Raw genomic sequence first — 67485 nt, 5'->3', positions numbered from 1 at the left:
GGTATCGTTCCGTCACTCGCTTGATTTTGTTTAATCGAATCGGTTTGATTAACATACATGGTGTAATTTGATTTAGGTGTCTGGCTGGTGGAGAGTATGCATCACGTGACGCTGCCCTCTCCCTGTTGTTTACTGTGACATCTGATCAGAGAGTCAAGGCGCCTGAAAACGTCTCTGTGGAGGTCCAGGACTTTGTCACACCTGGTTTTAACCGCGTCTATACCTGGGATCAAGCTCAGGGCACTTCAGCCAGGTGTAACCTAGTAAAATGAGGGGAAAGAAGGGGGGGTACTTTTTTCCCACCACTGGGCCCCAAACCTCCCTCTGCAAACAAGCTGATAACGGCTGGACTGGACGTGCATATCTCAGTGCTGCAGGCTCGAACGCACCCACTAGACCTTTGGTGCCATTAAACCGACTCGGCCTCGATCGTGTCTCTTATCAACTGAAACGTTACTGGTATTTACAGATGCCGCTCTCGCGTTTCGAGTGGGCGGACTGGTTTGCGCTTGGTATCCATCTGATAGTCTATCCAAAGACTCATAACGGATCCGCACCGACCCACGCGTCCCGCCTCCCGGCAGAAAGCGCTTTGTATCGGTTAACCCCTTCCGGCACACTGCGTTATTACGCACTCGTCAAAATGCCCCCCCCCCCCCAATCACTCCCCCTCCCCTCCCATTTACGCATATGCCTTGTGGGCTGACATGGGCTATTATTGGGACGTTTTGGAATACGTGCCCCTCTCTCGCCTACCGTTTATTCCCGACACAGTTTCCGATGGACGTGTTTGTGGTCCCGTGGAAAGAGGACGGCCAGGACATCCGAGACTTTTTCAGTCCGGGTCGGTCGCTCGTATCCACGGCGTCCGAGCGCTCCATGTGCCGGTGGTGATGTCGGTCGGTGTCGGAGTAACCCCGGTGTTTGATCTTGATCGGGGTTCGGGGTTGTCTCCACAGATGCTGCGGGGGCTTCAGGGTCGCCTGTCCTTCCCGCGGAACCGGGAGCGACAAGGACAGGCTCTTCTTCGAGCATGGTGACGGTTCCATCATAGTGCACAGGGATATGACAAAACCAAAGATCCCGTTTGAACTTATTGGTTAGATGGTATATGGCTGTATTCGTTTGATTCAAGCACGAAACCAAACATTTCATGTCCCTCTCCGCCACTTGATCTCCGCGCCAACAAATCAAAGTGACCAAGTCCGGCACAGCCCCGATTGGAATTTTGTTTTCGGAATAACATCAAAAACTGGCACAGTGTTCATCTGACAAGTCGTCCAAAAAATCCGTAATCTCATCGTTTTTTTTTCCAGTTTTAATTGAGTGGACTCTCCACTCTGCTGCGGTCCTCACCCGTCCTGGGTTTTGCTGATGAGACGCCGGTGCCGCTTCCTCCCCTGAAGTTTGACGCGTCGTCGCCCATGGCGCGCGGCCGGGTGGATGTATTTATTTAAGACAATTTATTGCTTTTTATTAGCCACTTATTGCAGAGACACACAGATCCCCGGCGCTTGCATCTGTGTATGTGTGTGTGCGCGCGCGCGCGCGCGCGTGTTTGTGTGTGTCTGTGTGTGGTTATTGCTGCCCGTGTGTCTTTCAGCTTGCCCGAAAAATTCCAAGCAATTTCCATGCAAAGTGCTGAATCTATCACGTCTCACGCAGAGCCTCGGCATCCCCGTGCGCGCTCACACTCCGCAGAAGTCCCCAGTGATTCCTCCATGGAGATGATGTGGGAGCCAGTGATTTCAGCGAGATGTCATGCTGGACTCAATCCCCCGTCCCTTCTCAGTTACGCGAGGATGGCGTGAGGAATGGTTGGACATGTCCCACAAAAAAAAAACACACACACACTTGCGATGCTTTGTCCCTCGCTGTCCAGACTCTCCAGGATTGGTTTTGTCAGAATGCATCATAAAAGGACACAAACCGATAATTGCAGAGGGTCAGTCATCCTGTTTCTCTGTTTCCATTATCTTTCCATTCTCCTATTTGCTGGAGTTCGACGACTAATGTTGGCTTCACCACAACGCACTCTCCCCCTCTCTCTTTCTCTCTCTCCCTCCCTCCCTCCCTCCCTCCCCTCTCTCTCTCTCTCTCTCTCTCTACTCTATCTGTGGTTGGGTGGATGTTCTCCTCAGTGATTTGCCAGGACTGGAAGTGTTTCAACCTTTTATGTGCTCATCCATTTCGCCCCATCCGTGCCTTTCGCTGCGCATTTCCTCGACAGGGAACAAGACACATGCCACCGAAATGCATGGCAAGATCAGGCAATGACAGTTTGACATGTCAGTGTTTATCCCTCTGCCTATTTGGAAGTGAACATTGTCACTTTGACTTCCTTGTGAGTTGACGTCCCATCTGTCCGCCTCCTCCGGAGCATCCCTCACACACCCAGCGCTTCAGAGGAGGAACCACAGTCAACTCACAAAACGTAAAAGCTCTCATTCCCATCAGGGCCGCAACAGCTAATTAGCTGTGAAAACACGTTGGATGACAGCACCTCAGTGGTGATGATGATGATGATGATGATGGCGACTTCTGTCAGCCTGGGATCAATGTTCACTTCAGGCTTTTTGATCTGCAGTAGCTCACGTGATGAAGTCACAACCTTTTTCGTCATTTTAAAGATATCGCCTTGATTCCTTACATTAGGGTGATTATGTTTTGAAGACAATTATCATTTGGCTGGCAGAAAAAAAGACAAACTCGTCTCCCTCAAAGTGATCATGTGATCCATTCACAGGTCACATCGTAGAGTTCACACATGTGGGAGAAACATTGTCTGCCGAGTAGAAAAAACATCCAAACATTTGGACAATTTTGTATCTCCCATAATGAGAAAACAACTCCTCATTATGGAGCCGCTTACTGACTAAATAAAGGTCTCGAAGCATGAATGAAATTTACCGTCAAGAGAACGTTAAGCGTTTAAAATGAATCCCGTTCTTGATTAAATATCAAACTAATCAACATGCAGCTGCAGTCGGTGTCACCAGGGAGCATCTTTTTCCTCGTTGCTTCTGAGGAGACCTCCTCCGAGACCACGTCTGGTTCCTCACCCGCTGTGCCGTTTTTAGATGGAACTTACGAAGCCAAAGTGCCAAACACGTGGGTGCATTAGATTGAAGAGAATGGTTCCTTAGTGATCAGAGCGGTGTAAAAGTCAGAGCTCTCTCTCTCTCTCTCTCTCTCTCTCTCTCTCACTCTCTCACTCTCTCTCTCTCACTCTCTCTCTCTCTCTCTCTCTCTTTCTCTCTCATCATCACGGCCTCCGGCTTCGGCTGACCGTGAAGTCGCGGTCAGATTCCTGCAGGAGAGCTGGGCAACAGGACATCTGGGCGGCGCGTTGCCTCCGGTCAGCCCCGTGGAGACTCTCACCCACTAGGCCCCCCGTGCGAGGCCGCTGCGACCTCTGACCTCCGGCGAGTGGAACTCATCAGCCCCTGCTGTGTGTGTGTGTGTGTGTGTGGCGAGCTGCAACAGGAAGAACAGCCGTGTTGGAGCAGCAGTGGTGCCATTAAGAATGAGCTAAAAGTCCACTTTTTCCTTTGGGTTCCCTGCAGGATTGCAACAGAAGGGAAGAACGTGAGCAGAGAGGAGGAGGAGGAGGAGGAGGGAACGTTTCATGCGGTCAAAATACTACGAGTTTTCTTGTAATTCATCAACTCATAGAGCAGCGCAGGGTGGTTGTAGATTTTTAGTCTGGTTTCTATCCAAACTGTAATTACTGGCCTTACTAAAAAGTGGATTTCCACTTGTCCACATCTCTTGTTCTTCTGCTCATTTTCAGACGAAACCAAAATGCACCGGTGTTGCATTCTGTTTGAAATGAAGAAATATCACTTTGAGCTGTGAATTTACAAACAAAGTGTGTGTAGTTTAGTTCATGCTTAAAGACTTGAACGTGCTTGAGAGGGAGAGGCTGAAGTGTGCACGGGCTCAGTGGATATTGTGTGAGCCCGTGAGGCAGAGCGAGTTCATTTTCAAAGCTCATTTCCACAACAGACAATTAAAGGCATTAAATATAAACCATCAAAAGCATTAAGACAAAGTGCAAAAGAAACTCCGGATAGAAGGGCAATTAAATACAATTATAAGCAATAAATGAAAGGAATTAAATTAATTAAGGGCAGTATAAAATGCAAAAATAAAAGTTACACTGTACAATAATTTCCTCCTAGTGTGAGCTGTGGTTTTGGGGAGTTTGTTGTAATTGTAAGATGTAAATGAGCGTCACATGAACGCTGCTTGCTGTGGGGACAGAAAGGTGGTTTATTATGTAGAAATACTTTTACAGTTACACTGTTAATATGTAGTTTTCCTGGAGTGTGCGTCACTGGATATTTTGGCATATTAAGCACTAAGAACAGCATCTAGAATGAAAAACTCTCGTCTTGAGGACCTACCAGACTTAAATGGAAGAGCAGGACAGCAGTTTAAATAGAGCAGCTCGGCGGATGAACATAGAGAAGCATCGCCGAGGTTAAATAAAGACTTATATACTTAAATTCATACACATATTTTGTATAATAATAATCCACCGCGGGCCCCGACATTCCTCATTAATCTGCTTATGTAACACTCACAGCCAAATGTGAATAATGATCAATATTCATATCCACTGTGGGGTTTTTTTTGTTGAGATACGGAGATGAATCTCATTTGTAAGAGGTTGTATGGAAAGAAAAGTTTGAATGTAAAACCCTGAATGTTTAAAACCCTGCTCTCAGCCCTGGAAACACACGATCACGTCTCACTTCCATCGTTTTTTGAGGAATTTCTGGCGTCTGAACTCGTTATTTCATTAAGTTGGGTCTCAAAAGTTTAACAGCAAATTATTGAGCATGGAGATTAAAAAAATAACACTGCTCACTCGGGATCAGATCAATCCCGTGGATGCTTTTCCTCAATTTAATTAGCTCAAAAAAAAACGATGAGAAAACCTTTTTCACTGGGTTTTTAACGACTTTCGGTTCTAACTGAACATCCCTGTCGCAGCAGTGAAAAAAACCTGCCCCTGAAATTCCACTTTGAATTGATATTTTCCATCAGGGTTCTAAAGTGGATTCAATACTCTCACCTTGAGAGAAAAACATGTCCGTTTGCTGTACATGTCCCTAGAAAGTGAAAAGAAATAAATGAAAAAGCAACACGATGCGGCAAGAATGTGAGGAAATAATTGTGTTTCCCAAATTGAAGCCGACGAAAAACAAGCCGGCCGTGTTTCATTAAAAGGTTGCTCGGATTCGGCAGAAACATGAATGAGCAACTACAGGCTGTTTATCTCAGTCATATTGCACAATTGTTTCTCTGGGAAACCCTCAGGCCTTGAAAATAGAAGAAAAAAATGAATTTACAATTTGGGTTGAATCGCTCTGTAAGGAATTCCTCTCTTAAGGACAATTAGAACGTTTTGAGCACAGTTAAAACACACGACTCTGTCTCCTGGTCGGATGCGGATGAGCGCACAAAGACTCCGGCGGTTCTAGTTCACGCTTTTCATTTCATTTTATCTTAAAAACCTTGAAAAGTCCTTCCTACAAAAGGAAAAAGCCACACAAAGTGCAGTACTGACCGAAAAAAGAAAAGAAAAAAAAACCCCACAAACCACACGGCTCACTGAAATGCACTGCTCCACTGATGTGTGTGTGTGTGTGTATGTGTGCGGGGGGGTGGGGGGGGGGGGGCTTGAGTCAGCTGCACACTCGAGCAATCTGATGTATTATGATCAATCTCGCCAAATGCTCTCATTCATCGGAGCGAGGAGCCACTCAGAAGCCAGGCGGCCCGTCCTGATGTGAGGGATGTGGAAAAGTTCTGTGGTATCTGAGGCTTCTAGTTCAAACCTCTTTACCATTTGGGGGGGGGGGGGGCCTTTGGAGGAGAACAGGAGGTCAGCAGTAGATGCCACGCAGACGTTGTGTGTCACCCCAACACTTTGGAAGGCTTTGAGCTCAGCACCACACGGGGGGGGGGGGGGAGTTTCCAAGATAAGGGTGCGGAATTTGAATATTTTTCTCGAGAATTGATAATGAAAAATAAAATGATAGAAAAATGCCTGGAAAAATACCAACAATGAAAACAACGAGACATCAGCAAATGTCAAATGTGAAATGAAATGAAAACATTACATTTGGAGATTTCTGCCTCTAACCGGTTTTGGAAAAGCAAACCTCCTGCTTCTCTGCTGTGGGATTTCGTGGGATTTTATACAGTTATACAGTCAACTCAAGTCTAACGTCGGCTGGGCGGGAACCAACAGCATCTCACGCGGTGATGGAGGAGGCTGCTGCTGCTCTGCGGTGTGACTTGGTAGGAGATTGCCCATGCGCTCGCTAAACGTTCCCCACATTCCAACCGGACCACCAGAAGGGAACGAGTCCCTCAGCAACCAGCCAGAGGCTGAGGCCTGCGTCGCGTCGAAGGCAGGGGGGAGGAGAGAGATGGGAAGCGCTGTAACGGGGCGGCGGGGCGGGGGGGGGGGAGGCTTCACTTCAGGGACGAGCAGAGGGCCTCCGATGTCTCCAAACGACTTCATAACTAGATTTGAAAGCCTCTAAAAACGTTCTACTAATGACGTTGTGGAGCCGTGATGGCAACTGGAAACACGAACCCGGGGTCAGAAAAGGCCGCCATCTTGTTGTCTTTGCTCCACACGGCCCTCGCGGCAGGCGTAAGTTAGAGGGGAGCGGACTTCCGGGGAAGGAGGACAATGAAGGGACCCTTCAGATGGCGGCATGCGGTAGTTACGGGGAGGAGGGGTGAGGGCAACTTCTGGAGGCCTTGCTGTCTGAAAGGCTCGACTGCACACTGGGCTCCGCCTGTCAGTCTTGACAGAAATTGCGGTTAAAGTCGGAGACGGTTCAGAGAGGAGGCGGCGCCCCCCCCCCCCCCTCCTTTGGCAATCTGCAGCATCTTTTTCTGCACTGTTGCTAGGCAACCACCAAATGAGTGCTAACATTAGCGCGACGCCAACCCGGAAACGTGCACCACGTGATGCTATTAGTTAACAGCTGATGATCTCACACAGCTGTGGAAATCCAGCAAATCATTGTTCCACTCGGTAGTTATTTCTAACTATTTGTATCTGTTGTTACTTGTATATTGTCGGTGTTAATTGGTGCTTCATTTATGGATTCCCACACATATTATATTTGTCAGTACTTGTACATAATATGCTTTCTGTTCTTTCCCTTAACCACAAATGATCTGTTTTATTGATTGTACTTTCACATTATTCACATGTGGAATGTGCCCTTTCATTTTAAAGGACGTTTTGGGACAGAAGATTTCCAAATGTCGGAACCCCTGGTGATTTGTAGCTATAAAGTACATGTCTGGATCACGAGCCGATCCAGATTGCTGCCTCCTCGTTTCAGAAGCCAGGTGTGTCGTTTCAGTGCGTCACAACAATCACGCTTTCATTTCCCCCACAATAAGCAGAAGTGGTTATCTCATCTCGCTCTGTGCTATAGGATTACACCGAGGATGGAGCGGACGGAAAGGGAGAGCGTAACAATAGCAGAGCTTATTTCAGGGGGATAAAGGTTGGTGTTGTGATCCCTGCTTATATAATCTCGTCTGGGTGGATAAACACGTCCGTGTCACCTCAGACTCGCATCTTTCTCCTGGATGTTGGACTGCTTCATCGGCTGTTTGTCACCGGGGGGAGTGGGCTGTTTTCTATGACTAATCCTGCTATAAACAGCTTGTGACATGTACCCTCTTGTGGTTACTCTTCGCTGCTCGTGTACACTGAAACGAAAACGTTATAAATCACACTTTAGTTTAGCGTGTGATCTACATGTAGGATTAGAATAATGTAATGGTTGTTTTAATACACCTGTTTCTGCTCAACACACAAACACACACACAGAGGAGAGGGGGCGTGTCTCCCTCTCAGCACACACACACAGTAATCAATAACTTTCCCATCATTTGTGTGTTTGTAAAAGATGATAAACGATGCCTCTGCGCTCGGCCTTCACCGCTCTTCCTCCTCTCAGACCTGCATTTTTTTTTGGGGGGGGGGGGGGGGGTTGTGGCGAGTTTCAGCAGCATTCACCAGCTGCCGTGCAGGGTGACTGTGTGGGTGGAAAACGTATAAGAGGCAGAAATCTAAATGCGTCCGACACACAGCGTCCACCGAGCTGCAGCGGATCCCCCGGAGGAGGAGGAGGAGGCCGGGGGTGCAGCCCGGCCCTTCTCACCCGGACGGGGGGGCCCCTGAAGCTTCGCAAAAGTGAGCACGTCGTCTCAGCCGTTGTTCTCTGCGGAAATGAGGAAAATAATTCTCCGTTGGACTCATTTCCCCTTCCCTCCCCCCCCCACCCACCCCCCACCGAGTGACTCCGAACACAAAAGGCAAAAAAGCGTCACGCGCAGCATCCCGCGTTGGCAAAGCGCCGTTCGGTGACTAATGGACTGCGGCTCCATCCGCTCGAGGAGGTCAGCGAGCAGCAGCTAATCACGACGGCTCACCGCTGCCGGGGAAGGGAGGAAGAGGAGCGCTCTTCACAGCCTCTCACAGCCCAATCCCCCCCCCCTACCCCCGGCTTAGCGTTGCCCAGCAGCACGGGGGCAGACCACCTGGGGCTCAATCTCACCTGCCACTATCGGCTCAGTCCCGGGGTCCATAAAGGCTCATTCAGCTTGGTTTTATTTAATTAAACCTGAATGTCACCATTCTCCGTCTTATCAGCAAAATGCCTCTCGGTCTGACAGATTCCTGGTTTATTTTCCTTCGGTGGCCTGTTAGCCTTTGGAGCTGATAAGTGACTGAGAGTGGTTAAATTACCCATCCGGGGAACAGAATTCGTGCTCACAGTAATTCCTTGTTTAACATTCATACAAAGTCACAGCAGCTCTGATGGAGCCGACCGGAGCTCCCCGATAACACGATTTAGCTGGAGTACACAGGGAGTCAAAAGGTCATCATCTACGTCGTGGAACATCTACACAAATGTTGTTTGAAGTAAGAAGCCTCCGAGGGGTTTTGTTGCAACCCATTTCTCAAGAGCCTCCTGTACGTGTGCAGAAGAAGCGTTCAGTCTTTGGGGCCAAAAAGGGCTGAACATCAGCTGGTTGTGCGTGCAGTTAGTTCTGGGTGCGTTGCTATCCCAGTCGGGGAAGATCAGGCCGACGTGCCTCTTCATTTAGCTCAGAGGCACAATTAGACATTTTTAGTGCAGTGCAAAAATCACGGGCCTTGCATTCCTCAAACGCTCCCTTCCATGCGAGGACTAAAGCTTGGTTTACAAAATGAAAGTGTCGTTTTGGTGAGATTTAGCAGCGAAGATGCAGATTGCAAACTGAATAATGCTTTACTCACTGCATGGTGTGAGGCCCACTGTGGCCTTAACGTGGACGTCTGCCTCTCCGTCCTGAGGCATCAGCGGTCTTGGTGAAGGAGACCCGCTGCCTCCATATAGCTATTAAGCCGTTTCTAATGTACCAAAAAGCAACTATTAGCATCAGACGATACACTAATGAAAACTGCTCTAACTACGTACCCCCTAAAGCCTCAAAGCTGGTCCACTAAGGCCAGTCATCAAACTAAAGTGAAGCCCTATGGGTATAAAAGCAGAAATTGACTGTTCTTAGACCCAAGTTGAAAGACTGGTGCTTCAACTTGGGATTCAAGGGAATCAAATGATGTGCTCAACCAAACAAAAACATTGCCCCGAGGAAAAGAAAGTTAAAATGTTGAATTTGTTTGAATATTTGGCATGAACACAAGTCGTTAACTCCAGATACAGATGTCCCAAGATATTTTTTTTTAAATGACGACTTCACAAATGTAGTTTAAATAACATTTACTTGCTCACATCACACACAGAGACGGCCACGGCGGTACAGGCTTGAGGAGACGATCGTCACACAGGACGGCTGCATCTCTGGGTCCGTACACAACGCGAGCGACAGACAGAGCAGCAAATCCATTCAGGTATGATTAAAAGAACAAAAAAACAAAAAAACTTTTTGGACTCAAAAACTGATCACGCTCAACTATTTACACAGCAAATAACAGAAAATGTAAATGGGAAGCCAACACAGGGCCGGATGACATCACAGAAAACACTGTTACGGCTCAGGTGTAGCTGCATTTCCTAGCAGAAGTCAGAGGTAATGGGTTTTCACAATCAAACTGTCAACCAGATAATATTAAGAAAAAAAAAAAGAAAAAGAAACAAGGACAGTCATGCCACCGACCAATCACCTGCCACTAGCTTCCCTAAAGTACTCCCCCAGGGACTCCAGGGATGGCACGTGTCCACCGGCCCAACCGCTGGGGTGAGGTGTTTGGACTTAAAAGACATTCAAAAAAGGATAAAAACAGCAAACAGAACTTCCACAAACACAGAAAACATTCAGCTCCTGAACATCCGAGTGAGAGGAGGCTCGTCTTGCAGAGGTGACGACAGACCAGTGACCTCTAAGTGCATCACTTAACAACCAGTGAAGAAGAACGGACTCCGTGAACAAGTTGGAGGGTTTGGATCAAAAGACAAACAACGTGGAAAAGTTAAGGCTCGAGAAGACCTGCCAGAGTGAGAGAAAGCGTCCCGGGGGACAGCCGGGGACAGAGCGCCGCCATTGGTGGATGGAAAGCTGCATGTTAACCAATGAGGAGGGACCTGAATCCAGAATTAGGGCTGACAGCAACCGTAACAACCCTGTGTAAAAGAGGTGGGGGGGGGGGGGGGAAACACACACGCTCACTACTGAACTTCACAGGAATTTAGGGGCATTTAAAAAGTAAAGCTCGTTTCCAATAGGAGTCCCTTTGCCTGACGTTCGAGACATCACTTTAGTGCGATGTCAAAAATGATGAAAAAAATTGAAAACTGGCCACTATCCGTAGCTCTGATACACCACACTCAACACAGGAATAAAAAAAATAAAAATTAAAAAAAAGCTTAAGAGGAAATAATTCATTTGCTTTTTAACCATTTTTTCTCACTGTACAAGTTTTAACAAGAAACTAAAAAGGCAAATAAAAACTGAATTTACCAAAACACTAAAATCATATATATATATATATATATATATATATATATATATATATATATATATATATATATATATATATATATATATATATATATACACAAACAGAAAAAATACAAGCGCCAAGAATTCCACGGAGTGACAACTGTCCAAATAGCAACAGGCTGCACGGGGACACAAATCCCAGGAACACCACGCGGCGTGTTGGCAGACATCAGAGGAGACGCCATTGCGCCCCCCGGCTGCTGGGAGGCCACGGCGGCACTTAGAAGATGCGCTTTCGCTTCAGGTAGGAGTCTGCGTAGTGACCCCCGAGGCCCTGGGAGTGCTGGCCCACGTAGCCGCCCTCGGGGCTCGGCTCCGGAGACGGGATCAGCCGGTTGAGGAGACGCTTGTGGCCACCGATGGGAGTCTGGAGGTAGTCAGCAAAAAAAAAAAAAAAAAAGGATTTACAAAAGGCAAAATATAAAATTACACACAATGTTACAATTAAAAGTGGGCAAAGTGTTTAAATGACCTTCGCAGCATTCCCCAGGCCTGGCGGGTAGTTGTTGGTGTGGCTCACGGGAGGCATTCCCACAGCCTGAGGACAGACAAACAACCCTCAAACACGGGCTTCTCCCTGGAACCTGACCCAACCTTTACGGTTTGGAAACCAAAACAAGCCTCACCCGGTTGAGATGAGCGGCAGCGAGTCCCCCGTCACAGGAGGCGTCGGGCCCCGAGCCGAAGTAGGAGGACACGTGTTCGCTGGGAGGGTAACTGTAGTGGGGGAAGCGCTCGCTGTAGTCGGCCTGACGAGAGAGACAAAGTGTAACCAGAGGGCAGCGCGCACGCGAGATCCAACAGGCTTTCAGAACATCGGCGGGCACTACCTGCCGACCGAATCCTGCCAAGGATTCAGCACTGAGGTTCTCCTGCTGCTCGTACAAGTGAGCCAGAGGATCCTGTGGAGAAGCACCAGATGCCATCACGCATATATACAGGCAGCTGGTCTAGTAAAGCAGCCGCCTCGCAGGTAGAGGATCCATAGGAAGATGTGTGTGTGTGTGTGTGTGTGTGTGTGGGGGGGGGGTGTCACCTGGTGAAGGGGAGGATACTCCGGGCTGTAGGAATCCTGGTAGCGCAGGTTGTAGTTTGGCTGAACGTGCTGGTTGGACACATTGCTCAGCGTGGGCCTCTTCCTGTAGGGGTGGGTCCTGCAGTTTGCTGCTCCATTAGAGCAGAGACACATGCGTTAGATTAGATTTCACCAACTTGATGCGGCACCTTCTGCCAAGAAAGAAAATTGGAATGTTTATAAAAATAAATTAAAATCAAAAAGCACTCCACCTGAGGCGAAAACATTGTTAGCACCGTGGAAGGCGCTGTGGGGAATGTTCCCATCTTTGGGAGGATCTCCTAATATGGACACCTGCGCAGAGGGGGGGGCGTGAGTCAGCCTTACTGTTTACACTTGGGCAAAAAAACATTATGGAAAATGAGTTGCGGCCCCACCCCCTGCGCTGCGTGGCCATCTGCCCCCATCAGGTGCATGGAGACGCCCTGAAGGGTGGGAGAGGAAGTCCGGGGGAAGGTGCACGCCGCCGCGGGGGAGTCCTGCTCCCTAGTCAGCCCTCGGCCAAGTTGCATTGGCTTTAGTTGGGCCAAAGGATCCGTCTGAAGACCAAGACCCGGAACAACACCACCTAGCGGAAATAGACAGAGGTGCGGTTGTAAAATGCAACCGATCCGTTGGAATAACTCGTCAGGAGTCAGATGTGCATCAGAGATGCGTTTTTTCCACCGACAGATGCAAAGCAATCAAGGCAACGTAAATATTGATTTCTACTTGGTAACATTAAGACTCGTCCTGCACCGTGAGCCACATATCCGGAGCAAAGTAAAGGGGAGAAACCATGATCAAGAGGCCAACAGGGACACAGATGTTTAGCATCAACGGCACAGCAAAAACAAGCCGTCTGCGGTTCAAGGAGCGACGGCTGGAGACGGCGGACGCCAAACCTTGGGGCAGGTCTCCGAGCAGATGGACCCCCTGCTGGACAGCCAGAGCGTTCTCCACAATGAGTCCTGCCTGCTGGCAAAAGGAGGGAGCAGAGTTCAGTGTCACTACAGGGTCACGCTGCAACACTCCAGCTGTGACAAGACAGCTGCGCTGCATCGGCACGCTCGGGCGGCACCGAGCATTACTCACCACATATGAAAAATGGCCTTACAGAGCGGCCATTTAATGCACTGTGCACAATGGAGCACACCTACATCATCACTCAGCACCACTCAAAAGTACAGCCCACACAAAAAAACAAATTTCCTAGCCAGAACTTACCCACCCAGGCATTGCAGTGCGTTTTTTTTCCTTCATAAATCACACACACCACAAAAAAAAAAAAAAATTCTAACCAGCACCTCACACAAACACCATCATCACTCACACAAGGCACTAGAGGGTTCTCTTTATTGTGCAGCACCTGAGCCCAAAGGAGATGATTTCCCAGAAAGGCTTGCTGATGGTAAAAGAGAAAGAGCGGAGGGAGGGGGGGGGAAAGGATGTATGAACACGAGGGGGTGGATGGAAACGGGCGGAGCAGCCAGAGGAAGCCCATTCCAGAGAGGCAGATGTACCTGCTGGGCCTTGGCCTGGTTCTGAAGGAGCAGCTGGAGCAGGGCGGCGGAGAGGGCGGGGTTGGCCAGCAGGGGCATTGTGGGGGCGGCCCCAAGGAGGCCTGCACACACACAAAAAAAAGGGGGGGGGGTGTGGGCTTCAGGATCCACCGCAGCGGAACTGATCCTTCAGCGAAAGGCGTTCCCTGAGAGCTACTGAGCGGTCCTCACCTTGTTTGGGCCCCTGGGACAGAGGGTTGAGCAGCATCTTGAGCGTGGCGGGGTTATTGAGGCCCGTCAGTATCTGCATAGCTGTCGGGTCGGGGAGGAGGCCCTTGCCCCGGTTCACAGCCTTGAGAGGGGGCCACAAGTCGGGCAGTCAGCACAGGAGCAACAGCGAGCCCAGCAGCAGCAGCTGCGGGACAGTCTTTGTGAGTCACATACCATGGTTTGGGCAGCAATCAGGGCAGCCAACATGCTTCTTCCTGGAGGGCCGGGGGCACAGAAGGACACCCTGATGTGCGTCCCGCCCAGCAGCCGGCCGTCGCTGAGCCGCTGAGCCTCCTCGGCCATCTCGGCTGAGGAGAACTCCAACACAGTAAACCGCCGGAAACTCGAATCTTGTCCCTGAGCCAACTGTGGAGAGAAAGTGGACAAGAAATGAGCCTCGGTCCTGTTATTTAACGCCGGTAGGAGTGTCCCAACGACATTTAAGTAGCAATCAGCAGTGAATATGCAAAGATTTAACACACATTGTCCACTAATTGATTAGTCCATATGAAATTGCCGGATCCATAAGTTTTAAAGCAGGATTTAAAAAACGATCATGATTTTAGAAAAAATTCTCATCATGTAAAAGCATTAAACTGACTAATCAAGTAAAGATTGTGGACTAACCGCACGTTCATTTGAGCAGTGATTTGTTCTCAAATCATTCCTAAAAAGAAAAAAAAGCTTTCTGCAGCTGCATTGATTTATCGACCCCCCCTTACAGGTAGACGTGGAGCTATTTTCTAGCCTTTACAGGTTCTCATTGGGCAGCGTCGCATGAGACGAAGAATTTACTGTTCCAGCGAGTCCAAAAATATTATCGGTTGATTCAGCTGGGAAATTAAAAAAAAGACTATAAATAATGAGGGTAGCCAAAAGAGTTATTTAACGTTCCAATAATGATCGTTATATATTTGCAATGGAAGAGCCATTAAACTATCTGCTGCATTATACTTCCTATCAGCAGAGTTCCAGATCTTTAACATTAACCATCTGTTGAATTTTAACAACATATAACCACATTATTTTGTTATGTATTAAAGCCGATGCCTGGGAATTATCAACACCTCATGGATTTATTAGCTCATAAACCAGGCCTGTATTTCTGGTTGAAACTAGGGGAGGGAAGATAAATCAGTTCATTTAATTATCAGATGACTCTATATAGTCATCGCCTCTCCTACAATCCTAAAAGAAAAGGAACCAACGGAAAAAGTACTATGCGTGCTGTGCTAAAGAGGACGCCTGTCTCTCTTGTTCCAGAAAAGCCTTCTGAATGACACCACCTGGGGGAGTCAGGTGGTTATCACCATAGAAACCAGCAATGCTCATTACTATAGAAACTTTGAGTGGCCACAGGAAAACTGGGGTAGAGGTGAAAAGGTACAGAAAGACAGAATAAATAAATCCATTCTACAACTTCTAGATACAGATGGAAGCACAAAAACATACGTTATCCCCACTTATCACTTTAATGCTTTATCAAGTAGAATACCATAAGAACAGCTGCAGATTGGTTTTGGGGATAGTGGATGGGCTAATCCATACCGAACCAAAGCAGTGGCCCGTTTCATTGTTCTTGCTGCATTCTACTGAACACACAGTGTTTGTGTGGAGAAGCCCACCTGGCAGAAGACCGGCGCGTGGGTGTCCGCCAGGGCGTTGCGGAGGTCCTGGGCCGTCTGCAGGCTCGGGGGCAGCCGGTCCACACACAGGCATTTAGAGTGCAGGAGTTGGTACGTGAGGGAGCCCACCTCCGTCCAGTGGACGTACAGCATGCGGGTGCCCAGCTGCTTGCCCAACAGCTCCGACTTGGCGCGGGCCGCAGAGTCCTTCTTCATGTACTCCACGAAGCCGTAGCCCTTGGAGTGGCCCGTGGAGGCGCTGTAGACCAGGAAGCAGCGCTCCAGGTTACCGAAGGGTCGCACCAGCTCCTCAAACTGCTGCTGGGTGAACGCGCGGGGCAGGTTGGCGATGCACAGCAGGGCGTCGGTTGGCTGCAGCTGCACGGAGATCTCCCGGTCCCGTAGCACGTGCTGGTGGAAGTCCTTGATGGCACACTGCGCCTGTTCCCCGTGGAGCAGCGTCACGAAGGCTGGGGGGGGGGGGGTGGATTTGATGCAGATTTGTTTTTAAAAAAACAATATTTTACAATAAACCATTACATAACCCATTGTTATGTATATAATTGGCTTCTAATGGATGTCATGTATACACATCAACTTTTGGGACAGTGGGTTCATTCAAACCATTTAGTGATCAGAATATCTTTTAAAAAAAAGGGGCTATAAAAATATGTTGGCTCTATTTCTGGTAATCAAAAACCCTTTGGTGAACAAAGCATTTGATAGTCAGAAATAGAGTAGCGAATGAACTGCTCTAAATACCGACAACCCAAGTTTTTTTATATGACCATCAAGTTTAGTGGCTTGTTTTTTTTAATCAACATTTATAGATCATCCGCAATAGATATTTTCCCACTTTAAAGTCACTACGAGATGCACAACATGGCAGACGAGCAGCGAGACCAACCTGTGCCTTTGTATTTGTCAACAAAGCAGTACTTCAAGTCATAGTTGCCCAACAGCTCATGGACCTCCTGTATAGAAGAACAAGAAGACAATCGTTAATTCAACAAGTCGACCAATCAATTGGACTACTGAATTGTAGATGTTGGCTATTATACAATTGCAGAGCGCTTAATTGTATATTTTGGTCATTTCATAATTAACTCGCTGGGGTCCCCTGGGAAAGTTGCACCTGTGAGGGGTGAAAGGTTAATAACCGACTCATTGTTGTGGGAGAAATTGTTCGACGCCGCTTTTGACCATTCACAAACGAAACTGCGATGCCGTCTAGCATTTTCTGAAACGTTTTGTCCGCACACCTTCCACCTTTTGTTGTGCTGCAACTGACATCTCGAACCCCTCCCCCCCCCCACCCGCAGTGAACAATGGTACCGCCCGCAGGCCCAACGCTCCCCACGAGTCAGGCACGTTCCAAAAAAAAAAAAAAAAAAAAAGTGTGGCATCATGAGTAAATCACTAAAGTAGACTACACAAAAATATAAGCTCCACGTAGGGAGAAGAATCACCGACCCCAGTAATCTCATGTGAGCTGTAATAGTGAACAGAAATCATCAATAGCAAAAAGGTTTTATTTTTTCAAACGGGTGCCAACGAGGCCGGAGGCAGGTCACACAGGCCACAGATGACCATTATTGACAGTTAACGTTTTTCTGACCACCTGGCAGTTATCCCAACCACACCAGCATTTTTTAAAACTATTTAAATTGTGTTCAGGGGCCGCCAGTTGACCGTGTATTGCCTTTTAAATAAAGTTCCAAATAGTTTTAATGACGCGAATGTGTCGCATCAATCAAATTTAAAAAGACAGCTAACGAGTTAAATGGCTAGCAGGCTAACGCAGGTAGCATGGCAGAGCATTTTGGAGCTATGCTAGTTAGCCAAACGACTCCCGTCAATCAATCAAATAATTAAAACTTACAAATGTCGAGTACTTTTTGCTCATACCTGATTGCTAACGTCGGATGGTAGATTCTTTATGATTATTTTTCTGCGGTTGTAAAACTCCCGGCGCGTTCTCTCCAGGCGGCTCTCGATCTCTTGGGGGCTCAGGGATGTCAAGTCCTCGTCGACCCTCCGCTGACACTCGCGGTCCGACGTGGAGTCCTCCTCGACGGGAGGGAGTTCGGGGTACCGGCGGTCTCCGGACATCCAGCTTTCGTGATCCGCAGCGGGGTCGTGATTATCGGCATGAGAACGAGGGGGGAAACCGAGCCCTGTGTCTGCGCTTTCATCTCCGGCAGCTGTGCTTACAGACACGACGGCCGCCATCACTCTTGTTTGGTTGGAAGTTGTATCGGTCCCGGACGCTCAGCCCGATTTGAGCAGTTTAAACAATACACACATGGCCCCAGCGCCGCTTCTCATTGGACGAGAGCGGGACGCATTCTCCGTGACTACGACGTCACGTAGGGCGGGGCGTGGCCACGATAACGCTGCTCAAAGGGCACAACTTGCTGCAGCCTGCAGAGGGTCCCTGGCTGTGACCACATCACGAGTATCGATTCTATTCTACCAAATGTTACGAAACATAATATAGGCCTGTTATAGAGCAACTTTAAAAATAAAACACTTTAATTATAGAGAGAGAGAGAGTGAGAATTCCTGGAAATTGTGTTGGCTTGCTGGTAAAGGGACAGTGAAGGCACGCATGCCTTTCAGATATGAAATTGTGTGCACCCTTTGACACAATCAATCTATTTCAGTCCTATAAAAATTGTTTATTCGATTTAGTTCTCTCGATTTACACTAAATTAAAGTTAAACATACACAGAAATGAATGTACAAACGGTAAATGAATGATAGTAATCCTGTATTTTCCTAATACCAACTGTTATATATGCAAACCTAGAATCTTTTAAATGCAGAAGCTGATACTTGCCCAACTTTTCAAGTTCAACTCATTAACCAGAAATAAAAGAAAATACACACTTAGGTTCATCATTGTGTAAATATCTCATTTGAGGGGATAACGGTGTGATGTAAACAAAAGGAAACCGGCAAAGACATCTGTGAAAATGAAAGGAGTAGGTACTGCACAGCGAGAAACTCTACTGTCCTCTAATATATGGGCAACATGATGGCAGCTTATTGACATATAAATACAAAAAGTCAAATCTAAGCCAAAGAAAAGTTCATATTCGGCTGCCAGTTGTATGTCTGGCGGATAGCCTCAAGCGTTTCGATGAGGGATCCGAATGATGGTCGTTGTGCCGGTTCCGAAGCCCAACATTGCTCCATCAACATCCTCACCTGTTGGTTTAATGGGAAAAAAAGTCATTATAAATGAATCTGTCTTCTCAGAATGCCAATACAATGTCAATAGTGCCTAAAGGAGATCCTTACTTCATGAGGGCAGTCTTTGGGACGAGGCAATCGACACTGTTTGTCCAACAGTTTTATGAGCACCATCACATTCTTTTCCTCGTTGCGTTCCTTCATCATGTCTGACCAGACCTTAAACACAACAGAGCACATTAGGCATCCAACGCAGGGACTCAAAATGTGCTCCATCAGTGGCACACAGAAGCGGTTTTGGGCCACGACGTACGTGTGGAGGGCTCAGCCGGGCCTCACAGCGGGTCAGGATCTCGTACAGCGTGACGCCAAAGGACCAAATGTCAGAGGAAAAGGAAAATTTACTCTCCTTCAAGCACTCAATGGCATACCTGCACGGTGCAAAGAAATACCGTTTAGTTGGCAAAGTCAGAAGACAAAGCATTAAAGTGAGACCGATGAGTACGGAATGAACCCACCAGTAGACCGGGCTCTCCCCGTCCTCTCGAACGCGGTAGTAGATCTCGCCTTCGGGGATGTATTTCGTTAGGCCAAAGTCCCCAATCTTCACCAAAGTGTCGTTTTCCACCAAGACATTACGGGCAGCCAGGTCTCGGTGGATGTATCGCTTGGACTGAAGGTACAACATCCCCTTAAAAAGAGAACAGGAGGAAAAGGTGGATGCAATTACCGGGGGGCAAAGTGTGGATGTCAGAGCGAGATACGGAGTGCAAAGAAATAGAAGAGTCCAATGTTTTCTAAAAGGTTCCGCTTTTAAGGTTTCCTATAGAATGTAATTCTTAGCCATAATAGCGGCACAAATCAGGCCGGCGTGTCCACCGCTTTGGTCCAGACTCAAATGTTTCCACAGCTATTGGACTGATTACAGACTTCGACTTTGACTTTTGACTGTTGCTGTGAGCATGTTAGCCAATACAAAACAGTAGAGAGCAGCCTGCACGGCTTTAAACATCTTTCTTTGACATATTCCATCAACCACAAAGTGTATTACGCTTCAATCATAAGCTGGAGATGTGATCCAAACAATGTGTCAATGAAGAACATGCCGAAGTGCCTATTTCCTGGTTCCTGAGGGAAAAACATGCTAGCACTACTGAATGAATCAACAAAGACATAATGAATTATCAACAATACACAGAAAGGTGAAATCTCAATGTGACGCATCATCCACCACATCATGCAGCAGCACCAGGAGTATTGAAACATCAAGCAAAGTAGCACAAAACCTCACCTGACAGATCTGCTGCGCGAACATGAGACACTGGGCCACTCCCAGTTTGCGCTTGGGGAGGTAGTCCCGCAGGCTCCCCAGGGGAAGGTACTCCATGATCAGCTGCACGACCTGTCCTCCTGTCGGTAAACAACGCAACAGGGCTTATCCTCCCACCTCCATTACTTCCCCAAAGGAAAGATTGACCTGGTGCCTGGCGCTCAGCGGGCTGCGCGTCGAAAGCTCACAATATTGACAACCGTGTTTTGATTCACGAATCAATCAATCGATGGAGCTCGGAGGGCGGACGCCGAGCGAGCTCCACTCCGCATTGTTTCGCAGCGCGTTCCGAGGCCTCACCCAGCTCACTGCAGCAGCCCTTGTACTTGACGATGTTGCTGTGGTAGAGGGACCGCAGGATCTCGATCTCCTTCATCCAGCCCTCGAGGACCTGGCTGTTGTCTTGTTTCAGGGCCTTCACCGCCACGCGCTCCCCCGTCCCGTCGTTGGCCGGGTCGTACAGGTAGAGGGTCACCTTTCCGAAGTGGCCCTGCGGACAGAGCGGGGCGAGAGGCGAGATTACTCCCCTGTGACCTCGCAGGACGAGGTGAACCTGCACGAACGCACCTCCCCCAGGTCCCGCATCTTCTTCAGGTAGCGTTTGTGGAACACGCTGGGGTCCGTGTCGGGGAGCGCCTCGCTGGGGGAAATATCGGGATCTGCAGGGGGGGTGGGGGGGGTCGGGAAGCACACAACGACACGTCAGTGCGCGCGCCGATAGGCTGGAGGGTTTACCGAAAAGTAAACAAAGCGCTGACTTATGATAATGAGTCCGGTGAGCTCTCGGAGCACGGTGCGGAACGAAGGCCTCTCCAGCGGCTCGTAGGTCAGACACATGCTGAAGAACTTTGCCAGTTCCTGGGACGAGGGTTCGGCGAGACGACCCTTCTGCTGATAGAAGCGCTCTTTCTGTTTCGGGGTTGCAGCGTTTAGCGATTAGAAGGGAGGAGGAAACATCGGAAAAAGGTACAACTAGAAAAGGTCCTACCTCCGACAGCGTGCCGCCGCTCATGGGAAGGTCGCCGTTGTTGCAGATTTCGAGCAGCGTGACGCCAAAGCTCCACTGGTCGGCGGCGTTGGCGGCGTGGGCGCCGGTGTCGACGCACTCGGGGGCGATCCAGGGAATGCGCTCCAGGCGCTCTGCGGTTCACAGGCGAGGTACACGCATGATCTCAAGCTCCGGGTGGAGAATTCAGTTTTAAAAAAAAAAAAAACGACTTTCTTAACCGGCTCTTGATCAAGCTGTTTTCCGAATTTCGGCTCCCTACTTGATGATGAAGTCGTGTGGCTGATTATATGGACATAATGAACATTATAGTAAGGCACGTGTTGTGCTGTGTGCAAACTGCCTGGCTGGAAAAGGAAAATCTTTCTAACATTCAAGAGAAAACAGATTACCAAACAACAGAGCAAAAAGAGGCAAATGAGCAATAAAATAAATAAAACAAAAAGGGTGTAATTGGGAAAATAAGGTCCATAGTTATCAACAAGACATTTTTTGTTTAGTATTGTCTCATTTAAATATGCAAATTAAATAAGGTTACATTTAATAATAAATATTGAGCTCTAATCTCTGAGGACCACATTTCCGGCCTCAAAATTTTGAGATAAAACTGCAAGACAACAGGAAACAAGGCACAGGAACCGGCGTGGTTTCCTAAATCGGATTCAAGTAAGGCCGAAGAGCACAGATAAGACAGAACCTCGTGCGGCTGAAGGACACGTTCCACCAAGCGAGGTGGATTCTGGACTTGTGATACCGAGACACTGACCTTCCCTCGAGAGGACACTCAGGGAAACCCCCGGGTCGCTCAGCTTGACAAAGGGACTGGTGCCGCTCTCCAGACCGCGCCGCGCCACCAGAATGTTCTTGGCACAGACGTTTCCGTGGACCAGCCGCTTGGTCTCCTGCGTCGATGAGATGGGGATGATTACAAAGTGTAACGCAAAACGTCGATGCCGTTAAGCAATCAGGGCAAAAAGGGGGGGGGGGGGGGGGGGGGGGACTCGACTCGCAGCACTCGGGTCGGATAATGCGATTAGTTCATTTCCTGCCTGCAGCTCAAGGGCCAGCCGGCGGCCGAGCTGCGCAACCCGATTACATCACTCTCGCTGCACTTCGACGAATTCATCATATTGAATTAGAATCTGCGGCACACAAAAAAAAAGTAGTCGGTGGAACTCACGAGATAATTGAGGGCACTGGCGAGTTGTTTTGCGACAATGAATTTCCACTGAGGGCTCACGGATCCCCTTTCCTTGCGAAGGAAAACATCCAAAGGCCCAAACTCCACAAATTCTTCCACCATGATGTCTGCAAAGAAAAGGCAGCTGGAGAGAGAGAGTCTTTGGTTTCGCCACGAGCAAAACGTAAACACGCCCGTGGCGTCTCTTTTTTTTTAAACGCGGTGGTTTTGCATTTGCGTCACGTGCGATTGTGAATTTGACTGCAGACTGTCGTGCGGCTGATGGGGAAATAGCAAAAGAGGAAGTCTGTCTGTGAAGGTGAACGGTGTTATTGTTCTTACTCTCGGAGCCTTTGACTGACACGCCGTGTACAAACACCAGGTGGTTGTGGGACACCTGGCTCATGAGGCTCGCAGTTTCCAAAAAGCCCTGAGAATCACGAAAAAGAGTGAAGGATGAAAGCAGATTAGACACGGTTACTCCTCTTTAGTGTCGCTTAGCATCAAGTTTAAAGAAATGATCTTTTATTATCAGCTTGTGGTATTTTTGTGACTTTGGTTATTTCAGGCGCCGCTGAGTCAAACCACTACACCGACCAGCAACCCCCTTGTTCTGCAAGGTGAAATAACTTTTATAGGCCTGTTACAAGAGTCCCAATGAGGGCGAGTTGGACCAGTGCTTCTAAGAAAAGCATACACTTATTTAAAATTCTAAAATAGGTTCTTTAGCTGTATGTTGTCTCTTTCTCGCGTTGGTGCTCCTTTCTGTTCCTCCACACGTGCCATTAAAGCCATCAAAGAACACCCAACTTACTAAATCGATGTCTTTATCGCTTTGGTCTAGAATCTTCAGGACCACTTGGATCTCTTTGCGGCCGCCGGAGTTGTTGTTGAACTCGTCGTCCTCGTCGTTGTCTCCTCCACCTTGGACCATCAGATGTCCCGAGAAGATGTTGGTTCTGGTCCCGCGGCCCAGGTGCTGTTTCTAGAGATGAACACAACAGACGGTGGTCGGTCAGAGAGGAGGTCGGGGGGGGGGGCGGAAGGAGGAGGGGGGGCGCAGCGGACGAAGTGTGTCTCGGTCACCTGTACGATGTCTCTCTCCTTGATCTGGTGGAAGCGCAGCTGGGTCATGTTCAGGGTCAGGTGTTCGGTGGGAACGCCTTGCCGGATCACCACAAGGTTGGACAGCTCTACATCCCACAGACACAAGGAAGGCCTTCAAAGCCACGTCCATGACCCAAATACACCACGGCACAAAAGGGACGGGGGCAACGGAGGCCCGATAAACACGAACCTGCTTGTTTCGGCAAACAGCACTTTCGGACCGTGAAGCTCTCCGAACCCGACTTGAGCACGAAGGTCTTGAGGCTCTCGACGAGCTCCTTCATGCTGGAGAACTCTCGATCCCAGCCCTCCAGGCAGAACATCGGACCCTTGAGATGAATCCGGAACTGCTTGTGGCTGATCTTTGATCCGTTCTACGAGGCCACGGGGGGGGGGGGTAAAAAGCACTCTTCACCACGTCACTTCCAGGGAGGACGCGTGGGGTTTCTTTTTTTTTTTTTTGCCGACTTACCTCATTTTTGTTCAGGACGGCGAGGATGATGCGGCGATAATCGAGAGCACTCCAGCGTACGAGGAAAGCTCCCTCCTCTGCAGCCTCCCGCTTCAGCTTCAGCAGCACGAAATCGTCACTGGAAGCACACCAAGGGTCGTGATGTAACCCGCCGCGTTCCTCCAAGGCCCCGCTTGTGTTGTGCAAATGTGCGCGAGGAGGAAAAAAAAAAAAAAAAAAGACTCACTGCATAGGTCCGTGCAGTCCATTTGCTACACTCAGCACCACCCTTGGGGGAGCCACTTCATGACAAAGGTAGTGGTGGGCGAATGCAGTCAGCCGGTTGTATCCATCTAGGAGGGAGATGAAGGAACGGGCCTCCTGGCTGGAGTTCATCTGAACCTCCTACACACAAACACACACACACACACACTGGATTACAATCAGAGCTCCCACCTACAGACACATACAAATTCAAAACACGGTGAAAAAAAAAACAAGCCTGAAGCCAAGCAAAAACCTGAAGCTCTTATTGTGGTAATATTGCGTATAGAATATAGGATAATTTATGCATTCTCTCCTGTTGATTCACATCGGTCGAATGCAGCAGTTGGACTAATGGACTGCGAGCACATTTAACAATTGAATACAAGGCAGTGAAGCTTTTACATAAGGGGGTAAACAAGTACTCTCACCAAGCAGCGGTTGTCCAGAGTGCTGATGCACACATTCGTTCCAGTGATGGCTATGTGAGTTATTTCTCGGAAATCGCAGAAGGAGGTCCATTTATCCGGAGTGTTTTCGCTCGGCTCGCCGGACCGTTGCTTGTTGGTCTTCATGTAGTCGTTCCTCAAGTACAAGTTGGCCTGCGCCTAAGTAGAGAGACCCGAGTGAGCACCACGCGCAAAGCGCGCGGCACAGAATTCACGCCGCCGGGGGGGGGGGGGGGGGGGAAGCTGGACACAACGCTTTGACCGACCTTCTGCTCGGACACCGTCCTCCATCGGACCCCCTTGGTGCCGGACACCAGGACCTCGTGGGTGGCCGGGCCGCCGTAGTCGTCGTCCTCCTCCGGGGCGCCCTCGCCGCGGCCGGCGTTGGAGTAAGAGCTGCTTTCGATGCCGTCGTCTCTCAGCTCCAACCGGGACACCGGGAAGGTCTCCGTCCCAAAGCGCGGCGCCAGGTGTTCCAGCGTGGCGATGTACTTGTACATGACCTCCTGGGCCCCGAGTCGCCCCGTGTCCACGGTGTGCTGCTGGAAGGTCCGCACGAACTCCGCGAAAACCCGCCGGATGCGGATTTTTGTCAGGAAGTTGTCTTTGGAAATTTGCTTGGCGAAGGACCTTGGGATGCAGTGCAAGTAGCTGGAAGAAGAAACAAAAAAAAAAGATGTTACAGATGAGATTATGTTCCGAATGAGACTGGATTATCACTGTGGGAGAATATTGGTTAGAAATTGCAACACTCAGAGAGGTTGGGGTTTTTGCTCGGTGGTGAGATGGATGTCGCCTCACGGGGGGGGGGGGGGGGGGGGTCTCTCCGTCTCCCTCTCGCAGTCCGAAGACACGGCGCTTCAGCCAAACTTTCAGCAATTACCTGACTTTCTCGGCAACATCTTGTAAGGTGCATCCGGTCACCATTGACTGGTGGGAGAGTTGAAGCACAGCCATCCCCAGGCTCTCGTTTTTTAAGCGGCTTCGCTCCTCCTCCGACTGAACGTCTTCCATATGCACCATCTCGTTCACAAATTCATATTTGGCCTTTTGGAGACACCGGAAGAAAAAGACGTCTGGTACTTAATCATTGCAAACAGGACAACGAATTGGTACACAGTGAACCCCTTAGAACGACTTCAAACACCAACCTGGAAGAATAAGTACTCTAAGGAGGTGATTTCAAACAAAGGAGAACCCCCATGTCCGGATCGGAGAGCATAGCGGGATACAGTCGGCTCCTTCTCGTTTAGCCCGTGCCAATTTCTAAAGTAAAACCTAGTGAGAAGGAAACCAGGGAAACAATGTCTATGAGAGCGTTTCCTCAGTCTTTTTAACGCGGCGCTATAAAAAAAACACACACACACACACACAAACTGACCTCATACGGAAGTGAAGAACGAGGTTGGAGCCGTCCGGACTGAATTCGTGGTTTGGACTGTACCAGCAGCGTGATTGTGGATTGTACAGAGCAAACAACACATGGCACAGGGGAGTGATCCCTGCAGAATAACACACAGATGTTTCACACACACCAGCAGCCAACAACACCACAAGACCAAAAAAAGAAGCCCACACTCGGGGGGGGGGGGGGGGGGGGGGGCACTCTCACCTGCAGCTTCCGCAGCGGAGATGCACAGCTCCTCCGCCGTGACTCTTCCGCCCGAGTGGGACAAATAGCGCTCCCCCTGCTTAGACCAGAACAGGTAGACGTGGATGCCCGGAGCCTGGGGGGGGTCGAGCAGGGCGGGCGGCGCCCCAGATCTCTTACTCTTAGACGAGCAACTTCTGGACATGGTGGGGCCAGCTTTATCACTAAACAGACACACACACACACACATATATAAAAATCTATGTGAACAGGGGTGGAAGTAACAAAGTACATTGACTCAAGTCTGTACAGACCCATTTTTTTACAGATCTTGGTTAATAATCCAAAATATCATAAATACATACTTTTTCTTAAATGTACTTATTAGGATGTAAAGATTTGGCTGCTCTTTGTCAGTGTATGCAGCCAAAAAAATAGAGCCGCCCTGCCAGCTTCAACAGTGAAAAACAACATAATAAACCATTCGGAAATTGGCCGTTCTGACTTTGAAACGTATATTTACGTCACTTTGGTCTTTAGTAACTTGTTGAATGCAGGATTTGTGAGTAGAAAACGACTTACTCCACTAACTCAATGTAATGCACAGTGCATGACATCATCGCATCCGCTTTAAGGCCTTTATAAACAATCAATAACGTCACGCGCCTGTCTCCCGATCGGCTCTTCGGAGACGTGAGTAGTTACGCACTTCCGGCGTTGTTACCTGTCGAACTTGTTTACGTTGCGCAACACCCCGCAGCCTCGATCGTCCGGTTCGGTCCGGAGTGTTTTGTACAAAAGTGATTTAACGCCCACCGAACCACGCGAGCCAAGGCCGTGACGCGCGGCGTAAACGTTAATGTGCCATAAACGCAACAACGTAACGACACGTACGTGACAAACAACGCGTCTTACCATTTATCGGCGAGCTGTGGACGCCGTCAAACCAACAGCTGACAGTCCGTCCGCTCTTTCTCGCCCTCCTCTTCTTCTTCTTCTTCTTCTTCTTCTTTTTCCTCTTCTTCTACTCTCGTGTTCGCGTGAACTAAACGAGCCTCCGAGACCGCAGGTTTCCTGAAACTGACGTGATCGCGCCCTCGGTTTCGGGCGAGCGCGAGCATTTTGACCTTTCAAAATAAACGTCGAGGATAAGAGGGACGTTGGAAGGTGGTTGTGGTGGACTGATGGTGTTCTGAGGGGTGGAACGTGAGAAGGTAAATTTACCAAAGTGCTGTACAATTTTGAACCTCAGCACGTTTATCTCACTCCGTCCTCTGCAGACAAACATAACATAATGTATGAAACATTTTTATATAGACAAGAGGGCGGGCGGAGTTATATTGTAGATTATATTCAAGCATATTACATAATATTCGGCAAAATACATAAAGCGTTTTCTTAAAGTATTGAAGTATGAAACCCTTTTCATTAAATTCATTTTGACTTGATAAGGGGAAATCACAGATGTAATAAATAGTTTTTTGTAGTTGTTGTCCCTCTACATTTTACGAATGGAATTAATATAAACAATGTCCTAATGATGATCATTAAAGAATGTCCACTAAATACTATTAACTTTAAAGTAGGGACCATTCATAATCTGTGTGTGATACAACATGACGTTTAAATATTACACCATAATAGAATAGAATTCCACGTCCCATTAAATAATATATTATAAGAGGGGTTCCATCATTAGGAAAAAACTGAGATCGGATATGAAACCATGAATAGATTAACCCTTACACAAATCTGGTACATCAGCAATAACCTTCTGTGAAGAAGGCAGAGCAGTGAAAATACTTTTGGATAGAAAGGAGGCGGTCCCCTGCTTTAGAGTAAACATATGGCAACCAACTTGTTAATGCTGACGCTTATGGAGATGAACTGGTAAGACCTCTGAATTCCAGTGTCATCTCTTTAGGCCGGAAGGCAGAAATCCATTTAGACCATAAGAGACTTGAGTTACATGTAATTTAGCTGATGCTTTTATCCAAAGCGACTTACATTACATTATTAACCCATGCGTTACATCTTGCCTGGGGAGCAATTAGGTGTCAGGTGTCTTGCTCAGGGACACTTTGACGTGGCAGCCGGGTTCCGAACCCTCAACCATGCGGCTCCCAGCACACCACGCTACTCCATGCGCCCCCAGTTGGACATACAATAAATACCTGTGGGCATCGCGGTTATTAGGTGACATCTAAGCTAGTTGGGTCATACTTGTGTTCAAGCTGTTTCACTTAATATTTGTTTATTATTATTTTCTCAGCTCTGGAACGTTCCCCTTCAGAATAAATGCATCGAAGGATAATAGTGTAACCTGACCACACTGATCTGCATAATGTATTTTAAGGTGTGCCGGTGTCTTTTAATGTGTATTGTGATGTGTGTGGTGATTTTCCAGAGTCCATATACTGGTATACTTACCTACACTGAATGTCACATGCATTGAGAATTCCCAAATACTTCTTTGGGGAACCAATGCAGCGACGCAGCCGCTCCATGTTAAACAGCTCATTCTCTTGTGTTTACCTTACTTCATGATTTGAATAGTACAGCAGTCACACCTCGACAGTTTTGACAAAACTACGACGCATCAGGTTTGAGTAGTTGGATATAATTCAACCATTTGTTAAGCAAGTTTGTAGAAAATGTCACTTCTGGGAAATAACCATCTGAATACATTGGTCGCTCAAATCCTAAAAGTCTAACAAAAAGAAAATCACAAATATGGTTAAATCTGTCCATCCAATTCAGTAAATGCACACCCAGATAAAGTACAGAACATTATCTACCGTGCGATAGCACGAGGGAAGCAGGCAGGCACTTCCACACAAACTGAGAGGTGTGTACAAGTACATGGAAGAATACAGCTGATGTCCAAACAAACAATAAAAGCTTTAACACGAGCAGAAGCTCAAGTTACTAATGCCACGCCAGCTGTGCAGATAGCTCAACACTAACACCTCGAGTCTCAGTTTAGCATTTTGAAGGAGTTATTTCCTTGTTCCATGATTGGCAAACTAGTCATACACATTGTGGGGGCGCAATACAGTAGGTAGGTACATGGTGATCGATGTTGGTCATTCTTTCTTGGTTTCTTCCGGCTCCTGTTTCACCTCCTCATAGATAGCATCTTCCTCTTTCTCATCCCCGTCGTCCGTCTTGGAGTTGGGGACCCAGAGGCCCGATTCTATGCACTTCTTCATGTGAACCTTCGCCTCCTACATCAAACAACCACGATTATTAACTGGCTCGACATGAACATACGGAAACATACTTCCCAGCAGGCTTTGACAAGGGAACTTACCGTTGGGTCCATTTTGCTAATAACCTCCTGTAACATTTGGATGTCTTTATCGTCAAAGCATTTCTGCATCTCCTGTAATTAAGAACAGATGTCTGTGAGGCACTTTAAACCAACCACACCACACAACACGAAGGCAGAGTGCGAACTCGAGAACTCACAGCCGGCAGAGACTCGTACACCTCTACGGGGTCGAGCCCCCCGGGCCCCAGGCGCTTTTGTCGCTCCTCTTCCTCGTACTCCTTCATGGCCTTCTCGATGCGGATCTTCGCCCGTCCGCGAACGCGCTCCTTGAACGACTCCAGCTCGTCGTTGAAAGCATCCTGGTACTGCTGGTCTGCGGTCTGCGAGGGGACATTCAAGAGTGAATATTTTGATTGGCAGCAGAAATGAAGAGGAATGGTTAATGGGATTGTTTTGCCCCAGTGGATGCATTCTAACGCACAAATAATCTACCACCAAATCGCAACACTAAGTCATAGTCATAAATCGTTTCGAATGAAACTGACTCACTGGTGAGGGTGTTTTCCCTCGGCGACCACCAGCAGCCTTTGTTCTACTTCGTGTGGTTATTTTCATGTCAGCAGGAAACACTGCCTAATGCTCACTCTGGAAACTAAACCGTTTAGGCCCTTAAAAAAGGAAGTCCCCAAACTACGGTGGCTCATGTCTCCTTTTCATGACACTCAACTCAAAAAGTTGTAGTGCAACATTGAATAAAAATAGTTTGTCAAAGTTCACAAGCCAGAACTTTAGTTCCTGGTTGAGGTTCCTCGGTTTCCTTCGTAGAAGCGAAAATAACCATCTCATTTGATTCTGTAGCGTCCAAACAAATTGAACTCACCTTAATCTTGGCAAAGAATTGTCGAAAGCAGCCGCGTGGGTCCACCTTGAGGCTTTTTGCCAGCTCCAGAATGAACTGCATGACAATGGTCTGATGAGCCACTTGCTCCATCAACGAGTGTTTCTACAGAAAGAAAAAAAAACAAAGAAAGTGAACAGAGTACAACTTTGTTAGATCCCACCAAACGGAGGAGTACACATTCTTTTCCGCCGTCGTTACCTCCTCCACCTCCAGGTCGATGCACATGATGACCAGGTAGTTGGCGGTCTCTTCACATACTAGATCAGAGTTGTCAGAGAGGTACTTCTGGCTGTCGTCCCAGCGTCGCATCATGCCTGTAGTGAAGACAGCAGTGGAGGACCGTCTCTACTTTCCCATCATACAGATACCCAGCAACACACACCGATGTCACTGATCCTTACCAAAATGTTTGATTTGCTTCTCATATTTCTCCACAAAGGTTTTGTGCTTATGCTCCTTTTCTTCTTCAGTCTCTTCAGCCGAGTCAGGTTTGACGTTGACGACGCTCTGTGGAGGATAAAGAGACGACAAGTGGTAGAGAATCATGGTTACAAACTGGAAGTTAAGAGGTTTAAAGATCACCTGGAGCTCAGAGGAAGAGTCAGAGACTTAGTACCAGTTAAAGGGTTGGACACACCTGGTATTTTTACTGGTTAAAGAAAAAAACAGCAGAAGCAATGAACATTTCAATGACAGAAACTCCTCTGGAATTTAAATATAAATAATTTTTTAATGGCAGCACATCAGACTACTGCTAATGGGTCTCTTGTTTTTGTAGCGTAGTACATGGGAGTTAACTCTAGAGTGGAAGTCGCCCACAGCGACCCTGATTATCTTTAGTGAATCGGCTGATACTAAAAATAATAAATAATGACAGTGTTATTCTTAAAACAGTGACCTGCCCATTACTGTCTTATTACAATATTCTAAATCTTATTGCTTTGTTAAACTAAGGGTTGGTAAATAACGTACGGGCTCTGCGTCTTATTTTTTTCAACTTTCCAGCCCTCCTTTTATTGAGCTCACCTTGCTGAAGCCCTCCTTGCTGAGCGTGTCGACGTTCCACGGCATCTTCTTCTCTTCCCGGCTGAGTTCCGCCGACTTCTTCTCCCATTCCCGCTCCTCTTTTTTCAGCTTCTTCTCCTCGGCCTGGGCTTTGCTCAGCTCTGCTTTGGCGTCATCAGTGGATGAAATCGACAGCTCTTGTATTTTCTTCTGGGCCTCGGCCAGCTTACGCCGACATTCGCTGAGGACCTTGTTCATCTCTTCACCTTTTTTCTCAAAGTCTTCCATCCGCTCGACACGTGCCTGAGGTACAAATATCACATCAGTCACAACAACAGGTGCAGGGGATTTATGCGGCCCTCAGGGTTTCAAGTGAGAGGAGGCGGAGGATGTCCAGCTTAATGAAAGATGATGCTGGACTACTCCTTTTTGAATTAGACAAAGCTAAACATTTCTAACTTATTTCATTTAAACGTACGTTTTATTAGAGGATACGCCATATACAGAGAGGCACCAGCTGCTTTCTTGGGGGACAAAATATGGAAATTAGAAAAGTAGATAGACAAATAAAAAAGGTCAGCATGTGGGAAGGATAGAGAAGGTGCTTATAAGAACACAACCATCAAAGCCATTAGAAGCACAAGCAGCTTTTAAGGATGAAAACACATGCATTTTAATACTTAGCATCTCCAGCTATTAATTTTATGGAAATATCTATGTTTCTCAATAAGCTGGAGGCTTAATGATGTCATCCAAGTCCCATCCTTAAGTTTAAAAAGACTGGGCAGAACTAAATCCATCGTCAACGTTTCCCTTTAATGCTTATATCAACAACTTCGTTAACGTTATGTTAACGTCAAAAGAACATTCCATGCATTTCCGAGATATCAGCTGAAATATATCAGTCTCTATTCCAGTTGTTCCCACTCCAGTAAAATACATCCTTCACTGGCATCCAGCAGCAGAGCAAGCACAGGGAACAATGCTACACAGAGTACAAATGCATTCTAACGTGTACCTGGTGTCTCCATCTGAAGAGGCTAGGTGTGTCGATGTTGGGGTGCGTGTCATCTTCATCGTCCGACACCTCGATGTGGTCCCACACGCTGTAGTCTATTCTAGACATGACGCCAGTAAGTACCGAGCAGCGTTAGCTTCGGAGATGACTCGGCTAGCGTGAAGTTACTCGGCCGAACGAAGATAACCCGAACCTCCTATCCAAAAACGCAGATTAAGCAAAAACTCAGCACCTTTCATACAATGCTATTAGTATTCAATGCAGCGGCGGGCTGTGTTAAGTCAACATAAACTTAGAAAGAGAAACCTGGGGCGGGCTAGCGAGAAACGGCTAGAGATTTCCAGAAAGAATTGCTCCTTCAGATTTCCGTTTGACGTCAGTACGTCATTGCGTCACAAAGGACGCACGAGGCCGGAAGACGTGAAAGAGGCTGAGTTAATGTTGTGTGTGTGTATAACGTGTAGCCTAATTCATGCAGTTATGTTACATTCTAATAGGCAGCTATACGTCAAAGAAATAGTCAACTCTCTCCTTATGTTTATTGATTTTCTTTTTGGAAATGCGGCGGTCGAAAATTATTCATGGATAGCGAATTTACAAATGAATAATTTAACGGTCCAGGCGCTAGTGAAGCAATCAATAACTTATTCCTAGACGAATACATAAGGTGCCCAGACCTACTAATATGCATTTTATGCAATCACATGTGAAAATGTCTACACTGTTCAGAGTCAATAAAACATTTATACAATGTTCCCTTTCTCTGTTCTCCATCAAATGCTGGGTGCAAAAGGGAGCTTTCCAATGCTTTTGCTCTCCGTGGGTTTGGAGTCCTTGAACCCGGAGCAGCAGATAGAGTTTCCGGCCTGAGTGTCGCAGCACCGCCGCATCTCCTTGATGACGTCCTCACACATGCTCTCCTGGTATCTGTTAGCTGCAGGACGAGGACCGCACAGGGGGGCGGGGTCAGCGTAACGACAAAGGGTGGAATTTGCTCCCGCAACATATCGGCTTTCAAGTGATGGAACTGTTTACTCTACCTTGTAAACACTGTTGAATTGCACATGCTTGCTTTTGACACGGATCTTTCTGTGGCATACCTTAAAGGGAACAGAGAGGGACAACAATCACAAGTTTGTCAATAAACACCTGGCTCTGTGTCACTACGGAGTCACTCCCACCTGTATCGACCAGGATAAGCGGGGAGGTCGCTGCTGCAGTTAGCCTGTGAGCTAACACTACTTCCTGTGTTTTCGTCACGTGACTCTCGTCAATTGAGTCATTCCGTAAAGAGTGCCACAGCGACACCTAGTGGCGCAGTGGGACTGCAACACAAACGGAACAATTAATAAATGGCAGAAATGACTAAAGAGTAACTTTGAATAAGACTTGGATTGTCGTTGGGTATCAGAACCCCCTGATTCAAACGTACGGCACACTTTAAAATGCAAACAAAGCGCATTTATTTTTATGATACTTGTTTAGCCCTCCATCCCAGCAACGACATTCAACTAGTACAGTTTAATCTAATTTTTTTAGACTTAAAGTAAATAAGTGCAAAGGATACTTTTTCAGTTTACTTTTATTAATAAAGATAAGAAAATGAAGAAACAATTCTTATTTACAGTATTGACCTGCTGATCTTTAACAATAGAAGATAATATAGTCATCATTGCTAATTCAAGTGTAGCTAAATGAATGTTAAAAGATCTAAGATAAGATAATCCTTTATTAGGCCCGCAACGGGACATTTACAGGAACAGGATGTCACAAGGGAAGCATAAAAAGAGAACAACACCACCAATCTATCAGAATGTTGAAATACTGACAAAGTAAACTACAGTTACCAGACATAGTATGTTCAAATATATATATAGATTTATATTGTTTAAATTGGATTTTATTCTCTCTGATAGCAAGAACCTCATAAATTTCTGTTGAGTCGTGAATGCTTTTTCATTTCCGTCTCCAAAGTGGAAGCAGTAAAATCCACTTAGTTCGAATCTCCTCTTATGTCCAATGTGGTCATCTGATCCAATCTCAAGATGTCTAGTTTCAAACCCCTGGTTTCAAACACAAAGCAGAAGATTAGGATATATTGTAAGGAAACAACATGTGCACTTCAGAATCCTCTTTTTTTACCTTTGGTCTTGGCTTTGACAATGAACTGCTTGCTCTTCTTCTCCAGTGTGTTGGAGGCGGTGCAGGTGTAGGTCCCGGGGAGCAGTGAGGAGGAGCTGAGCGCCGCTTCCTCCTCCATCCTCTCCCAGAGGGGATTGGAGGATTGCCAGCTGTACACAGGTGTGGGGTTTCCACTGGCGGTGCAGTTCAAGGTCAGCTCAGCACCAGCTACAAGGTCCACAACCTCGGGTTCGGGACTGAGGAACGTCGGGGGAACTACGGCAAACACCACAGGTGTTAGATGCACCCGAATGAATATCCTGAACATATGAGAACTCTTTTTATTTTGTTGGATTAGCTTGATGACTTACAGTAGACCGAGGCATTGAGAGGCTCTGAGGTCACGGACGGAGGTGGTTGGGGTCCCTCCGGTCCGAGCTCCAGCTCCGCCACGCACCTGTACTGGGCTCCGTTCTCGTCTTTGGTCGGCGTGACCATGAGGACGGAGGACACTTGGACGGGCGAGGAAGACGTGAGATCGGCGAAGGAGTGGTTGTAAACCTCAGCCTGGCCCTTGTACCACCTCAGGGTGAGGTACTGGACCGGAGCAATGTTCTGAACCTCACAGAGCAGCTGGTACTCTTTGCCCGCCACCATGGGCCCGTTGTGGTCCACAGGCCGGATGGAGACGCTATCTGGGGTCTCTGAGTGAATAATACACACAGTTCACATCAAGTCAGTTTAATGCGAGTCTTCCATTCGATTTAAAACTAGGAGGTGAACAGGTGCTGATACGGACAGCTGGCCTGATACTGACTCAGGTAGCTGGATCTCTTAAATTCAATTTTGGGGTTTTATAATGTACACACAGTCCCACAGTCAGGAACAGTCCGTGTTTTGAGGGACATGGACTGTACAATTGTCTGATGTCCCTCTGGACTCCGTTGTTTTGTCTATCAGACGTAGCTTACCAGTTTGCATGATTTGTTTTTTTTTTACTTGCAGTGTCAGACCCGCGCAGTACCACAGAGTGCACGTGACCCGTTTTAATCGGACTCTGTGTACGGTGCTCGGAGCTCGGGTTTCCACACCGGAACCCTGCCCTATCCCCCCCTGACTGCAAGACATTGGTGAAGTTTCCCTCTCGACTCCAGTTGAGCCTGAGGGGCGCTTTCTGTTATTACTATTTGCCTCGCTTTGTCTTTTGTTGGTCTTTTGTTTTTCTTGTTAACTCCCCATGTTGTATGGGAAAGAAAAGCATTGGCTAAAAATCGAACGGCTGTGAGCATTTGGGTCCACCAACTATACCCCACCAACAGAACGGACTGACCAATAATGGACGCAGCAGCATCCCCTTCTGAGGACCGCCTGCAGAGGGCGATTTCCAGCCATGGCGTTCTTCTCAGGCAACACCAGCAGGTGCTGCGAGAGCTACGGGACTCCCAGCATTCCCTATGGGCCAAGATAGCAGAGATTGGAAGGATGAAGACCTGACGCTTTACCGTTAACCTCCCCCAGAGCCGGTTCCTGAGGACTTATCCAGCATCGGTGAATCTTTTGTCCCCTCACAAGTGCCTTTTGATGGAGCGCCCCACCTCAGCACCTCCCCTTTTGGAGCCAAAGGAGCCGATGCAGCTGTGCGGGACCCATCTCTCTCCAGGGGTGTTTTCGCTCCGGAAGCTGTCTTTACTGTGGGCAGTTGGGACACCGCATGGCCATCTGTCCTGTTCGACCAAAAGGGAGATTGCCAGTAAGAGCAGAGGTTGCTGGCAAGCGATTCAGGGAAAATGCCTCATTCCAAGCCTCAATCCTTGTTTCCTGTCACCCTGTATCTTTCTGGGCCTGTGCACCTGTCCGCACTCATTTCATTGACTCAAGGGCTGAACAGAACTTTTTGGACACAACTTTTATTAAGAGTAAAGGCATCCCCGTGGAAGTATTAGAACGGGCTCAGCTGGTTAGCGCACTGGACGGTAGTTCACTGGCAGAAAAAACACACCTGACTCAACCCATCTCCCTACTGAGAATCACAGTCAGAAGACCCAGTTCAACGTTTTCCCTTCCCCTCAAACACCGCTGGTGTTGGGCCTTCCCTGGCTCATGGATCATAATCCACAGATTGATTGGGCGAGCCAGCTATTTAATCTCTCTCCAGAGTGCGAATCCATGGAGAAATATATATCACGGGCATATCATACAGCCCTCATCTTCACCTTCACTGAATGGCCAGTACCCGCCTCACGAAAGAAGCTACAGCAGTTTCTGGGATATACTGATTTCTATCAGCGATTCATCTGGGACTACAGCCGAATAGCAGCACCACTGACACAACTCACCTCCTCCAAGATACCTTTTTCATGGACCCCAGCGGAAGATGGCTTTTTCAAGAACGCTTCGTCTCGCCCCCAACCCTGGTTCATCCAGACAAGACCAACCAGTTTGTCGTCGAGGTTTACGCCTCAGACATCGGCGTCGGAGCCATACTATTCTTCCGACTCTAAACTCCATCATTGTGCTTTCTTCTCCCGCAGACTTTCCCTGGCGGAGAGGAACTCTGACCTGGGCAACCGCTGGCAGTCCAAGTTAGCCCTGGAGGAGTGGAGGCCCTGGTTGAGGGGAGTGATGCCCCCCTTTGTTTTATGGACCGACCACCGGAATTTGGAATATATCCATACGGCCCGACGTCTCAACTCACGCCGTGCCCGCTGGTCCATTTTAATTTCACGATCACTTATTGGCCGGGAGACAAGAACACCAAGCCGGACGCCCTCTGCCCCAGAGGAGAGTGACTCAACTCCTGACACCATCCTTCCCGCCTTGTGCGTTCTTGGGGCTTTTAGCTGGAAGATCGAGAGGGTGGTACGCAAGGCCCAGAACACCCAACCTGACCACAACGGGGGGGGTTGTTCCTGGTGGGCCCATGAGCCCCGCCTCTCTGGTCATCCCGGCATCTCACGGACTGTACACTGGCTTCGCCGCAACTTTTGTTGGTCATCCCTTGAGGAGGACACCCTGTGCTGGCACTATGCGTGCCCGCAAGAAGTTGTCCCACCGACCCCGGATGTGATTGCGGCGACCACTCTCTGTGCCCCAACGTTCGTGGTCACGGACGGGTTTCCGCAGTTCTCGTCCCAGCTTTGGAAGGAGTTCGGTCACACCCTCGCCGCCATGGCCGGCCTCTCTTCGGGATTCCAACCCCCAAACTAACGGTCAGACAAAGAGGCTGAACCAGAAGCTTGAGGCCATCCTCAGGTGTGTGATCGGTACCAATCCCTCCTCGTGGAGCCGTCACCTCCCGTGGGTCGAGTACGCCGACAATTCCCACACGTCAACGGGTACTGGACAGTCCCCATTTGAGGCCTCAGCCTCCCCTGTTCCCCAGCCAGGAGGTTGAGGTTGCTGTACCATCCGTCCTTAGCAATGCCCGTCGCTGTAGGCGGGTCTTTGCTTGCTTTGCAGATGGTGGCAGATCGACGACGTGCACCCGCCCCTGCCTACCGCATTGGCCAGTCTGTTTGGATTCGTCCAGGGACATCCCCCTATGCACCGAGTCAAGGAAGCTCTCCCCCAGATATATCGATCCCTTCCGCATCATCTCCATCATCAACCCAGTCTCTGTCAAAATGCAGTTGCCTCGCTCCATGAGGATTCAGCCAGTATTCCATGTCTCCCTCCTTAAGCCAGTTGTCTCCAGCCCCATGAACCCCCCCCCCCCCGTCTTGTCGAGGGGGGGACCCATCTACACGGTCAAGCGCCTCCTGGATGTGCGCCATTGGGGGGAGGGGGGTATCAGTACCTGGTGGACTGGGAGGGTTTCTGGGTGCTTCGTTCCCGATCTTGGATCCGGGACTCATTAGGGTTTACCGCCGTCGGAACCCGGATGGTCTAAACCAGTGGTGTCAAACTCATTTCAGGGGGTACTGTTGATGTGTTTACTGACCTACTTCCCAGAGACAAATCACCGCCCTGTGGTTTCAGAGCGAAGTTTACTTTTTATAGTCGGGTTGAACTATCCCTTTATATTTAGACCAATAATGTAACCTTGAACTGTTATTTCGGAACATTTTAGACCAATTTACAGGTGCACGATGCAACCAGAAAAAGCGTATTATTATTATTCAACAACGAGTTAACTCACTGTAGAGGACCAGGTTGAGCTTCTCCTCACACTGCCTGGGAGCCGTGAAAAACACCCCGTAACAGATGGGCTCCTCGATCCAGTCGATGAGGCTGTCCACCTTCCACTGGACCGACAGGTCGCGCTGAGTGGAAACGGCGCTGATGGCCGACTCCCAGCCGAGGACCCGAACCGGCCGAGCAGCCTCGCAGCTGACCGACACCGGCTCCCCGAAGGCCACCACGACCCGGGGGGGCTTGAGGATGAGGGAGCAACCTTCCCCCGACACTGAAACACACGGCAGCAGTCATCGTCAGCATCGTCATCGCCTTGCTTTTACTTTTTTTTTCGTAGAAATAAAAGCATAGCTGTTATGTAACCACGTCACAACACACACACACACACAAATCGTATACGGAAATTGGAAAAGACATTCACCTTTATATAACAATCAATTACAGCCAAATATATTGATTGCAACATGTGTGGTCCTAGAACTCCTAATTATATTTGCAGAGGCTACTGAAGCAATGCACACCAACATCCTTTATGCCTCAATGACCTGCAAAGGTCGTTTAGAGGGAAAATAAACTAATAAATGATTAAAGCCCTGACTCATTATTGATGGTCTGATGGTTGTTCTCATTTTCCTTTATTATCACCAACTAAAGGTCTGTTTGCAAGCTACACCACTTTTTTCACACGCTGCTCTCCTAAGAAATAAAATAAACATAGGTCTTACCTGAGCAAAACATGCAAAGCGTCAAGATCCATTTGAGAAAGTCCTTTCCCATTTTATTTTCTGCACTGAGCCGTCAATGGAGAGAGAGAGAGAGAGAGAGAGAGAGAGAGAGAAAATTCCAACTCCAACAAGCTTGGCAACTCTGCAGGGAACTATGGTGGAACAAAAGGGCCCCCTTCATCTCTCAGCTGACTTGGGGGGAGGGGGAGGAGGGGGCAGGGGTAAAAGGGAGAGAGGGAAATGTAACAGGTGGCAGGGCTCTGAAAAACACAGCTGATCCTTTGCTCTGATCTTGTCGGCCTTTTAGCAGGAAGTCCGGATGTAAGACAAATTCATTTTCATTATCCGAGCGCTTCTCCCGAAACGCCTACAATGATTTGGATGTCTCACGATGTGTGTGCATGTGCGGGGGGGATCTGCTGTAACCCGCCGCGCTGTCGTCCAATCTTGCCCTGCTGTTTTTTCGGTTCTGCTCGGTCGCTCCTGAACTCTTGGGGAAGCAGGGAGCGGTGTTGGTGCAGCATGTAGCTTGTAGGCCTCCCACTGTGACCAGAATGCGTAGCCGCTCTGACTGCAACTGCAGAGCAAGGGAGCAAGTAATCAAATCCCCACTTTTCTATACAGGGGGGGGGGGGGGGGGGCATGGAGAGAACAGCTGGGGAATCTCAATGTACAGATTCATGTTGCATTCAGCAAAACATATGTTTAGCTCTATCAAAACTTTTTTTTTTTTAACTCCACTGCAAATGGTGCAACAGCCGTTGGCCAGGTTGTTATGGCAACACGGTCTGAAGCAACAGCTTTAGTGACTGAATATAAAGAACATGAGTTCAGGCGGAATAAAAGAGGTTTGCACTGTCAAAGGAAGGCAGTATGACAAATGCTCTCCTTTATATTCACTTTGTGCAACACTAATTAGTATGGCAGCCTGAGTGAGGCAGAGAGAGAGACATTGAGAGGCAGAGACGGAGAGGGAGAGATTGACAAAAGGTGGCAGTGAAAGACGATTAGTATTCTTCAGGATGACCAGACAGAGAAGTCGAGTTAATTTAACGGGAAGTTGCAGAAAAAACAAAAACTCATTTTGTATTCCTTTTCAAAATATTTTCTATCATTAAGGCATGAAACTTTGTAATTGACATCAGGATCTTTTTTGTCTCATTTTGTTGATAGGAGGAAAATAGTTTAACTTGAGGTACCAAACGATTCGCTGTTTTTTAGAAATAAAAATGCTATGAAGATATGCATTGTGAAATAATTATATACATTACAAGACAATATGGTTAAAAAAAAAAGAACTAATAGATCTCCATGAATGATGGCTGGTTTATTATGAAGACCATTACCAAAAGCCATAAAAGGTAGCTTTCGGTACATTTAAGAGATATATGCAAATAAAAATAAGCAGTAAAATGACGTATTTTGCGTGTCATCTTTCTACAAGTCTGAAAGAACGCATGCGTCATTCTGCTTACACAATAACACTTTTCTACAAATGGAAATCATGCACTTGTTTATTGGCACATCAGACAAATAGGCAAACATTCAGGGCCATGTTTAATGTGACCAAACTGGTATGACATCACACAATTAAAAAAAAAAAATTAAAACATGATTTTGGTTAAAACAAATGACATTTTAATACATTAACAAATAATAACATTGTACTCCGTCGTAGTTTCAAGTAGTTACTGCAGCTGTAATTACAAAAAAGTCACGGAAGGTACATTGTCGAAAAACTAAATCAAAACGTTCCTGAGTAAATTCAAAAAAGTGTCACCTTAATACTTGATCCTTTGTGGCTTTGCACATCTAAAAAATGATAAGTAGCAAGGTTATATTTCTACTAGGAAGGTACCGCAGTCTATTAGTAATCATAGTGACAGTTCACAACAAGACCGGACAATCGCACTGCGTCTGACTTATTAAAGCTTTACAATGTGCATCATTCTTTCTGTTAAATTCTGCACAGTTTATATCAACTCCTTAAAAAAAACCATTGGTTTGAATAACATCCCCATCCCATCCATATCACACGAGTTGTGCTGCGCCTTGTAAGCAGATTAAAGTCGCCAGGCCTGAGCATGCAAAGCCATGTCATTTATATGTTTTAAAAGCACCAAAAAAAGTCAAGCCATTTATGAATTGAATTTTTTTTTTAAAGTCCCTCCTCATATAGGGGCCGACGAGGCGGGCCTTCCTAGGAGATAGCCGCCTTTGCTGAGAGAAAAATTGCCTTTTGGTGTCAACGACAAAAGGCCGCCGATGGAGATCACCACCGCCAGGAAGACAAAAACTCCAAGCAAGGCCGCCATGGTTGTGTGATTCCCTGTGGGAGACGAGGCAGAGGTTTTTGGTTACATTCTCTCTCTGTCTCAGCACGCCGGTCCAGACCCCGGGGCCGGGGGGCTTTTCTGTTTGTGATAAACCACACACGCCAGAACGAAGATAAAAGCTAAGAACACCGCCATTAAAATCCCAGCAGTGGTCCCAGGGGCGCTACCTGATGGGAAACGGTAGAATTAAGGTAGCACAGAATTATCAACGTGACACCAGGAAACGAGAGAGAGAGACGGTGGACGACGCTCATGGCGATCTCTTACTCGGCGCCTGGGTGACGGTGAAGTATTTGGATGCGGAGCCCCGGGTGTTGGACGCCGTGCACCCATAGGTGCCTGGAAGCGGGAAGGGCGGAGCCAAAAGGGATCGATTCCCCTCCGGACCGGTCAGCCGCACGCCGCCGGGGGCCCGCCAGCCGTACTCCGGCGTCGGGTTTCCCGTGGCCGAACAGTTCAGGATGAATTTACCGCCGGCCTGGAGCTCCAGCGTCTCGTTTCCGGGCTGCGCGAAGGTCGGTGGGTCTGAGGAGAAAACGAGGAGATAGGAAATACAAAGATGAAAGAACGATTCCAAATGCGAATCGGCGAACACGTCCGATATCAAGACTCAAGAGGCCATCGGAGACCTACACAGCACGACGACAGCGCGGGACTCCGACTTGACCGCCGGCGGACTCGGAACCGCGGTCCAGAAGTCCAGCTGCGCTTCACACCTGATCCGACTCTGCTCATCCGCCCTGCGGGCCGTCAGATTGAAGACCGACGTGGCGTTGACTGGGGACGGACCGGACCCGTCGAAGCTCTGCGCGTGCACCATCTTCCCTCCCATGTACCAGTGCACGGAGAGGTTTCGTACCGGGGCCACGTTCACAACGTCACACATCAGGCTGTACGTTTCCCCCTCCACCAGGGGGCCTGCTAGACTCGCCTGAGAGATGGACACCCTGTCCGGTGTTTCTGCACGCAAAGAGGGGGGGGGGGGGGGGAAGGATCGGCATCGCAGGGATTGACGGATCAAAATCTACTCGGCCTTGGATGGATTTACTTACTGTAAACTGTGACTGTAAGGTCTGTTAAACACTGTGGGACATTGGGGCGATTAATGTAGCAGATCACCGTCATGTCCCAGTCTCTCACAGAGGTTATTTCCATGGCAACGGAGGAGACACCATCCGACTTTTCGCTGCCGTATACCGATTCCAAGCCCATCGACTCTATCGGGTCTGCGGTTGAGCTGCAGTTGACCCGGAAGGGGTCTCCAAATCTCACCAGGGGGCTGGGGGGGCTCAACTGTAAAGGACAGGAAGAGCTCGCGGGCTGACCTGCAGGTACACAAAGTGAATTACACAGATTCATCATCGGCTCATTGGGATTCTGACCCAGCAGCAGCCCATGGGACACTCTGGAGTATTTCATTATAGAATATATTAGAATTATAGGCTAAATGCTTGTGGTGGTGTTAAACACTAACAACAATTGAGACCACAATATCACGTCTTTCAACGTCGTAACAAAGAAATATATTTTCTCGTTGAGTGCTTCGTCTCACTTGCACAACAATTGTGATGACAACGTTGCGTGATCTACGAAAACATGAGTACATTTTGATCCTCACAAGTGATAAAAAATAAAAAAAAACGATGCTCGTCAGTTTAAAGACCAGGAGTCCAACAAAAGGGCGTCGGCGGCCCGGAGGACTGATTACACATGTGAACGTTATCAACAAAAAGCACAGCCAACAGGACAGAAAAGTACCCACCTGCGCACAGGAGAACGCCGCTGAATACGAAGAGCCACCTCATGGTTCGGACGGTGTGCCAACGAGGAGACACCTTCGCTGCTTCAGGGGTGGGGGGGGGGGGGGCAATGAAAGATGGGTCCGAGTGAGTCCCGCGTCCCGCTCCGCTTCCCTCGCGGAACTTTCTCTTTCACTGAAGGACTGCGGAGCGTTCACGTGCTCCTGTGTTTTAAGGTATTGCTTTTCTTTCGGCGGTAATGAAGGTAGAATGCGCTCTGCTTCCTATTCACGCTGGTCACGATGGGGGTTTCAAAGACTCATTTCGTTGACGGGACATTCCCGGGTCCGACGCCGACAAAGTAGCATCCAACAACTCTACTTTCCACTCCTTTCATCGCAATTAGAAAGACGGTATACTGTAGTAGCCGTATTTCCTACGACACATAAAGGCAGCATACACAAGTTTCGGTTCACATATTTATCTCGTTTTAAGTTACAGAAGCCGGGGAATAAGACCGTCAAAATGAGTAGGACGGGTTATACACTTCTCTAAAAAATCAAGGGAACTCTTAAGCAACACATCCTAGATCTAAATGAAGGAAATAGTCTTATTAAACGCTTTGTTCTTGACATAGTTGAATGTGCTGACAACAAAACCGCACAAAGATGATCAAAGAAAATTACATTTATTAACCCATGGAGGTCTGGATTTGGCGTCACACTCAAATTGAAGTGGAAGAACACACTACAGGCAGATCCAACTTTGATGTAATGTCCTTAAAACATGTCAAAATGAGCCACAGTAGTGTGTGTGGCCTCCACGTGCCACCTCCCTACAGCGCCTGGGCATGCTCCTGATGAGGTCTCCTGAGGGATCTCCTCCCAGACCTGGACTAAAGCATCCGCCAACTCCTGGACAGTCTGTGGTGCAACGTGGCGTTGGTGGATGGAGCGAGACGTGATGTCCCAGATGAGCTCAGTTGGATTCAGGTCTGGGGAACGGGGGGGCCAGTCCATAGCATCAATGCCTTCGTCTTGCAGGACCTGCTGACACACTCCAGCCACACAAGGTCTAGCATTGTCTTGCATTAGGAGGAACCCAGGGCCAACCGCACCGGCATATGGTCTCGCAAGGGGACTGAGGATGGTCCGCTGGTGCTCCCTGTCCGCTGGCGATTATCAAAACCTTTGGCAAAATTACGCGTTTCCGGCGTTATGAGCAAATACAGAATCCCTTTGTGTTCATTTTTAAAGCCTCACATTGAGACAAAACGTTACATCCCTTTATTTAAGACACTGCGCTACTTGCAGGTCGCTGTTTGTGCCAGATTCTCAATAAAGAATGGTCATGAAGATACTCATTTAACCTTACATGGACTTTGCATGGCACTAAATCCCCAACTGAAATCGGTTTGTGCCGTTCTGGAAAAGGATCCGACCACCGGAACACCTCTTCGTACAGAAGAATACAGCTGTGGGACAAAACCATTTTTTCCCCAGAAGGCCGCAGTCGGCCTACAAACCCGGAAGAGAAGTGCAAAGAATAGCCAAGGGCTCAATGAAGAGTATGAACGAGCAACAGATTAAAACGGCCCACCTTGGGTCACAGTGCAGTTAAAAAGTCAGGGTCACCGTCTTTGACGTGCATGATGAAATCACGCTTGATGGCTAAAAATAATCACGTACAGAGATTTAAGGTTGAATGAAAATTGAGGGAGCATATTACAGTGAATGCACAAATAAACAATCAGGATGATGGGTTTGCGTAGGCCAACAGGAAGTTAACATGTCGTGTTCCGCCTCCAACCAGAAACCCCTTAACTTTGAGATGAGAGAGCCGGAGGAGTCGAAATGCTGGCTCATGATCAGACTCAATCCAGCAGCTCAATTGTCTTTGTGCTCATTAAATGTCATCATCGACGGCCAAGTTTAAATCCTTCTCTTCTTTCTGTCCAATGAAAACAGGTCAAATCCAGTGGTGAATATAAAAAGCTACATCTCAAGCCAAGGTCGTTCATTCTCAGAACCAGATTATTCCATTTAGGGTAAAACACTCTTTTGTGTGGGACGGTAGATGCGAGGATGTCGGCGTGGTGGCAGAGAGATGCAGCTCATTCAGAGTGGTCCTCCTAAGACAGTTTGGTCATAGGAAACTGCATGTCCCAGCCGTTGTGGGCTACGTTGCTACTGGGGGTGTCGAGCTTGGGGTTTTTAAGGCTGTAACGGCGCATCTTGGTGTTCTTGTAGTAGATCGAGTAGATGAAGAGGAAGATGATGGAGATGGCGACTACTGTGACAGCCACGAATCCAGCTATGAGGGGAAGGTAGTCCTCTGCCAAGAAATCAACACAGGCGACATGTTATTGTTTATGCACGTCAAAATGAACTGATATGAGAACTGCTACTGATGTTCTACTGCGCTTTTCTATATGGATGCGGAGAGACAAATCAAACTTAGTATCTATCCTTATTATTTCAATCCTTTGACTTACAGACGCGTGATCTGTGTTGGTACACAAACAGGACTAGAATTCACATGTTGTGTGTTGTAATATATTCCGATTCCTCAAGACTTCCTGTTTTGTTTTTTTAATTCTTCACACAATGTGGAGGCATGTTTTGCACAGAGCTATACTTTGCAGATGCAAAATAACATAAAAGGCACAGGCAGAGGATTTATTTACCGGTAACAAAGCAATAAATTTGTTTTCACAGAGAAGACGTGGAAGTTGTCTTCTAAAAAGCACTTTGGATTGAGTGTTGTTACCTTTTAAAATCACTTGGACCACATAGTAGGTGGAATCCACCTCATTGGTGGCGGTGCAGTTGTAGGTGCCGGCCTCGGACACGGTGAGCGTGTCTTCAGACTTGTTGCGAACTTTGTCCGAGCTGTAAATCCACTGGATCTTTGGAGGCGGGTTACCATCGGCTTCACACACCAGCTCCTCGGGATAACCTCTGAACACAGGGATCGCCTTTGGAAGCTTCGTGGTGTTAATGACGGGCTTATCTGTCGAGCGATAAAGCGGCGTAAATACTACACATCTTACAATGCTGTGTCACGATAAATACAGGGCAGCTAATGGAGGTGTGATCTCACAGAAGACGGTGATGTTGAGAGGAGCGGACATGGTGCTCGGAGCGGGCTGCGGCCCCTCGGGACCGAGAGCCAACCGAGCCTCACATCTGAACTCTGCGCCGCTGTCGGTTCTGTTCAGAGTGAAGCTGATGGAGGACGACACGTTGAGGGGATGTGCCACAGCGCTCGGGTCGCAGCTTGAGTTGTTGTCGGGCTGGCAGTCAGTCACTCGCAGGGGGCCTGTGTGTGTTTGTGTGTTTGTGTGTGTGTGTGTGTGTGGGGAGGAAAAATAAAGTGGCAAATCAGACTAGTTGAAAGGAAACGTTTGTAATTTGCCGTCTGTAGATTTCATAGACATTAACCAAAAGTTGGTGTTCAGGAAATGCCTGATTTGCATATTTCAACATAACATTTTAGAAACCTTGTGATACAATATATACTTATATTGTCTTAATGTGAGGAATCAACTAGGGAAATTACGCGGTGCCATCCGTTAGGCATCATTAGGGTAACGATTAATATCCTCCACAATCGTTCCTTCTATTGGAGGCCGGATAATGATTTCATGTCGGTTGATGCCGCGGCGCTTCGAGTAGCGGCAGACGTCCCCGAGCTCACAGAACGGTGCCTCACCTCTGCTGGATGGCTCGAAGGTTTTGTTTCCTCTGTACCAACGCACGGACACGCTTCCCGCGGGGGCCACGTTGGTGACGTCACACCACAGCTGGAAGTCTCTCCCCTCCATGGGCAAGTTGTCCTGAGCCCGGATGGAGACGCTGTCTGGTGTTTCTGGTGAGAGATGTGGGGGGGGGGGGGGGGGGGGAGAATGATCAGGATTGTTCCTAATTCTGAAAAGCAACACGATGAGGAAAAGGTCAGAAACACGTACTGTAGATGGTGAGGTTTAACGGTTTCGAGCAGCTTCCTATCACGCGAAACGTTGCGAAGCATTTAGGCTCTGGGTTCCAGTCCCCATTAGTGTCAGCAGACCAATTTCCGCTGTCAGTCTTGCCAGCCTGCTTATCCTCCCAGTGTAGTTCTTCGAGATGCATGGTGTCTTCGGTTGTGCAACTCGCTCGGTGCGTATGTGAATATCTGCCTTGGTGTTGCACCACCATCCTCTCTGGAATGATCTTGATGGGGCATTTCATACTGGCACCTGTAGAAAAGGGTTGGGGTACGAGAAATGTTATTCTCCAGTCTCAAGTCTATCTAAACACAACAGTTTCCTCATCCAGTGGGCGCTGGAAACATGTCAAACAAACGCTGCGTCGCAGGAAGCACCACCGGGGAAAGCCTCCGGAAGGATACCCCCCCTCCCTTTGGAAAGGCTGCCCTTGCTGCCCAACATTCCTTACGAGGAATGTCCATATCAATATTTCATTTGAATGCGTCACATTCCACTAAGCCCTTTCACGTCGTAAGAGAAACTCTTAACCTTGAAATATATGTTACTATTTTAACAGAAAAACCTTAAAACACTGTGAGGCGGCTTAACGCTTACTAATAACCACTCAAATAGGGCGTTTCACCAGCGTTCACACTTGGGTTACCTTTTGAATAACGCACACGTTTAGCTCGTGCAACACATTCAAACTTCCTTTTAACCATATTAAACTCCACCGCGCTGCATAATTAGACCGTTGTTCCTTACGGGCCTATAAACTCCGTCTCAACTCACTCGCTCCGGTCCCGTTACACAGCGCCAGCAGCCGCGCAGCCAGGAGGGCTGACAGCAGACGGAGACCGCTCAAATCCTGCATTAAGAGGAACGAAAAGTCCGTCCCAACAACCGCCGGCGACCTTTTCTCGTGTCCCCACCGAGCGCCTGTGAGACTCCGAGGCTGCTCCCGCTCGCTCCCTTCCTGCCTCCCTTCTCCCTTCCTCCCTTCTCCCTTCCTCGGCAACACGGGGCGGGCACCGGCGGCCACTTGTTGACTTTTTCTTCCGTTGGGAGAAAGTTAAGCTAAGCTAAGCTAAGCTACGACGCCGCACAGCTCCCAGCTAGTCACCTATACATCACCCCCCCCTTCCCCTCCCCCCCAAGAGACACCCACCGGGCCTATAAATATCGCTATCGTTGTGCCAGTTGGGTTCAAGTTGGACGAAGGACCGAGAGCAGTTTTTTCCCACGTGATTTCAGGAGCGAATTTAACAAAAGTTCAAACTCATGTCAGTTGCCATGGCAACATGTAACCGGAAACGCGACAGTCTTAACTTGTCTTGGCACGAATTATCCCTGACACTCACAGCAACCAAGGTTATTCTGCTCCTCAGCCTTGAACGGCAAAGACAAAAAGCTCCCTTTTTGGACTGTTGTTCCTGTTTTTATTATTTTGTTATTACCTGTTAAACTTAAAAGTATTAACAGACAGACAGGGTGGCCTATTGGGTGCAATGTACCCCTGATATTATTGCAGGAGCTATAACGTAATACTTTTCCTTATAAAAGCAGTAAAAGTGAGTATTAGAATTGAACTGCAGCCCGCAAGCTCTTTCAATGATCACTACTGATTACATTGACCCACCTTTCACTGTGACTTTGGCTGTTTTAGAGACACTTCCTCCCTCATTCGAGGCCTGACACACGTAGGAGCCTGTGTTGTAGACGGTGGCATTACGGATGTGCAGACGGGACACTCCATCTTCGATTTCCACCATCATATTGGGGGTCGGGTAGTAATCCCAGGAATACCGCGGTGGCGGGTTGCCCGCCGAGGAGCAGTTCAGCCACACGTCAGAACCAACGTTGACCTCCGAGTCCTCAAGCTCAGCTATCTGCGATGGCGCGTCTGGAGGCGAAGGTTACAGCACCATCAGAGGAAAAAGCAGATGACTAGTGCAAAATAGTAGAGGTCAAAGGTCAAAAGTACCCCCAACATCTCTCCCTCCCGTAACTCCAGTTCTTCCAATAACAGGCATTTCCCCTCTGGTCCGACCAAACAGAGGCAAACACATCAGCAATTCATGCACCAATTCATGCAAAAACTGCTTTTTTAGTAGATGAAATGTGTGTAAATTAAGTGTTTTGTCGTCTTATGCCGAGAATGAATGAATAATAAATTATGTACTAGAAAAAGCAACACACCAAAGTCTTTAAATTGTTGAAACGGAAACTGTTGTGTGCGTTACATCACACGATTATCAACATAGTTCCGAATAGATTTGTTTTTCATTTTAATCGTATTCATCCAATTCAATTTCATCTTTCATCTTATTAAGTGTATTTAGAATAATAATCATTCAAGCATTGCAGCTCCTGTAAAAAAAACCTGTAAATTCAAATCCCGACAAAACTTAATTAACAAGTAATTCCTTTGGCTACATTGCAGAGAGGTGAGTACACACACAATATACTTACAATGAACTGTAATATTCAACTGTGACAATGCTTTAAGTTGGGGTCCATCTGGCCTCAGGTCCAGATGTGCCTCACATCTGACCGTCAACCCGTTGTCTTCTCTGGTCGCTGTGAAGTTCAGTAAAGATGACTGATTCACCGGGTTCTTCTTCTCTGTTTCATTTTCAAAAGTGTCTTGGCGGATCAATGCATCTCCTTTGTACCACATGACAGTGAGGTTTGTAACAGGCGCTATATTGAGGACGTCACAGGTCAATTGACGTGTCTCCCCTTCGACCATCACACCGCTGCTGGGGCGGATGTTGATGGTTTCTGGGAATGCTGTTTGGGGAGAAAGAGAGAGGAGGCTGTCAGACACGGGCGAATCATCCGGATCCTCTGAAGAACAAAATAAGCCGGACTTACTGTAAACTACGACCGTTGGTTCCAATTTGCACTGTTCATTCGGTCTGCCCGGTGGGTTGTAGAAGCACAAGGCGCTAATGTCCCATTCTGTGACGCTCGCCACAGTCCAGACCAGATGGCTGGCACGTTGTAATCCTGGTCCTTTGCTGGCCTCCCAGCCCATATCTCCGGTCTCGCCCTGCAATGTGCTGCAGTTGACGGAGATCGGGTCTCCATGTCTCACCACGACACTGGGGGGGTTCAACTCAATGGGACAGGAGGCGCGCACACCTGCAGCATGGACGACAAGCCGCCGTTCTTTATTTGCACAGGCGCCTCAAGGGGAATGTTTCTGCAGGGTCACGGTCAACTTGGTCCCTGTCCCTTCTCCTGACTGTGACTGCGGTGACCGTCACACACAGTCTGTGTCTCAGTGGGTTGATGCACGTCGCGCAGACTGTGAGTGACTCTGACAGAGGAGTTAATGACTCTGCGTCTGTTTCCTGGAACCGCTGTTGTGAACAAGTGGTTTCCAATGAAGACAAAGGGTTTGTCACCCACCAAATCAGAAGCTGACCTCAAAGCGTTTCATTCCTCACTTTCATTTTCTAATAGAAAGTTCAAATGTTTACTCCCAAGTAGACAGGACTCAGTGCATCTGGTACTGCACTTACACTTTTATATTGAGAGACGGCGCCACGGTGATTTCCCTAAACTCTCTACTAACTATTTTCTATTCATTTTCAACATCATTTCATTTTCATTTTCAAAATAACAAACAGAAGCATACCAGGTTAATACATTTGAACGACTAATGTATCATTTTGATTTTTATTTGCTGACATATCGTCACAAGAATCACCCAAAATGTTGACAATTTGAAAGATCTGTAAATCATTTCAACATTCAACACTTTGAAGAACACTGTGATTGGAGACACCTGGTGTTGCAAAAGGTAATTGACTAAAGATCCTGCTTTACAGGGACTGAGGGGGGGGGGGGGGGACCGGCTGGAGACCTTGTGGACCGCCCTGGACCGTGGTGGGCTACCGAACCGTGGTCCATCAAGACTGAGAAGTCCAGGCTGAACTCCTCTCCGGACTCCTCCAGCACACACACACACACACACACACACACACACACACTCAGCAGCCCACACGCCCTCCCACCCGCAACACCACACACACACCGGCCTCAACGCTGACATTTTCGGGACGCCCACCCCCAGACTTTCCTTAAAAGACGGTCCCTGTGATCCCAGTGTGAAGATCCTGTGTTTCTTTTGTATTGCTGTACGATATAGTGTTCTTTAACGTATAAAACAACAGCAAATAACGGGTTACTGGTGCCCAACGTACTCTTCCGAGTAGAGACACCCCCTACGCTACAGGGCAAATGAATTAAGAGTCTGATTTAATCACAGAAACTGTTGTCCCCCCCCCCCTTATTGACTCAAAAGGTTTCAACGTTCACTTGAAATGTAGAGAAATGATACAATGTCTCAGATTAAAACACACCGTGTTCTTATTGCAGAAACGTGGTTTGAGTCCAAAGTTTGTACCCTGTGGCCCCACTGCCTCTCCACAGCGTGTCCACACATGGTCAGCGTACACCTCTCTAAGTTCCTGTAGAGCATCGCACAGACCTACCTGTCGCACAGAGCAGGAACCCCACAAAGAGTCCAACAAAGGATGTCCTTTCACTCATTGGATTTGAACAAAGTCGCCTCTGTGCTTTCGTTGCAGCTCCGCTCGGCTTCTTCCACTGGAGCTGCAGGCTCTCGGGTCCAAAGTGAGCCGAGCGAGTGGAGAGAGGAATAGAGACAACATTCTCTGAGGGGGTATACGGCTCGCCCCCCCCCCCCCCCCCCCCCCCACACACACACACACACCGCCTATCTCCCTCTCTCTCTCTCCCTCCTCCTCCCTCTCTCTCTCTGTCTCTCCATAGAGTCGCAGGTTTGAGTCCGTGTGGGATGTTTTTAGTTATTCATGAGTCAGCCGTTGTTACGTAACTCAGTCGATCTGCTGCTGGGATGTTTTATTTTACTCTGTTAGAACGCCTTCAGCCTTCAAATGAAACAAATGCACAAATTTGGGGGCTTTTGGACCTCGCCAAAACCCTCAGTCACAATAAAGATAATTTCCTTACAGAAAACATACTTAATAAAGGATCCTATATTTAAGGTGAATGAAAGATTGAACTACATTGGGCAAATAAATCTTGTTTAGTCACTTTACACTCAGTAATAATCAAAGAGGAAACAAATTTTCATCTCAAAGTATCTTTTATGCATTTAAACTTCATCACCATTAAAAATTCTTTATTTTTTTTGAGCAGGGTAGAGGATGAGTTTTTTTTTATATGTCATCATCAGATGGTGTCTCACGCTTCTGGTCTCAATCAACTGTTTTGTGATTCATCGAGCCCACGCTTCTTCTCCAGGAGACCAGAGGTTCACACACACACACACGCACACACGCACACACACACACATACACACACACACACGCACACACACACGTTTCACACGCACACACACACACGCACACACGTTTCACACAGAATGATTGGGGCATTCATATTTCAAAATAAAAAAAATCCCTATTAGTCAAGTCTGAAAGTATTTACGTTCAAGTAAGATCCATTAAATCTAAACAGCAAATTTCAGAGAGTTAAATTGACTCTGAGATCCCATCTTGTGTTCATATCGTCCCAATCTTTCCAGTGTTTAATCAACACTCCACAAAATGTTAACAATTTTAAAAGCAATCTGCTCAGTGTTAAATACACTGTACGTAGAGTTAAACCCAACAACAACAAGTGTGACACTGGGGAACATTTACATTTCAAACCAAAGAGTCAGTTTAACTCTGGAAAATGACTCCAGCTCTTTTGTACAACTGACTCTGTAACAGTTGAATCAACTTTTTGCAGTGTGATTTAAACCTCGCGCCTCAACACTTGCCAAAGTGCCTCTAATCTGAAACTGATCTGTGGCGTTTCCACTCGATCAACATGCGGTCACATCCTGTTGTTTCATTTTGCAGAACCCTGGGATTTTCCAACATATCAGTTCAATGCTGAAAACGTTTCCCCTTCTGTGCCGACGCACGCAGGAACGCTAATGATGAGTCATCTGATGGTGCCGAGTCTCCATAAGTGTCTAAAGGGAGGCAGATCTCTCACATCCTCCACAGAGACCCTGCGCTTGTAGCTGAAAACAGTGAAAGCGAGAGCGCCGAGAATAAACCGCTGAACCCAGTCGGGGCTCTTTAACCGGGGCCCAGGGGTCAAAGGTCGTTTACAGCAGTTCATTAAGTGGCCGCAGAAAGGGATGATGATAGAAGAAGATACTCAACGGCGGGAGGCCACGAAAGACAAACAGGCGCCTTCAGTTAAGGAAACAAGCGTTTGGCATTCCTGTCGTGCTGCTGAATGACTCCCTCTTCACAACGCATGCACTCGGAATTAGGATTTTGATAAATTGTCCCATGATGCATGTCCAAATCAGCCTCACTCCTTTGACAAGGGGGTTGTTGTTGTTTCCCAGCAATAAAGCCCAAAGGAAGCGAAAAAACCAAACACGGAACGCTGCCAAACAGATCTGAAAGTGCTCCGGCGTTTGATCGCTTTCAGCTCCGAGATCACCATCTTGGTTTTCTGACCTCTGCAGCTCATTCTGTTATTAACACAAGCGATTCACCCTGATAAGCTGAGCTCTAGTAGAGGATTTGTTCTCGCGTGGTTTATTTTACATGGCAGTGAAATGAAAGTGTCCATTTTCAGCAGGATAACAGCTCAATTATATTGAAGATGTTTGTACAGAGGAGATAACAACACACCGCTCGATTTACTTTTAAATACATAAATCTTTATCTTTCAGATAGAAAAAATACAGAGGTAGTTCCCGTAATCCTGCTGTGAGGGTCACATAAGAATAGGAAATCCCCAGCATTAAGGCCGGGGGAAATGAAGTGAAAGATTAGGAAGAAAGAGGAAAAGAAACCCCCCCTGGAAAGTTATTTAAACTTTTCATTGGTCAACAGCGCCGATTATTTGTCCTCATGAAAGGGCACAGGAACAATGAGGATATGCAAGTACAGTACATAATAAGAGATTACATGACACATTAATGGACTGTCTCCGCAGCCGTAACAAGCCTTTAGTTGTATTTTGATAAATCCATTTTATTTTGTTCTATTTACTTAATTATCTATTTGTCTTTTTTTAATTTGTAGTTTTTGTGGGGTTTTGTTGCACAATTGCATCTATAGTTGGAATATAAAAACAGATCTAAAGACTGTGTCGAGCTATTACCTAAAAATAATGACATCAGGACTGCAGAGAATCTTTGCATCTTTCGCCATAAACTAAAGACACGCATCTTCAGACTAAAAAACAAAACATATTGTAGCACAAATTGTACTTCTCTATAGCAAGTTATACATTGGCTTAATTGATGTAATTGCACTGAAATTGTTTCTGGGTTTGTGTCTTTATTGTTAAAATGCACTTCTTGTAAGTCGCTTTGTATAAAAGTGTCAGCTAAATGACATGTAATGTAACCGAATGACGTGTATTGACAGAATGAAAGCAATATGGACACAAAGGGCCTGAGGCAGCGCCTCAACTACGTCTCCTATTTAAACCTTTCCTGGGACAAAGAGGAAGTGTCGCTGGGAATGTAAAAGCAGAGAGACCTTGTCGGGACGCTGATAAAGTGACCTCGTACTTTTAGAGAGCACCCAGATGCTTTTCTTCTCACCCTCTCAGAACACTGAGCTGCTGCCAAACGCTCAACCAGAGAATAACACATTCAGCACGCAACAATACCACTGGTGTCCTTTCACTCCATGAAGGGCAAGGCGCACTGTAATGTGATCACGGAAAATGCGTGAGTCCAACAGAGACCCCTCTGTCTCCAGGGATTCCTCCCGTTTCTGTTGGTATTTCACAGCCATTTTTTTCTTTATTTTATGCGAGAGAAAAAAACAACGCCGGCATCACAGAGCTTACAAATGTTCCTCAAATGACTATTTAGATATTACACCACTGGAGATGATGCCACTGGTTTCTGGGAATGCTGGGACAGGGGGTGGGGGGGGGGGGGGGGGGGATGTCCCACTCAGATTGATGTTTTCCTTTCCTTTAGGCTAATGTGGTCTCCATTGTTCACACACCTCACTGGTATTTGGTACACAAGAGATGTATTTTAAGATATTTCCGCCGATCTTCACATGATGTCGTTTTAATCCTGCGTGATAAATCAAACCGCACAGGCTGGGATCATCTGGTCTTCATTGTTTACACAAAATCCCTTGTTTCTACGCAGACCCCTGAGTGCACTGACCTGACCGTTACTACACATACCGCAGCAGTGAGGCACTGAGTAAGCTTCCTGTAATCATCAAACGGAGCGCGGGCCCCTTCTGGAAAACGCACGTGTTTTAGGGAAAAGGGTTCTGTTCACGTGTTCAAATGGAATGTTTCGCACATAAGTCACTGGGCAAGATTCACAGAGATAAAGGTGACTTCATCCCAAAAACCAACAATGCGGCCATCATACAGAACGAATCCCACAGAGAGAAAACTCGTCGCCATCACTATTCTGTTTGAGCATCCCTTGGAGCTCTGCTTGTCAACGTGAAGCGAGCATTCAGTTTCCTCTGCACCCTTCTACCTCCGACCTGCTCCTTGTTGCCGTTGGGTTTTAAATGGAGCAGCTCCCTTCAGAGGGAGCCGAAGGAGTTTCGGTGGCTAACGGGAATCTCAACTGAGACTGAAATCCTCCTTTTCCAGTAATTGCTTTGTTGTGTTATGCAGTTATGTGAAAGGCTCACTCCTCTCCTGCTGAGTCGGAGGAGAAGGCCTCTCCGGGGAGAATCTGCCCCCATCCAATACCCCCCTCCCTTCTCCTCAACCGTCCCGCCAAAAGCAATGGGATTCATTCAGAAACCTCCCAGTGGGTGGGGGAGGATTTGCCAAATGGGGCCCTGAATGTTATCTGTTGAAGAACAGAAGACACAATGCTGAACGGCTTCCAGAGAAAACTATGAAATTACCTTCTAGGGGAAATCCATCTACTTATTTTTTAATTACTTATTTGTTTGCCGTGGTTTCCGAGAAGCCCCCAGAACTCCCCCCCCCCCCTTAAATAGTCCTTGATATCCTATGCGGATGCTTGCAGAATGGAATGTCAGGACCCCCCATGCCCCTCCCCATCCTTGCATTCATCCTCGAAAGGTCCCTCCAAGACACACGTACAAACCAGGAAACCAAGAGATTAGAGAACAACTAAGAAGACTCACAAAACAACAAAAGGGGCCTGAACAACTCAGGGTCTCATAACTCAGGCTATGTAGGACATGTCCGTCTCATCCCCCGTCCACGGCTGACGGTGCGGGTCCCCTGGTTGAGGGAGGGTCCGAGTCCTCTATCTGGTTCCGATGGTTCCAGGAGAGGATCAATGCTCCGCAGCATCGGGCCTGGCATCGTCCCTCTGAGGGAAGGCTCAGGGGCGCCGTGATGAACAAGTGAGAATTGCAATCAGCAGAGGTTTCAGAAGGTTCAGCTTTTCGGGGGCTTGTGCTACAGTGTGAAGATTCTGAACCGCGATGTCATGCATTTTTGGAGCAATAAATGTTGTCCAGACACTCTTTTGTCATCTTCATTTTCAAGGTAAAGATTTCATTGATCGGTCTAGTTGATGCATGCAAAACAAAACATAGCTTAAAAGTTGCAATACTTTGCTTTCCTCTCTGCAAATGATGACTGTGAGTCGCCACTAGATGGCAGCAGAGTGTCAAATTCAACATGACATCTGCAGCTCTCTTTGAAAGGCGTTCATATGGATCTGATGTCCTTTCCCTGAGCACAGATTTGTGGGGGAGACGAGGCCTTTCAGTTAAAGGTGGAGGAAGGGGCCGCTGCAAACACATATCATGTGGATTTGGGGAAACCTCAGCAGTGGAACCACAGAGACCACAAGCACTCAATCTGAGGCCATAACAAAGCTGCTGGGGAAACCTAATTAACGTGGTCAAATCCAACATGGACTCCCGAGAGTCAGATTTAATTAGAAAGAATCATTTTGATTTTTGACGGGTAGGAGAAACCTCTGTGCTTCATGAATCTTAACCCTAAAGAGACGGAGCATTTATCAAAGACTGTCAGTGCACGCGTCAACTTTTAACCACACATTTGGCAGGAAATGAGATGCAAAGGTTCCTTCCACGATCACTTTGCTCTTTGAGGTAGGTCACGGGTTACAATTTGTCAAACTTTGGTTCGTCGTCTTTAGCTGCTGTATCTCGGAGGAACAGATTCATGCACTGTGAGCACGTTGACCCACTTAAAGTGTGGCCAAAGTGCTGTAGTTTCGATTCCACCATGAAGTGTGTTACCAACATCACCGTGAATTTTAGAAAATCAAAATGTTGTCCACATTGGAGTGTGTGGGAGTGAGCCACTCACCTGCTTTAAGCATTATGAAAGGTATTGAAGAGTTCACTATGCAGTTAACTACTTCTATGGGGCCCTCTTCTCTAATGCATTATGACCATACAATCTGCTCATAGCACTTTAATAAATAAAGTACTCATTAATATGCCTAATGCTCCTTAGAACAATAATATAATAATCTCAACAAATTAGGAAACATTTTGTCCTGAGCTAAAAGATACTTCATCGCTGCTGTAATACATAATAAGTACATGATGTCATATATTATAACATTGTGATGCATTATACAACCAGAATGATGTATACTATTAGCATTATAAAACCCACTATTGTACTTCCTGAAAAGTGTCAGTCGTTGACCAGTAAATATGAGATATCATAACCGTCATCATAAAATGCTTTATATTATGTTTAGATCCTGCTTATAGTTCATTATGAATGCGTAGCTATACTTTGACGTTGTTGCACATCATTACATTGAAGTACGTTTTTAATGTGAGAAAGTTCACACACACACCACTTGACACCTGCTAGAAGTCCTGTCAAACTTTCAATCTAGTTGAAATTTTTGGTTTTATTGCGGTGGTTGAACCACAAACTGACAATTTCTCAGGCCTTTGAAATGGTAACACGTTAATCCCGTGTTTGTGAGAACTTTAAACACAGAGATCCGCTGCCTTTCTGCGGTATAAATTTAACTTGTTTGTCTTGGGCCGTCTCCAACATGTGCTGCAGATGGACGCTTTCTCACAGAGTTTCTCAGCCGGGGGCTTTTTTTTCCAACTCCCTGCGCCCCGGCTCTCTCTTGGAAGAAGAGAAGGCCACGAAGGATCCTACGGGGGGGGGGGGCAGATCCAGCTCCACGGAGGACGCGAGCATCCGGCGTCCAAACCGACCGCAGAAGCCGCTCCCCCGATTAACGGACCCGGGCTCTGGGAGCATAAATCTCAGACTGCGACACCCGATCAATTGGCGATGGGTCACGAGGAGGGAAAGGCGGTAACACAAGCCGGGGGCCATTGAGAGCGGCCATTGATTTTCTAGAAACTAGACGGCGAGACGCTCAAAGGGTTGCAATGTAAAAAAAAGTGGACGAGGATCAGCTGACACGGGACGCCCTCGGGGCCCAACCCCTGGACCGGGACAAATGAAACCTAATAGCATTTTTTTGTTACCGCCGCTGCCCATCTGGATGGAGAACAGCTGCAGAGCATTTTGTCACCCTAGTTCTTGCCCCGAGCCTTATCAGGTCGAGTCTTTCCAAACCACACCCACCTTCCACATGCGGCTTTTCTCTCCCGAAACCCCGCTGCTCGGCGCAGAGGGGAGGCAGATAAGCGATTACCCCGTGAAAAGGGAAAGGAAGAGGGTCCTTTTGTCGGTGCATTGGAGGTCCTGGCTCCCTCCCCCACTCCTTCCCTCCCTCCCCCCCCCACTCCCCCCCCTCCCTCCTTTCAGAGGCCTCCCGGGCGCCGTTAACACCAGGAGAGCTGACTTCACAAGGTTTTCTTTTCGGTGGAGCTGGAGAGAACAGCATGTCAACATCTGGGAGGCATTAGAAAGCCTGAAGGGTGAGGCAAAAAAAAGGGTGACGGGGGGAGGGGGGGGGGGGGTTTGAAGAGGTTGACTCAATTTCATTGGTTTGTGTGGTGCTCGAGCTCGCAAACCGTGGCGTCTCGGAGAGTCGAGCGAGGCTTCGCATCGGGAAGTCACAGCAGAGATGAGGGGCAGATAGCGAAATGCCGCCCACGGGTGCATTGGTGTACGGGGCCTGTGTGGCTCTTTTGGGGGTTTTTTTTTTCCCGTTGAAACTCGTTTGAAGACTGGCTCTTTCACTCGGCCCGGCAGGATGTGGAGCTCTGGACCCCCTTGGCAACAGAGAGCGGGCTCCACACGAGCCCCCTTTTAAAACAAGACGGCTTTGTGCGTGCCATCGCCGGTCCTGCTCCTCCCTTCCTTTCCCCCGTGAACCCCTCACCTGCAGGGCCGCTGCCTCGTGTGCTCCCCCCCTCCACCCCCCCCCAAACATCGCACAAAACAACAAAGGGGAGCACGCCCGCACGTTAGGCTCCTCCCCTTGTGAGCAGCGCTTCGAGGTGACAGGCCGGCTGCTCGATAGACAATCACCCGGGTTTATTGACGCCACCGCTTTGACGGTCATAAACGAGGCCAGCCCCCCCGAGGCGGGGGCCTCATCGCAGGGAAATGTCCGCATCTTCCGCTTCACGGAGGGGGGGGGGGGGGGGGAAGGGCCTTCGAGTGACTCCAGCGTAAAGTCGCGCAGGTCGTCCATACGTTGCTTTATTTTGGCCACGATCTCACCTGCAAGAAATGCGTCTCTCTGTGATACCAAGAAACGATACGATTTCAGACTGCAACGAGGCCCCTGATCCCCAACTGACCCCCGCAGATTAATACATGAAGTCAGACTTCTCAAATGTGATTAATGAAAAACAGAGAGTCTTGCCAGACGGGAACGTTCTCAGATTTTCCTGGCTCTTCTGCGTCCCCCCACCTTTTTTTTCTGTTCATTTTGGTTGTTTTTCCTCTCCACGACATGAACACATGCTCTGCAAATAACCCCAGGGACGTCCTTTCTCCTCCCCCCCCCCACATCAACCTGCCATCCACCCCCTCCATCCCGGCTCCTCCGTGTCCCACAACTCCCTTAGCAGGCATATCACGGACACTCCCACCGAGACCAGTGACCTCATCAGCGGGCAGGAAGTCCGAGGGTTCAAGTTCCTCCGGAGAGAGAGTGATCCCACACATCTCTGCTTATTTCATTCGGGCAGGAGGGGGAGCGGGTCGGGGGTGTGGAGTCCCCAGTCTCACCGGTTTCTCACTGTCAGGCCCGCGCCACGTCATGGCTGCGAATCACGTGACCGCCAGGCTTCTGGGCCGAGCTCGCGCTGGGAGAGCGTGGCGGGGTCCAGGTGTCTGCAGCTGCAACGTGGCACTGGAAACAATGTGGAGGAAGAGCTCGGATCACAAAGGGGGCAAAAGAAAGAAGCCCAGAGGAAGAAGGAGCCTTTGTGTGGTAAAAATGGACATTAATGGACAATAGAGGCCCCTTCGCCCCATACGTCATGGACTAATCATTAATTTAAAACATCAGGGACACGCGAGCCGATGTGGGTCAGCGTCCTTGGCAGTCGCCACCACTGATTCGATTCCGGGCTAGACACGCCCACCTGGTCTCGCCCCGTGGTGATGTTGCAAGATTCCTTATTTTTTTTTATCGAGTGGAGACATTTTAGGACATTTTGATGTGGCGTGAAGGAGCACGAACTCGACGGTCCCCGGCATCGATCCGTGTCGTCCATCAGCGCCGAGTACAGTGTTTGCACAAAGCATCGATTCACGAGCTGTCGGATGTACCCCGGAGCTGCAGGAACACGACGGGACACTCCCACCAGCAACAGCAGATTATTTATATCTGCACAGTGTATATGTTCACCCAAGTGTGCACATTCACTCGTCCCAGCAGTCAAAGTTGTAAACACGCTCCTTTCACCCCCCCCCCCCCCCCCCTTCCCCACTCCCACGCTCCAGCAGCAGCGAGTGAGTTGCGACACGTCTGTTGTCTTGCCGACAGGCCTCCGTTTGAGCTGAGTCTGCAGATCCACATGAAGACACGCAAAAAAAGCTCGCGGCTTGAGAGAGAGATACAGGGAACACCCCCCCCCCCCCCCATCAGAGGAGCAGACAAGACCAGTCAGATATCACGTATAGCGTGTGTGTGTGGGGGGGGGGGGGGGTTTAAGGTAAAATGATCACACATCCACGTCACGGCGAACATTGACGGGTTTGTGCACAGATGTGTGGGAGGGAGGCAGAGCTGAACAGTCACACTCAGTGTTTGTGAGTTGTTTCAGACACGCTCCCTTCTCCTCGACAAGTCTGCCGCGCTTCCTCCCACTCGGCCTCCCGGGTCCATCGCAGACCTTCGGGACGAAGGACTCGCGTCTTAAACAACGAGGTTTTATGGCAGAGAAGAAGAAGGAAAAACAGGGGGAATCGTTTAACTGGTGTTTTGTTTAAAGAAAAAGCCGGGTGATAAAGTGATGCAAATGGAAAAGCCTCACATGCCACGGGGGGGGGGAGGCCAACTGTCAGTGATCACAATCAGTCCTCTCTGCAGCAGACGTGCAGACAACGCGGGAGGCTCTGTGCGGTTTTTAAGAGGCCTTTTTCTCCGCTTCGTTTGACTCGGGGCCAAAATTCATACTTTGGTGAAACAGGACATTCAGAGAGAGGGACTGGGAGGACATTCACTGATAAACTCTGAACCCTCACAATGAGAACATTCAGACTTTGTATCAGGGATGAGCTGCTGACCACGGTGCCTCCAGTCCTGCAGCACAGATTAAGGAAGGGTTTTTTTTTCTTCTCTCGTTTGCTGCAGATCTAATTATGCTGCAATGAAAATGTAACTTACTGTCACATGAAACTGGGTCAAAACATGAGAAATAGGGCCCCATCAGATGAAGTGTTCTCAATTGCATGTTGCATCTTTTCAAATTTAAATGCTACATTTTTCTCCCTCTTAATAACACACATTTAGCTGCTCGAAATGTGCGTCTCAACATGGCGTCGTCTGAGCTAGCCGTGACGCTAACAGAGCTAACAGCGCTAACCTGAGGGGGAACAGTGCAGAAAATGGAGGTTATTTAATTATATGAATTTAAGATGAACCTTATTTTTCATTTGGACATTAGCTTGATAAAAAAACGTAATTCCACAGATCATTTTCATGCATATTTTTGTGACGTCGTGGGGACGGAGACGGCACCGCTTGGCCGGAGCGGCCCGGTATTGACTTGAGTCAATGGGAAGCTTTGTGTGCAAATGAGAGAGAGAGAGAGAGAGAGCGCGCGCTGGAGGAGGAGTGATGGAGAAAGCATGTGAAAGTGAGAGAAGGTGCGGCCGTGCAGATGGGTGCCGGTCACTGGAGTCTGACCGCTCCGGGGTCAAGAAGGTCAGCGCTCGCGCGTTGACGTCACGAACCGCCGCTGTGTGGGAAAAAATGAGGGAACGTTTTCAGGTCTGTTTGGGATAATTGAAGTGCGTCCTCCAGCTGGAGTGTGTGTCAGCGGGCGCGTTGGTCGTGCAGAAGGGAGGGGGGGGGGAGGAGAAGAAAGGGGAAGGGGATTCGGTCCTTGAGCAGGTCTGGTTCCCATTAGACCAGAGGCCCCGCGTCGGTTTGTTTGCACAAGCCGAGCGTCCCGGAGGAGAGCAGCCTGACGTTGCTCCTCCAAAACCGGACCGGCCATTGAGGGGGTATCGGCTGCAGCTCTCCACCCTCCTCCCCCCCCCCCCCCCCCCCCCCCCCCCCTCCGCCCCCCAGCCCGCCTGCCCATCTGGAACAAACGCGTCTTCTAAGCTGTTTACATCTGATGCACATTGTTTACGCGCCCTCCGTGGGAGCTGTGCCGAGAGGCGTAGCCGCGTGTGATGCATGGGCCGTGTCCACACAAACCTAAGCCTGCGTATTAATCAGAGTCTGATGCGTGTAGAGACAGGTCCGTCGCTAACGCGGGTTGGGCTCCGCCGGCGCAGTCGCACGCCAACCCTAAAAAAAGCACGCAGGGGCCAATCAATGAAAAAAAGCTTTTCCACTGATAAAACGATACTGGTGTGACACATCGTTTTCCATTGCAGTGGAGTCATGGAACATTGGTCAGTTATTTCTGCGATTTCTGCATCACAAGCTTCCCTCCAGCAAACCCCCCCCCCCACCCCCCCCATCCCCTTCCCTCCACCCCCTGCAGGGACTTTCTGTTGTGTGCTCGCTATAAAAACACAGCTAGAAGAGATAGAAGTCAGTCAGACAGACTCGAGGTGGCACCGTTGTGGATTGCGGGCCATAAAGAGCCTAACGACACGGGGGCCACATGCAGAACTACACTAACAGGTAAATGAAGCAGTGGGGGGGGGGGGGGGGGGGGGGCACGACTCTGACGCCAACGCGGTGTGACAGACCAGGTCGTAAAGATCTGAGCGCACAGCGAGTGAGTCCGCAGTGAAACAGAGCCCCGTTGATGCTGTGGTTAAACGATGAGGAAGTTCTTTAACGCTCAGAGGAGGTTCAGGGCTGAAGGGGAAGGGGATGATGTTTCCCCCCCCCCCCCCCTCCCCTCTCCCCCCCCCGGTGCTCGGCTGGGGAGGGGAGCTGTGATTTATAGAAGCCAGAACTTTTCTGCATCTTTTCTTGGAATTTGGGACCGTTCTGAGTGGAGGAGGAGGAGAAGAAGGGGGGGGGGTGTCAGCTGAGGGAGGGGTTAGGGGGCAAGAGCAGTCCGAGGCCAGGCTGAGAGCAATATTTCACGGAGGCCGTTAAATCAATTCATCTCCGAGGAGAAGGCCCGGGACGGACATTCAGTCTTTTCCTTCTGCAGCTTTGACTCAAAGCCCGAAGGCCCCGAGAGGTTAAAGGGCTCTTTCCCCCGTGTTTGGAGAGCTGAGATTTAACCGTGTTATTGGAACTGGTTGAGGTCAGCGAAAACAAATCACGAGGTGACTCGTGTGCAGCTCAATAGGCCGTTTTCACAAAAAGCAATAAAAGTCCAACATTCGGCTCTCCTGCTTGTTGGAGCAGAGTCAGTGAAGAATCCCCAGAAAGGAAAACTAACTATAGCATTTCAAATGGGTTATTAATAAATGAAAGCCTCAATTTACAAAATGGTCTGAATTAGCATCCCGGAAATATGACAGAGACAGTTTCTGTGTGGCTACTAATCCAGAGAATAAACTGAATAAATCACGTGCTTTAGGTTTGGGACTCTGCTGGCGGTTATTGAAGAGTTTGGGTGAGCTGATAAAGCCACGTTTCCCTTGTGTTACACAGCAGAGACACTCTGCAGTTTCACATTCTCTGTGGGCTGTGAGTCTGTTGCCAAAACGCAGGCTTTCAGATCTCAGACGTGACATTGGGCCACGTACACATGCACACCTCAGACCGATCGTGATCGTGACCGATCGTGAAAGTCATTTCAGGCACAAATAACCTTGCATTTGCGCATGTTTAGGAATAAAAGATGTATAAATTGAGCATAAACGGTTCACACTGGAGCCTCGTCACTGTCTAATTGTCATCTTCAGGGGTCAGAGGTCGTGGATAGAGGAACAGAGTTCCTGAACGTGGTGAAATGCAATTCAAAACGCCTTCGACATTCCCGCCGTCCACCCACAACCTGCCCGAAGGAGCGGCTCTCTCACGGCGGACGCCGGGCCCGACGGGCTAACGGTCGCCGTCATGTGACGTCGGGGATCCTTAAAATGTCATTCAGCGAGTGGGAGAGATCTAATGGAGCCGCGGAAAAAGTGACGTCTGGGTGTCATCAGCAAGCGTGGCGATCATCGAGCCAGCGGCGGGCTGTTCTACACGCGTGGGATCGGCTGCCAGCACTTGAGCGAGTCCGTGGAATCCGGAGCAGCAGTTAATAATCTTTTTAAAGCGTTGTTTATGTGGCGCCGCTTTGGCTTTCGAGTGCGCACGAAAGGATCGACTTGCAGTTTGATTCCTCCTCCGTTGAGCCCGGCCACTCAAGCCGTTCTAACAGATTTGGCTGCGGGTGACAAAGTCGTTTTGAACGTGATTGGATGTGGCCAGCGGGGTCATTATGCAATTTGAGTACAGCTGTATCAATATTACCAGGATTTTATTTTCCTTCTCTACCGTATGGCCTGGTCCGCCTCCCCCGAAAAGCATTGGGAACAGTGTGCTTTTTAGAATTTGGTTCTTTGTGACTCTCCCTTAAAGGCACTGCACTTAAACAGGCAGGTATAGGCCATATATTCCTTTGGATTAATTGCATTTGTGAATTTAAATTTTCAATCTTTCAGCTTCACTGCAGTGTAACAAACATGATTGTGTGCAGCACTACTTTTTCATAAAAAAATATATGTGAGATAACTTAGATATTTGTATTACCGTGCTTGGTTTGTGTGACAAAGAGGTTCTCTCACTTAAAAAATCAGTCACAACAAAGTCATTTCATGCACAAATACAAGGTTATTTGAGCATGTTTATGAATAAAAGATAAATAAATGGAGCATAAACGGTTCACACTGGAGCCACGTCACTGTCTAATTGTCATCTTCAGGGGTCAGAGGTCATGGAACGTGGTGAAATGCAATCCAGCAGAGCAGGAATGGGGGCCACGCGGTGTGTTCGCAGTGATCAGCGACGCCCTGACACATCTGATTTGAAGCTGCACAGGAACCTTCATCCGTGGCCCGACTGGAGTTGCAGTCAGACAGAGGTGGGCCTGCTCCTGCTTTGTGTAGCCGGGTTTTGTCAGCGCGACCTCGGCGGAGTGCTTGTAGGGGGTGACGGGAGGAGTTCCAGCTGCGGCCAATAATAAACACGAGGGAGGGAAGCGAGAGGACGATGGGAAGAATGTGAGCGGCGTGTTGATCAAAGCGTTTGTGCAGCTTGACCACATGGGAGGCGGCAGCGGGGGCGGTAAACAAACCTGGGCGCGTTTGTCTCCGGGTTTAAAAGGTGACGCGATAACGTATCGTCTCATTTTGGGAGACGAAATACTTTGGATTTCAATAGCCATGGTAAGGGAAGACACTTTGGTCTCACAGTCCATGTCCATGTGAGTGTCTGGGTCTCCTCCAGGCCAGGTCTGGGTCACTCTCAGTGTGTGTGTGTGTGTGTGTGTGTTCAGCTCTAACAGACTGAAGTGCTTCAGGCTGTATCAGGACAGTGTTAGATTTAGACCCCCGCTGCCCCCGCTGCCATCTCTCCTCACGCTCTTTGTCTTCTTATTTTTACTATTTCATTTGACCACTTTGACGCCGCACCTTGGTTCTGTCAACTTTTAACCGAGGACATGTGGAGGAGAGCGAGCCATGAGTCATGGGAGAGGCCGGATTAAAGTAATGGCCCTAACCCTGATCCTTCTTATCAGATGACCCCCCAGCTTTGACCCCCCCCCCCCCCCACCCCCCCGGGGGCAGACAAGTGCCAGCTTCCCTCTGGGAAACGCGAGATAAGTTGTGCTGGAGGAGAGCAATGTGCACCTTTTGACACATGTGTTAGTACAAACGCTCCTTTGTGGGCACACTCTTACAAACAAATACGAGACGTTCCACCTCGAGCAAAACTACACAAAGATCTACCCCCCCCCCCCCAACGAACAACACGCACCGGGCAGGATTCCAATAGGTGCACGGTTGACATGGTGACTGAAGGGCTATTTTACCCTCTATTGACTAACTACCCTCCCTCCTCTGCACTCATGCATCCCTTTTTTTATTTCCTTTTTTTTTTTTTAAACCTGTGCACACGGGGTCTCTCTCTTACCTCAGCAGGCACGTAGCGCATTGTGAGGCTTAGCTGCGCTAAGGTCACGGAACGAGAGCAGATGTTATACGGCTGCTGCAGTTGTGACAGAAGGGGAAACACGTCTCGAGACCCTTTCGGCTTCAAAGTGAACTGAGGAAACATGACGGATTGTTGCTAATGAGTTTCATTTTGTTTCCTGCGGTCGTGCAGTTTTGACTCATACAACACACACACACACACAAATACAAGTGCACGTACGGACCTACGACTAACCTTATGAACTTTCCGCTCAATGAATTAGCAAGAGATGTCAGGGTTGGGTTTCTTTTGCCCGATGCAACAGGAGCCTCTGATGGCTGCCATATGGTTCCAGGTCAAAACAACTGCTTTTTAAAGCCGTGCCCTGCGATGTCCTGCGAAGATTAAATGACAGAGATCCCATCTTTGGCTCTGTCTCCGAAAAAGACACCTCTCCAACCACCAAATGACTGTTTGGCCACAGAGCCGACGGGGGGGGGGGTTGCACCACTCGTCCTGTAGCTGCAGCTGCCACAAC

At 48.2% G+C, this 67485-nt stretch overlaps 6 protein-coding genes across 10 annotated transcripts in view; all 6 read right to left on the bottom strand.

Moving 5' to 3' along the window:
• Positions 1-1507, bottom strand: part of pde4a (phosphodiesterase 4A, cAMP-specific) — a 21458-nt gene extending 19951 nt beyond the window's left edge. Inside the window, exon 1 of the mRNA XM_037476037.2 lies at positions 757-1507. Within this exon, the coding sequence (XP_037331934.2) occupies positions 757-1052 (296 nt within the window). The 5' untranslated portion in view covers positions 1053-1507. The remainder of the gene's footprint in view (positions 1-756) is intronic.
• A 9592-nt stretch (positions 1508-11099) lies between these two features.
• raver1 (ribonucleoprotein, PTB-binding 1) lies at positions 11100-17774 on the bottom strand. Of its 4 annotated transcripts, none has more exons than XM_037477507.2 (14): positions 17418-17774; positions 16417-16483; positions 15510-15979; positions 14059-14250; positions 13846-13966; positions 13636-13736; positions 13446-13517; positions 13018-13090; positions 12511-12701; positions 12346-12427; positions 12095-12222; positions 11685-11960; positions 11531-11596; positions 11100-11425 (listed from the first exon to the last, which is right to left on the bottom strand). In XM_037477507.2, exons 1-14 carry the CDS (start codon positions 17739-17741, stop codon positions 11279-11281), a joined length of 2310 nt encoding a protein of 769 aa, XP_037333404.2. In that variant the 5' UTR covers positions 17742-17774; the 3' UTR covers positions 11100-11278. The 4 variants fall into 4 exon arrangements, with proteins under 4 accessions (XP_037333404.2, XP_037333403.2, XP_037333401.2 ...); XM_037477506.2 differs by lacking the exon at positions 13446-13517 and having other exon boundaries at positions 11685-11807; positions 11889-11960; XM_037477504.2 differs by lacking the exon at positions 13446-13517.
• A 401-nt stretch (positions 17775-18175) lies between these two features.
• tyk2 (tyrosine kinase 2) lies at positions 18176-27202 on the bottom strand. Its single transcript, XM_037476797.2, has 24 exons — positions 27001-27202; positions 26107-26309; positions 25876-25996; positions 25646-25772; positions 25378-25541; positions 24761-25145; positions 24477-24653; positions 24029-24186; positions 23803-23920; positions 23521-23704; positions 23310-23416; positions 23038-23208; positions 22566-22653; positions 22224-22351; positions 21810-21945; positions 21026-21177; positions 20796-20946; positions 20605-20696; positions 20338-20527; positions 19999-20117; positions 19226-19398; positions 19021-19138; positions 18816-18926; positions 18176-18722 (listed from the first exon to the last, which is right to left on the bottom strand). The coding sequence occupies exons 2-24, from the start codon at positions 26288-26290 to the stop codon at positions 18588-18590; spliced, it is 3489 nt and encodes a 1162-aa protein (XP_037332694.2). The 5' UTR covers positions 26291-26309; positions 27001-27202; the 3' UTR covers positions 18176-18587.
• A 1482-nt stretch (positions 27203-28684) lies between these two features.
• On the bottom strand, positions 28685-32694 carry LOC119220056 (hsp90 co-chaperone Cdc37). 2 transcript variants are annotated; one of them, XM_037475680.2, is made up of 9 exons: positions 32590-32694; positions 32284-32479; positions 31287-31568; positions 30662-30767; positions 30459-30574; positions 30240-30362; positions 29557-29739; positions 29399-29470; positions 28685-29312 (listed from the first exon to the last, which is right to left on the bottom strand). In XM_037475680.2, exons 2-9 carry the CDS (start codon positions 32389-32391, stop codon positions 29172-29174), a joined length of 1131 nt encoding a protein of 376 aa, XP_037331577.1. In that variant the 5' UTR covers positions 32392-32479; positions 32590-32694; the 3' UTR covers positions 28685-29171. The 2 variants fall into 2 exon arrangements, with proteins under 2 accessions (XP_037331577.1, XP_037331576.1); XM_037475679.2 differs by having other exon boundaries at positions 32284-32661.
• A 106-nt stretch (positions 32695-32800) lies between these two features.
• Positions 32801-33746, bottom strand: cmc4 (C-x(9)-C motif containing 4 homolog (S. cerevisiae)). The gene is made up of 3 exons (XM_037475681.2): positions 33465-33746; positions 33324-33383; positions 32801-33217 (listed from the first exon to the last, which is right to left on the bottom strand). The coding sequence occupies exons 2-3, from the start codon at positions 33379-33381 to the stop codon at positions 33057-33059; spliced, it is 219 nt and encodes a 72-aa protein (XP_037331578.2). The 5' UTR covers positions 33382-33383; positions 33465-33746; the 3' UTR covers positions 32801-33056.
• A 101-nt stretch (positions 33747-33847) lies between these two features.
• Positions 33848-51973, bottom strand: LOC119220533 (hemicentin-1). The gene is made up of 19 exons (XM_062566198.1): positions 51814-51973; positions 50186-50455; positions 49781-50101; positions 48948-49211; positions 47309-47578; positions 47053-47208; positions 46441-46659; positions 46108-46350; positions 45473-45672; positions 43362-43527; positions 42652-42924; positions 42233-42559; positions 41867-42124; positions 41447-41592; positions 39654-39840; positions 38543-38809; positions 34776-35108; positions 34426-34680; positions 33848-34346 (listed from the first exon to the last, which is right to left on the bottom strand). The coding sequence occupies exons 1-19, from the start codon at positions 51869-51871 to the stop codon at positions 34339-34341; spliced, it is 4221 nt and encodes a 1406-aa protein (XP_062422182.1). The 5' UTR covers positions 51872-51973; the 3' UTR covers positions 33848-34338.
• Between the last annotated feature and the right edge of the window lie 15512 nt (positions 51974-67485).

Source organism: Pungitius pungitius, chromosome 12 (assembly GCF_949316345.1).
Source record: "Pungitius pungitius chromosome 12, fPunPun2.1, whole genome shotgun sequence".
NCBI lineage: Eukaryota > Metazoa > Chordata > Actinopteri > Perciformes > Gasterosteidae > Pungitius > Pungitius pungitius.
The sequence above is the reverse complement of the archived record's forward strand: the minus strand, read 5'-3'. Positions and strand labels throughout refer to the sequence as shown.

What these genes read in the sequence shown, in the direction of transcription:
- tyk2 (XM_037476797.2), bottom strand. Translation starts at nt 26,290, where the DNA reads ATGTCCAGAAGTTGCTCGTCTAAGAGTAAGAGATCTGGGGCGCCGCCC. An exon ending in CTGTTTGCCGAAACAAGCAG is followed by an intron (nt 23,417 to 23,520) that starts GTTCGTGTTTAT and finishes TGTGGGATGTAG; the next exon opens with AGCTGTCCAACCTTGTGGTG. An exon ending in AGGAGAGAGACATCGTACAG is followed by an intron (nt 23,209 to 23,309) that starts GTGACCGAGACA and finishes GTTCATCTCTAG; the next exon opens with AAACAGCACCTGGGCCGCGG.
- cmc4 (XM_037475681.2), bottom strand. Translation starts at nt 33,381, where the DNA reads ATGCCACAGAAAGATCCGTGTCAAAAGCAAGCATGTGCAATTCAACAG. An exon ending in AATTCAACAGTGTTTACAAG is followed by an intron (nt 33,218 to 33,323) that starts GTAGAGTAAACA and finishes CTCGTCCTGCAG; the next exon opens with CTAACAGATACCAGGAGAGC.
- raver1 (XM_037477507.2), bottom strand. Translation starts at nt 17,741, where the DNA reads ATGGCGGCCGTCGTGTCTGTAAGCACAGCTGCCGGAGATGAAAGCGCA. An exon ending in GCTCGGAGACCTGCCCCAAG is followed by an intron (nt 12,702 to 13,017) that starts GTTTGGCGTCCG and finishes TATTTCCGCTAG; the next exon opens with GTGGTGTTGTTCCGGGTCTT. An exon ending in ATGGCCACGCAGCGCAGGGG is followed by an intron (nt 12,428 to 12,510) that starts GTGGGGCCGCAA and finishes CCCTCTGCGCAG; the next exon opens with GTGTCCATATTAGGAGATCC.
- LOC119220056 (XM_037475680.2), bottom strand. Translation starts at nt 32,391, where the DNA reads ATGTCTAGAATAGACTACAGCGTGTGGGACCACATCGAGGTGTCGGAC. An exon ending in TCTTCAGATGGAGACACCAG is followed by an intron (nt 31,569 to 32,283) that starts GTACACGTTAGA and finishes TTTGTACCTCAG; the next exon opens with GCACGTGTCGAGCGGATGGA. An exon ending in TCGACCTGGAGGTGGAGGAG is followed by an intron (nt 30,363 to 30,458) that starts GTAACGACGGCG and finishes TTCTTTCTGTAG; the next exon opens with AAACACTCGTTGATGGAGCA.
- LOC119220533 (XM_062566198.1), bottom strand. Translation starts at nt 51,871, where the DNA reads ATGAGTGAAAGGACATCCTTTGTTGGACTCTTTGTGGGGTTCCTGCTC. An exon ending in GTTCCTGCTCTGTGCGACAG is followed by an intron (nt 50,456 to 51,813) that starts GTAGGTCTGTGC and finishes TCCATGCTGCAG; the next exon opens with GTGTGCGCGCCTCCTGTCCC. An exon ending in GTTGAATATTACAGTTCATT is followed by an intron (nt 49,212 to 49,780) that starts GTAAGTATATTG and finishes CTTCGCCTCCAG; the next exon opens with ACGCGCCATCGCAGATAGCT.